Source organism: Elephantulus edwardii, unplaced genomic scaffold, assembly GCF_000299155.1.
Source record: "Elephantulus edwardii isolate Elephantulus edwardi_28Jun2011 unplaced genomic scaffold, EleEdw1.0 scaffold00044, whole genome shotgun sequence".
Lineage (NCBI taxonomy): Eukaryota > Metazoa > Chordata > Mammalia > Macroscelidea > Macroscelididae > Elephantulus > Elephantulus edwardii.
Genome location: NW_006399794.1, coordinates 9,433,111 through 9,504,657, shown reverse-complemented (window position 1 = coordinate 9,504,657; position 71,547 = coordinate 9,433,111). Strand labels below are relative to the sequence as shown.

At 45.1% G+C, this 71,547-nt stretch overlaps 2 protein-coding genes across 7 annotated transcripts; one reads left to right on the top strand and one right to left on the bottom strand.

Moving 5' to 3' along the window:
- Window positions 1–34,112: 34,112 nt before the first annotated feature.
- On the top strand, window positions 34,113–38,215 carry SMPD1 (sphingomyelin phosphodiesterase 1, acid lysosomal). Its single transcript, XM_006885470.1, has 6 exons — window positions 34,113–34,403; window positions 35,343–36,115; window positions 36,819–36,990; window positions 37,267–37,343; window positions 37,499–37,644; window positions 37,806–38,215. The coding sequence occupies exons 1-6, from the start codon at window positions 34,113–34,115 to the stop codon at window positions 38,213–38,215; spliced, it is 1,869 nt and encodes a 622-aa protein (XP_006885532.1).
- A 779-nt stretch (window positions 38,216–38,994) lies between these two features.
- APBB1 (amyloid beta (A4) precursor protein-binding, family B, member 1 (Fe65)) lies at window positions 38,995–68,744 on the bottom strand. Of its 6 annotated transcripts, XM_006885467.1 has the most exons (17): window positions 68,726–68,744; window positions 66,688–66,690; window positions 60,762–60,951; window positions 60,220–60,361; window positions 54,244–54,419; window positions 54,088–54,144; window positions 53,916–54,001; window positions 53,736–53,799; window positions 53,170–53,319; window positions 52,652–52,779; window positions 52,543–52,548; window positions 52,143–52,257; window positions 51,913–51,997; window positions 51,552–51,635; window positions 39,794–39,909; window positions 39,472–39,648; window positions 38,995–39,391 (listed from the first exon to the last, which is right to left on the bottom strand). In XM_006885467.1, the coding sequence occupies exons 4-17, from the start codon at window positions 60,305–60,307 to the stop codon at window positions 39,224–39,226; spliced, it is 1,500 nt and encodes a 499-aa protein (XP_006885529.1). In that variant the 5' UTR covers window positions 60,308–60,361; window positions 60,762–60,951; window positions 66,688–66,690; window positions 68,726–68,744; the 3' UTR covers window positions 38,995–39,223. The 6 variants fall into 6 exon arrangements, with proteins under 6 accessions (XP_006885529.1, XP_006885528.1, XP_006885526.1 ...); XM_006885466.1 differs by lacking the exons at window positions 66,688–66,690; window positions 68,726–68,744 and having other exon boundaries at window positions 60,220–60,348; window positions 60,784–60,937; XM_006885464.1 differs by lacking the exons at window positions 66,688–66,690; window positions 68,726–68,744 and having other exon boundaries at window positions 60,220–60,937.
- Between the last annotated feature and the right edge of the window lie 2,803 nt (window positions 68,745–71,547).

The following is a 71,547-nucleotide window of genomic DNA, read 5'->3' as shown; positions in this document are numbered from 1 at the left end:
GCAGGTTATATACCTGGATTTCACCTGATGGTATGCATAGGAATCAGATTGATTACATCTGTGGAAAGACCCGCTGGAGAAGCTCAATATCAGCTGTGAAAACTAGGCCAGGAGCTGACTGTGGAACAGACCACCAACTACTCATATGCAAATTCAAGCTGAAGCTGATCCCAGAGGTACATTGTTCAAATCCACCAGATGCTCTTCTGGAGAAGGCAGGGTAATCTCCTCCTGTACCAGTCAGATCTGATTTGACGGTATGCACACACACACACACACACACACACACACACACACACACACACACTGTGTTGGGATCCTAATTTCTATGTCTATGGATGTATTGTCATTTAATGTAATGATCTTTCCATAAGGCAATCAATTATGCTGATGAAGTCCTACTAAGGAACCATGTGTCCCAAACTTAATCATGATGTCTAAACTCCAAAAAAGTGGATTAGCCCTCTCTTCCATATTCCTTTCAAGGAGGGAGGGCCATCTCTTTGGGACATAACTTTCTAAGAAATCTATCTTTACTTTTTACTTTAAAGGGGGGAAAGAGTGAATTAGATGCAGAGCAAGACAAATTATAGAAATGCAGCTACACACTCTGAAAGTTCAAGGGTTGCTGGCAGCTCTGGTGGACTAGTGGTAAGAAGCTGCTCTATAATCCTGAAGGCATACGGTTTGAATCCACCAGCTGCTCCATGGGAAAAGGGTGGGACTCTCCTCCCTTGAGATTAAATGCCTCTGAAAATCTGCTGGAAGGTCAGCTATGGGTCGGTTCTGACTCTGCAATACACAACAACTAGGACAAGAAAGGACTTCCTCCTAATGTTACACACTGAGTTCTAACTTCTAGCCTCCAAAATTATGAGTTTATGGTATTTGTGTCACAGCCACAGTAGTAATGTATGATTAACTGACCTCCTGGAACTACCCAGAAAGTGGCTCTCAGCACCTCGCTATGGAAAGACACTTGGTTGAGTGAAAGAATCAACTTACCTTTTCTAATATCATTATTTTATACTGTTACAGAGCAAAATCACTAGAGTCTATTTAAATCAAAAGCAAAAGAAGTTAACTGAGGAGTGGAGTGGGTAGCTCAAGCAACCAGGTATATACAAAGTGCTCCAATCTGGTGGAGTTGAGGAAAGAGGTACAGTCAAAAAGTAGAGACTTCTCAGCAAAATTCTGGTTGATTAACCCTCCCCGGACTTGTCCAAATAAAGCCTGGGTATTATCCACTCAGTAAGCTGTTGAAATTGGCACCAGGATTAAAGCAGAAGCAGAAATGCAAACAAAATGGAGTTTAGCTTATTTCCCATATTAACTATTGTGTGATTCCAATCACCCCAGATTGTGAAGTGCCCTTATTGCTTTAAAGAAGAAATGGGGTACACAGAGCTCACACGAAGTCTGAGTCAATGTTCAGTCAGTCATTTCTGGGTAGGTGGGATGCCTCCACCCTTTATACAGCCAAGAGAAGTTTACACTGCCTCTTTTCTTACCCAGACACTGACAATGCCCTCAGTTCTAAAACTCATAAACAATAAAAATACACATGTAATGAGTTTAGTAAATAAACTGAACTCAGTAGAGGACAAATGTGTCAGCTTTTATTTCCCCCTACTACCGTCAGCACTAAATGCTAACTAGAATTTCTGACTCACATCACTCCTCCCGTAACATCTCAAGCAGATCTTCAGCAGTTCTAGTCACTTTTCAGATGAGAGCACAGTCTTTTTTTTTTTATATATTGAAAACTCATTTTAACATATTAAAAGATCCAGTCCTATCTAAATTAAAATGCAAAACTCATTTCCAGTTCAAAACTCCTTCACTATGAACCCTGTACTTCCAATTCAGACCTGATCTGTGACTTGGGGACCTGTAATAGTAAAAGGAGATGTTTTCCACCTGCATCCTGTTACTGACTTTCTCAGACTTGCCAAAGGAGTTTGAGTATGAGTTTATGTATGTGATACTAGTTTGTTTTACCTAAACTCTTCCTATTCTTAGGGAGGGTGTTGCTAATTCGAAGGCAGCGCCCTTCTGCCAGTTTGAATCCACTAGTGACTTTGCACTAGAAAGATGGACATTCTTCTCTTGTGTAATTTACAGCATCCAAAACCACACTGGAGTGTCAGCTATGAGTTGACAACTTGGCAGCAATGAATTTTTGAGTGGAGAATTACATCTACAGAATGCCTTTACAGAAACAACTAGACTGCTATTTGATCAAACAAATGGGTAGACACTGTAGCCTAGCCAAACTGACATTTTAAAACCATCACACCAGGGATGGCCTAGTGGTAAGAAGCTGCCCTGCAATCCCAAAGGCACATGGTTCAAATCCACTAGATGATCCACTAGAGAAGGAGGGACAATCTCCCCCCAGTCAGACTGGATTTGACAATACACAACAAGAAAACAAAATTTAAAAAAAAAATCACATCCTCTCTATAGAAGCTATCTCTCCAGAGATATTTGTGGACTTAACTATACTGTACAGCTCCCTTAGTGGAGTCAGGAGGAGGCTGGCAGACAGGGTAAGAAGAGACATCTAGCTGATCTCCTGGAACCCCACCTCTTCAGTTCCTCTTGGGACACACACTCACTTTGGACAAAGTTTCTTCATCTCTTTATTTGTCAATAGTATGGCTTTGCTACACCAGGTTATGAGTATTCAAGGCATCCCACTTTGGCTTTTTCTTACTGCTCTAATTTTGAGGACTGCCCCAACCAGTCTGCCCACTTTAATATTCTCCAGGTGAAAAGTAGGGAGCTCTGGTGGCATTGTTCCCTAAATTGACTCCCACATTTCTTTGATGCAGGTCAGTGATTAAAGATCAAAGCACTTGTTTTACCAATTTTAATCCTTTGTGTGGGTATTAAGTACTTTAAGACATTTACAAACATTTTCAAAGATAAAAAGTCACACTTGATGTTCTCTCTCTCTCTCTCTCTCTCTCACACACACACACACACACACGAAACATTCCAAAAGAATACACAAAAAACTGTTAGTCATGGTTCTGTCTAGGAAAGACTCAGAAGCTTTGGGGTAGGAGGAAAATATTCAATATTTTAGAACCTTAAAACCTCTTTTCAACTCTCATCCATCAGTTTGCCATTCTGTGGATGGCCTGCATGATGTTGTGATGCTGGTAGCTGTGTCACCAGTATCTAAAACACCAACAGGACAGGTTACAGCAGAGATTCCAGATTAAGACAAAGAAACACTAGCCATCCACTTCTGAAACAGGCCTTCTCTATGAATAATGAAACAATATTGGATAGGGTGTATTCCTTGAAAAACTCTATGAATAACAGAACATTGTTGGGTATAGTTCCCGAAGATGAGTCCCTCAGGTTAGAAGGCACTGAAGGCGGGACTATGGCACTGGGGAAGAGCTGTTTCCTCAAGGTAGAATTTACCATAATGTCTTGGACGTAACAAAATTTTCACCCAATGAAGAGCCTTTATTTGATGATGTAGTAAGACTCAAAATGAAGATAAATCACTGCAAACATCCATTAAAAACGGGAACATGGAATGTAAGAGTATGGCTCTAGGAAAACTGGAAGTTGTCAAAATGAAACAGAATCGATAAAGATTGACATCCTAGCCATTACAGAACCGAGATGCACTCATACTGGTCATTTATATCTGAAGATCACAAATGATACAAATGACAAATCAAAAAGAAATAGTGTGGCATTCATCATCCAAAAGAGCACTTCAAGATCATTCCTGACCTATGATGCTGTGAGTGATAGGATACCATCCACACACATCCAAAGACAACCTGTTGATACAGCTATCCTTCAAGTATATACACCAACCACTAAAGCCAAAGATGAAGAAATTCAGGAATTCTACCAACTTGGTTAGTCTGAAATTGCTGAAATATGCAATCAAGATGCACTAATTAGAATTGCTGATTGGAATGCAGAAGTTGAAACCAAAGAAGAGGAACGGCAGTTTGAAAATATGACCTTGAGGACAGAAATTAGTCTGGAGGCCACATGGCAAAATTTTGTATAATTAATCATTTAGTAGTTAAAAATAACTTTTTTAAAAGCTATTTATACATGAACCTCACCTGATGGACTACGCAGGAATCAGATTGGCTACATCTTTGAAATGCAAGTTCAAATTGAAAATGAAGAAAATTAAAACAAGTCCAGGAGAACCAAAATATAACTTTGAATTTATCCCAACTGAATTAAAAATATCTCAAGAATGAATATGATGCATTGAACACTAATGAGCAAAGACAAGACAAATTGTGAGATGATATCAATGGTGTTATCTAGCAATGAAGCAAAAGGGTCAATACAAAGTCAGGGAAGAAATACAAGAACAAAATCAATGTCACAAGAGACTGAAACTAGCTCTGTAAGGGGGGGAAGACAAAGTAAAGGAAAAGAATGTTGAAGTAAGAACTGGTCAGATCACATGCAAGTAAAATTTTGCTGAAGATTATTTTAAAAATTGCTGGAAAAGACCTTTACTGGGTGATGTTGAGAGAGAGCAAGCATTTCAGGGCCTACAATTACAGAACTTAAGCTGTCAAAAGGATAAGAAATGCCTTCAGAGAAAATAAAAATGTACAAGGTCCTACAGAAATTTACTCTTGTGCAACTGCTATGGAAGCTTGAATAGTGCTCTCTCAAAAAGTTGCAAATAGAGGTACCATTTGACCCAGCAGTTCCACTACTGGGAATATATCCCAGTACCATAACCTCCACCCAAGCAGATATACGCACACCCATGTTTATCGCAGCTTTGTTCACAATAGCAAGGAGTTGGAAACAACCTAAGTGCCCATCAACAAACGAATGGATAGAGAAACTGTGGTATATTCACACAATGGAATACTATGCTGCATTGAAAAAGAAGGAACTCATGCAATATTATTCAAAATGGGTGACCCTGGAGGACATTATGTTGAGTGAAGTATCTCAGTCACAAAAGGACAGGTGCTGCATGGTGCTACTATTGTAGAATGGGACTGACATCAGGTTTGGAGTGAGACTGAGAAAATTCAATAAATTACGTCTACTTCATTGAAACAGGTGAGGGAGAGAGCTGTTTGAAAGCGATATATGATTGGGTATTATGGTTATGACAAGAGTCCAGAATGAAGGTTGCATAGTGGAGTGTACTCGGGCCAGGGGTGGGGGGAATTCTATACCAATGAAATAATTTTTCTTGTACTTTTCAAAGAGAAGAGCGAACTGGGCTGAGGGGTGGGCAGGGAGAAAAATGCATCAATGAATGTATATGTATAGAAATCCAAAATTTCTGTAAACATTCATTAAATTTTTTTAAAAATAACAACAAAAAATAAATTAATTAAGACTCTTGTGAATAAAACCAAAAGAGACCTAAGAATAATTCTTCAACAGGTCCATATCAGCCAGCTGTATTCCATAGACAAGTTTAGCATTAAAAAGCAGTAGACACCCTAGGCCTACGGAGACAGGCAAGGCTCTCAGCAACCATGGACCACCTTCAGCATCCGTTCTGCATGTGGGGGGTGCACTAACTGAAATGGAAAGCATCATTTTTCATGCACCAACTGAAAGCAGCCTCTCCCATTGCCAGTCCTGTGGGAGCTGATGATGGAGCAGCCTCCTCGCTGGTATACAGTCTTGGTGGGACAGGAGCCTGTCTCTGCCCAGTTCCCTTGCTGGAATATAGAGCCAGAGCTCACTCCAAGTATCATGCTATATGTTACTGGGCCTCCTGCCCATTCCACCTCTGTTGTGTTGCTCACCCCCACTTGTATAAAGCATTTCCAGAATATATATACATATACACATATATACATATACATATACATATACATATACATATACATATACATATACATATACAAACAAGCTTGGAAGGAGGAGTGGCATCCACTTCTGTAATAGCTTGCCTCTGAAAACCCTAGGAACCTGGAGAGAGGATGAAAGACACCCAAGTGTTGAGGACTCTCCTTCATAGGGTCACTATGAGTTGCCTGCAACTCGATGGCACTTAACAACAACAACGACAACAATATATATATCTTCTTAACAATAAACAAGACCTTTACCTTTAAAAAAAGAAAAAAATAGGTGTAACAATACCTCAACAGAGAACTGCCAGAAATTCAAGCTCCATCAGAAGAGGTCAAGGTACAAGGGCTATCAATGCTGATGTCAGATGGATATTGGCTGAAAGCAGAGAGTAACAGAAAAAATGTTTATTAGTATTTTATTGATTATGTAAAAGCAATTGACTGTCTGATGTTGAGAAGAATGGGAATTCCAGAACACTTGATTATCCTAACAGAACAATGAGGAAAGGTGTGTGTCAAAGTTGTATCCTTTCTCTCATCCTATTCAATCTGAATACTGAGCAAATGACTAAAGAAATTGGACTATATAAAAAAATTATAGTATTGAGATTGGAGGATAATTCATTAACAACCTGTATTATGCAGATGATACAACCTTGTTTGCAGAAAGTGACAAAGACTTGAAACACTTACTGCAGAAGATCAAAGATTACAGCCTTCAGTAGGGATTATATCTCAACATGAAGAAAGCAAAAATCTTCAACTCTGGGCCAATAGGCAAAAGCCTAACAGATAGAGAAAAGACTGAAGTTGTCAACACTTTCATCTTTCTTAGATCCACGGTCAATGCCCACAGTAACAGCAGCCAAGAAATCAAAAGACTTGTATTGGCAAAATCTTCTATCAAAGATTTCTCCAAAATAATCAGTTGAAAGATTAAAGTGTACCTGATGTAAAGCCATGGTATTCTCAATTATTTCATATGGATCTGAAAGTTGGACAATGAGTAGGATGACAGAATGGATGACTGTGAATTATGGTGTTGGAAAGGAGTTCTGAACATCTCACTGATGTCAAAAGAATAAACAGATATGTCTTGGAGGAAGTGTTCCTTAGAGGCAAGGATGGTGAAACTTTATCTCACAGACTTGGAGCATGTCAAGGAAAGACTAGTACTTGGAAAAAAGATGTCATGGTGCAGAAAAAACCCAGAAGGTCAGAAAAAGGAGGAGAACACTCAAAAACAACTTTTAGAATGAAGGAGAGCATGAAGATTTCTCAGTGTAGTTCAGAGCTCTTCACAGTGTAGCTATGAAGTAGTAGTTGACGACACTTAACACCAAAATCACTTGAAGGAAAAAATGTAACGTACACAGATATTACTTTTTTCAGTTTGAAGAAAACCAGCCTTTTAAAATAGTGATGATAATAATAGACAGCTTTCCTAGTCACTCTATTTTCTCTAGGATAGTTTCTAAAACTTAGTGGTGATCCCGATTCTGATATGACAACAAAGAATTAAATTACCCACATACAGGAAAGCAATGGTTTTGTTAAAAAAAATGTTTGGTTAAAGGTTACTAAGTTCGTTCATCATGTGACTAATGATCAGCTGAGAGAATTCATGTGTAACTTCCCCCAAAGAGTTGTTACTCAGATCAAACAAGAAAGTTCTTCTTTTTCTATCCATTATGATTGTTCTGTTTTATTATCAATGTAATAACATGTGATTCCTTATTTATTTTTTTCAAATGTGAAGTTTCTTCTCCTCTTCTGAGAACCCAGGTGAGATTCTCCCCCCCTCCACTGACCTCATCTCATTTCTCAGTTTTTGTTGATGATAATTTTGATGGTTACTGATTGTTTTCTTTCCAGTTTACCTCTCTGACTGTCAATACTTTCTTACAGTTCCTAGTTACCTTCACCTCACACACACACAAATACATACATACATACATACATACATACATATATACATACATACATATGTAACCACTTAGCCTTTACTCCACCCCAGACACTGGGCTCTGTGGTTCTGTCCCTCATCCTCATGGTCTAGTGAGGAAGGTATGCAAATGAGTAGTGGGCTCTGTGGTTCTGTCCCTCATGGTCTAGTGAGGAAGGCAGGCGAATGAGTAGTGGCACAACGCATTATGCAATTGATGAGTGCTTTGTGGATGGAAGCATTGGTGAGAGGTGTGTTGGGTGTGTTAGAGTGGTTAAGCTGAAACTTGAAGGACAAAGAAAAGTTAGGCACAGAAGGGATGGAGACAACATAGACCAAGGCCTTATCTAAATCCTACCACAAAGAGATCAGTGAGGCTGTGAAATCCTTCTTGTTCTGCCTCAGTATTTAGATGAATATAAACCTTCAGCCTCAAAGAAATGTATGATAGCCCTCTTGTTGAAGACCAGCTTTTCCAATGTGGCCTCCATCTCCTTACCTTCTAACCCTGCTAATGTGTTCCCATTCCCTGCTGGACTGTGCATTCACCTTTCTTCATTTGTTTATTCCTAGATCAGAAGGACCTACCTAGAAGACACCAGAGTCTTCTCCTAGGCATGGATTTCTTTAGCATCTATTTTCTTGTTGATCTCATCACTTTTCAAAATCCACCATGTCTGATTTCACCTTCTAAAATTGTTTGTTCAGAATACATATTGGAAAGGTATGGAGAAAGGATAACAGCTCTGATGTACACATGTCTTGATTTTAAAATGTGCAGTATTCCCTTGTTCTGTTCAAACAACAGCTTCTTATTCTAAGTATAGATTTCATATAAGCATAATTGAGTGTTCTGGAATTCCCATCCTTTTCAATGTTAGCCATGGTTTGATATGATCCATACAGTCAAATGCCTTTGCACAGTCAATAAAATATAGATAGACATTATTCTGGTATTCTCTGGTATTTCAGCCAGGATCTGACATCAGCAATGATATCTCTGATGCCACAACCTCTTCTCAACCCCACTTGAACTTCTGGCAATTACATATTAATGTACTGTTCTAACCATGTTGGGATGATCTTCAGCTATATAGTTCTTCCTCTCCTATTTTTATTGATTTGCATACAATAATTCATATACATTGTACTTCATTCATGTAAGTTGTATTTTACAATTTTTCATTTACATTTTGTTTTATATAATCATTCATATTCACTGTTTCAGCAATATTTTGTTTGCATGTAATATTAATGATATTATTTGATAATTGCCATGTTTTGTTGGATCATCTTTCTTGGGAATGGGAACAAATATGAATCTCTTCCAGTCAGTTAGTTGGCCAGGTAGCTTTTCTCCAAATTTCCTGGCATAGACTGGTGAGCACAGCCAGAGCTGCATCTGTTAGCCGAAACATGTCAGCTTGTATCACACTGATTTCTTGGGCCTTATTTTTTGCCAGTGCCTTCAATGCAGCTTGAATTTATTTGCTTATCTCCTTTGACCCTATATCATATTGCTGTCAAGGACCTCTCTGAAGTCCTGCAAAGTAATGTTGACCAAGGTATTAAAACCATGGTGGTCCCTATCACCTGCTATGTATCTGAGAACTGGACAATGAATAAAGATGATAAAAGAAGAACCAATGCCTTTGAGTTGTGGTATTTGAGATATTTGAATGTCTAATGAACTGCTAGAAGAACAAACAGATGTGTCTTGGAGAAGGTGCTCCTTGGAGGCAAGAATGACAAGGGAAGCTTTGTCTCACGTACTTTGGGTATGTTGTTAGGAGAGGTTATTCCTTGGAAATGGTATTGTGCTTGGAGATGTGGCAGGTCAGTGAAGGAGAGGAAGACTATCAATGAGAGGTAGTGATACAGTGACTGTGGCAACGGGTTCAGCTATGTCTGGGATGATAAGGAAGGTGCAGGATAGAACAGGATTCAGTCAGATCTGTTGTTCACAAGGCCACTATGAGTCTTACACAACAACAACCTCACCTCCTCCACCAAACTTGATATCCCTTTCCAGTAATTGGGTTTTCCTAATGATGAGCTCAAATAAGGAAGTCAAAGTCTCATTATTGTAACTTCTGAGAACACTAGTTGTGCTTTACATAAGACAAATTTCTTTGTCAGGCATTGGGTTCACAATGAACCCAAACGTACCATTGGCCATGAAGATGGCACAGGATGACCAACATTTCATTCTGTTGAAGCTAATTCGATGCCAACAAACAACTTTACCTGTTACTATTCTTTTCTGGCTTATTTTTTACCAGTTTCTCATCAGCACAACTCTAAAGTTTATGAGGGGGGAAAAAAAGTCAGTTATTGTTATAAGTTGCTCTGGAGCCAAATCTAACTCATGGTGTCAGTTAAAGTTCTTTGATGATTCGCAGACTGTAACTACAGTCTCCAAGATCTAGTCTCTGGATCGCCTCTTCCCACCACCCTTGCTTCACATTTGAGAGACTCTTCCCTTGTTGGGTTGTGTATCATGCCTCTGAGCCTTTGCGTGTATTCTCACTTCTAATTTAGTCAAGTAACAATGTTTACTGAGACACTGTGGTCGGTGCTGGGGGGTATTATGGGATGTAAAACCAGACTTGGTTTCTGTGGTGAAGACTACAGGATGCAAGACAAGGCAGATATTAATCAAATAGCACATAAATATCAAAATGAAGCCGTGGTGAGAACTGTGATGGAGAAAGCAGTAAGTCAGTTAGAGAGGTCATGGGAAGCTTTCCAGGAAATTGAGGAATTAAGTGAAAAGAGAGAGAGGATCTTTTTAGGTAGATAGATCAGTAGAGACAAATACCAGGGGAGCAAAAAATGTGTTGGGTTTGAAAGGAGAGTGCATCTCAAGCATAAAAGAGGAGGAAACTCTCTCAATCTTGTCTTTTACAGAAATATTACCTCATTTTTTTAAAGATTGGACCCCCTTTGGGAAACTTCTCATTCTCTTCATCCCATGTTCTCTACTGTGCTAGGATTGACTGCTTCTTCCTTTAAGCCCTACAATATTGAGTAGGCATTTTATAAAAAAAAACCACTTTTATTTACAGTATATACTGTTTTTTTTTATTGTTTTTTTAAATTTATTCTGATTTCTTTACAAAGTTTGAATACATTGTTTTCACAAAAGTGCCTTCCCATTTGCTTCACTCCACCCACGCATCGAATTGTGCAATTCTATAATTAATTCCCTACCCCCCACTCACCTCTCTATTTCCACCCTCCCCCCCCCCCATATATGTTTTAATGTCTGTTTCTTTCCACTGGCCCATGAGATTTTAGGTTAAAATGGTGGCATCTTAATCATCTCTGTATTTCATCATCCTTAGTAGAGCACATGGCACAGAACAACTTCTAAAGTACTTTTCACTTGAATAGTTAGTTTTTTTGACAAATAAATGACAGAAATTAATAATAAATGTGTCTATTCCCCTAAAGTTTAACACTGAACACCTAAAAAAATTTTCCCCTCTAGCAAGCGTCAATATCTCAAACTTCAACCTTCAGCACGCCTAAACTCCAGGCTCTGAGTATTCCAGATATCCTATCTACTCTTCTGAGATAAGAAATTCCCTCTGCCTGGAGCTTCAATCTTGCTCTATCCACACATCTTGCAGATGTCAGTTTAGACATAAATTACACTTCAATGCCTCAGAGAATCACCTAAGAAGGCCCTCAATTCCAGATGACACTATTCTTCTCTCTTTCTATCTCAAAACTAGACTCATCCCATCAACAAACAAATGGATAGAGAAGCTGTGGTATATTCACACAATGGAATAGTATGCAGCACTGAAAAACAATCAATTCATAAAGTATTATACTAAATGGGTGGCCATGGAGGACATTATACTGAGTGAAATATCTCATTCATAAAAGGACAAATACTACATAATGCCACTGTTATAAAACAAGACTGATATGAGAGTTGGGAGGAAACTAAGAAAAGAGTGTATAAATAGTGTACACGGCATTGCAACAGATGAGGGAGAGAACTGTATAAAAGGAATATATGATTAAAGTGGTCTGGGGGGAAATGTATAACAATTAAAGAGCTTTTTTTCTGAAGAAAATATTATCTGGGGGAAGGGGGACAGGGAGAAAAATATGCAAAATGAATGGACGGAAATCCAAGTTTTTATAAACTTTCATTAAATCTCAATTTTAAAAAATATTAAAAACTTAATTCATTGGTGTCAAGTCAGAACCAAGATAGCAAATATAGCAGACTGTCCAGCAGGTTTATGGGAGGCTACAGACAGCACAAGAGGGAAATTGCCCGTCTTTTCTCCTGAGGTGCAGCTGGTGGATTCGAAACACCAGAAAGGTTCCTTGGCACCACAACTCCCTGCTGACTAGATTGCCATTTAGCTCCCAGCATTCCCGTATGGGCTTAGTCTTGACCAATTGAATATATGCTTTCGAAAACACAGCTGAAAAACAATAAAAACAAAGAAGATTAAGAAAGGGGAGCAAATAGTTTAGAGGAAATGGTTAAGAGCTTGAATGCTAACTCAAAGACCAGTGGTTTCCGAAGCCACTAGCTGTTCCATCGGAAAAGGATATGTATGACAATCTGCTTCCATGAGTGTTTACAAGCTTGGGAACCCTATAGAACCTTGCAGAGTTCTCCTCTCTGCCCCCTAGGATCACGGAGTAGGAATCAGCCAGGGGTTGAGTCTGGTTTTTAATTTGTGTTCATTTTGGTGTAGAGGACGTAAAGGAGCTATGGCAGCATATTGTGTTGCATGTTGGACTGCTAACTAAAAGGTCAGTAGTTCCAATCCACCAGCGACTTCTCAAGAAAAAGACTGGGGAGAAATCTCCTCTCATAGAAATTTACCGTTTCGGAAACCTGGTGGAGAAGGTCACGATTAGATCTGAACAACGAGATGGAAGTAGGTTTTGATCTGAAAGAGGACGTGGGGGAGGATATAGGAAGAAGGCTTTGGAGAGGGAATGGGAAGGAGCTCTGGTGCATCGGTCTCGTTAACCAAAAGACAGTTGCAGTCACCAATGACTTGAAGATGGCAGTCTCCTCCCTTCAGGACTTACAGATTCAGTAAACACAGCGGAGAGTGATTCAGAACCTACTCAGTGGTAGTCAGCGTGAGTGTGAGTTTTGAGATGGTATGTGATACAGTCTTTGTTATCTCTCTCTTCAAGAAACTTTCAGTAAAAGCTGCATTACTCATCAGGCATTTTGAAGTTGGGTTTGTTTAGAAAAACTGAGTCTGCAGTCAGATTCCGTATGGGAAAAGGACTTGGCCCCACCATATGTAGGCTGTTCTTGTCTGTCTCCACTTCTAAACTAGAGTCTCCTTCAGAGAAGGGCCTGTTGTACTGACGAGCACATCTCGGCATCTTGGCTTGTGTCTAACACTGACCAGTTGCTTTATAAATAAGTGCTTAACAAATGGCTGTTTGGTAATAGAAAGGGCTTAGATATTGTCTGTTAAGTAAATGTTCCCTTGCAGTGCCACTATACAAGCACATGGTTCAAATCTACCAGCTGTTCTGCAGGAGAAAGATGGGCTTTCTCCTCTCGTGTGACTTATTGCCTCTGAAAATCCACTGGAGGGTCATTTGTGAGTCAGTTCCAACTTGACAGCAAACAACAACGTATTTTCCACATGGGGAGTTCTCCAAAGTTTTCTCTATTCTCCTCTTTGGTCTCCACCTCATTGCAACCGCAGAGGGCTTCTCTTAGTTGGTGTTGGTTGGTATAGATAGGAGATGAGAGGCTGGGAAGAGCTGAAGGAATGTCAGTCAACACAAATCTTGCATCTATGCTGTCAATACAGACTTACATATGTTGTGATGCTGAATTTACAGACTACAATAGACCAGGAAGAAAGGCCTGGTGATAAGCTTCTGAAAAGTCAGTTATAAGAACTTGGTGATCACAAGGATCTGAACTCATTGTATAAAAGGTCACTGTGAGTCCAAAGCCTTTTTCATGACAGCTAGCAATAATACGTAAGACAATAGAAGTAACTTACCAAGGTAAATGCCTCACTCTGCCCTAAAAATCCTTGGTGGCAAATGGTTAAGGGAGCTCTGGTGGCCTCAAGTGGTAAGAATCCCGAAGGCATGCAGTTTGAATCCACGAGCTGCTCAAAGGGAGAAGGATGGGCAATCTCCTCCCATGCAAGTAAATTGTCTCTGAAAACTCGCTGGAAGGTCAACAACCACCACCAAAAAATTAGTGTTTTGGCCCGACCAGTAGTTCTACAGGAGAAAAGACTTGCCACTGTGCTCCTATAAAGACTAGGCAATGCTATGCAATAGTTGTACTTCATCCCGTAGAGGGACTGGGGGTTGGGGTCAACTCCACAGCATGTAACTGTTATACCAAGCACTTAGCCCTCTTCATCTCATTAAAACTTCACAACTGCATTGCACTGCCATTATCTTCATGTCACACAGGTGGAAATGGGAGCTCAGAAAATGACATGCTTTGTCCAGGGTCATCTAACTAGTGAGTGGCAGAAGCAGGATTCTAACACAGGCAGCATGACCTAAAGCCCGCTCCCTTAATCGTTGGCCCTAATAGTGAAATTTCCACACCAGGAAGCTCTGATGGCCTACTAAGATGTGCTGGCAACCCAAAGGCAAACAGTTTGAATCTCACTCTAGGAAAGAAAGATAAGCAGTAAACTCCCATGCAATTTACAGCCTCTGAAAGCCTACGGGAGGGTCACTGTGTGGCCCTCCACAGCAGGCTCCACAGCAATGAGTGAGTGAGTGACACCCACCACATTGGAATTACCTGTCAAAAGATGCAATATCTTTTGAGTGTCCCTTGAAGCTTAAAGATGCCTGCGGCGCCATTCAGACCTTTTCTGCGTGAGGTTGGTCACTTGGCATCCCTCTCAGACCACGCAATAGAGGACTGTTCATTTAACAAAAAAAATGCCTGAAAGTTCTCTATTACTTCTCAAAAATTCCACAAGAGGGAGATCTTTTTCCATCTTTTATAGACAGCTGGTTTGGTATTTGTTTACTGCTTCGTTGCATACTCAAATACATGAAACCAAATGGGTATTTATTACTTTTTTCAAAGTTCATTTTATGCTCCAGCAATCAGTTCTGGAAATTACAGAACAATGAATAATTATATCTCAGACCATTGTTAGGTCTTTAACCGGATATAAGTCCAAGGCCTCAAGGAAGGGACCAGAGAGAAAGCTTAAGGCAGCTTTAATAAGGGAGCACGTGGATGGGATTCCTTGGCCTGGAGAGAGAGACAGATCAGGAGAAAACCACTCCCTAAGGTGGGTTAGGGCAGGTTTTTATACTAAAGGTCTTTAGGGAAGGAAAGGAAGGACATCTCATTCTGGTTTAGCCAGGTGGGCTTGGACCTTCACTCCCTTTGTTGACATGTTGATATTCTTTGAATGCTCCTTTCTCCCCTTTGACCTTGGTCTGGGCCTGACAACACGAAGTCTAATTTAGGATTTTCCATGATTTCAAAGCGACTTTACCTGACAAGTTCAAGAAAAATCCTCAAATATTCTTTAATGAGAAAGTATAGGTTCTCTCATTTAAAGACAGAAACGCAAAAGAATTTTCCAATGATATTTGATCAATCACATGTTTATGACTGCAATAGGAAAATTGCCTTTGTAGTCTAAGGAGTAAACAATGGCTTGCCTCCAGAAACTCTATGAACAGTGCTCAGGCCTTTCATTCATAGGGTCGCTATGAGTTGTCTACTACTCGATAGCAACTAACAACAATAACAAAGACAACATAGAGAGAGCTACGTTGGCTTAGTGGACAGAAAGTTATGCTACCAAGCCCAACTCTAAGGAGTGAACAATGGGCTACTTCTCCCATTGAAGTTGTTGCTGTTATGTGCTGCCAGTCACTTGCAATTCACAGTGACCCTATGTACAACAGCCCTAAACCCTACTCTATCCTGTGCCAATTGCATTGCCTCTGACACACCCATCCCGATTACCCCAGTCACTGAATCAATCCACCTCATAGAGGGCCTTCCCCTCCTGCGCCATCCCTCCACCCTCCCAAGCATGATGTCCTTCTCCAAGGACCTTTCTCTCCTTACAACATGTCCAAAGTATGTCAGACGAAGCCCCTGAATCCTTGCTTCCAAGGAGCAGCCCTGGTTTAACCCTCTCCAAGATGAATCTGTTTGTTTTCTTGGCAGTCCAGGGTACATTCAGTACTCTTCTCCAGCACCACAGCTCAAAGGCATCAATTCTCCTTCTATCCTCCCTAGTCATTGTCTAACAACCTGATGCATAACAAGTGATTGCAAAGACCATAGCCTGTATCAGACGCAGCTTAGTCTCCAGAGAGACACCGTTGCTCTTGAGTACTTTAGAGAGGTCCCTAACAGCAGACTTTCCCATCGTAATACGCAATACGTTTTTTGATTTCCTGGCTCCTGGTGCCAAGAGTGCTGACCGTGAAGCCAAGTAGACTAAAGTTGTTAACAACCTCAATCTCTTCACCATCCATCCTGTTGCTGCCAGTTGGTCCAGTAGTGAGAATCTTTGTCTTCTTGATATTGAGCCTCAGTCCATACTGAAGGCTGCAGTCCTTGACCCTCTGCAGCAAGTGCATGAGGTCCTCCTCAGTTTCAGCAAGCAGGGTTGTGTCATCTGCATAACGCAGATTGTTAACAGATCTTCCTTCCACCCATTGAAGTACAGGAAATAAAAATATCTTCCATATAAAAAAGTGCATTTCAGTGCACTTTCTTGAAAAAGTCTTTTATATCTCTGGATATGTCTATTCCTAAGTATTTTATCCTTTTGGAAGGTACAGGAAATGGTATTACTTTGCTGCTTTCTTTTTTGTAGTTCTCTTTGTTGGTGTTACAAGGTTGAAACCAAACGAATCCTATTTTACTGACCTGACCTTGTCCAGATACCTCTGTATGTTCCAAGAAATAGTAAATAATCTGATTAATGTTTACCCCTAGACAAAGATTTATGAAAATGGGAGTGCTGAAAAATGGGAAATGGACCAAGGCTCTAGAAATTGCAGTGACAACTCCCAACCAACAAGTGTGTTGTTGTTCTTATGTGCCCTTGAGTCACCTGCGACTCCTAGCGACCCTATGTACAACAGCCCTAAACCTTGCTCTGTCCTGTGCCAATCACACTGTCTCTGACACCCCCACCCCAATTACTCCAGTCACTGAATCAATCCACCTCCTAGAGGGCCCTCCCCTCCTGCACTGTCCCTTCACCCTCCCAAGCATGATGTCCCTCTCCAAGGACTGGTCCCTCCTTTCGACATGTCCAAAGTATGTCAGACGAAGCCTCAGAATCCTTGCCTCCAAGGAGTAGCCTGGTTTAACCCTCTCCAAGATGAATCTGTTTGTTTTCTTGGCAGTCCGGGGTACATTCAATACTCTTCTCCAGCACCACAGCTCAAAGGCATCAATTCTCCTTCTATCCTCCTTGGTCATTGTCCACCTCTCTAATGCATAACAAGTGATCACAAAGACCATGGCCTGTATCAGGCGCACCTTGGTCTCCAGAGTGACACCATTGCTCTTCAGTACTTCGGAGAGGTCCCTAACAGCAATACGTCTTTTAATTTCCTGGCTGCTGGTGCCAAGAGTGTTGACTGTGAAGCCAAAGCAAATGGAAGCTGTGAACACTCTCAATCTCTTCACCATCCATCCTGATGCTGCCGATTGGTCCTGTGGTGAGAATCTTTGCCGTCTTGATATTGAGCCTCAATCCATATTGGAAGTTGAAGTCCTTGACCCTCAGCAGCAAGTGCTTCAGGTCCTCCTCAGTTTCAGCAAGCAAGACCCTATCATCTGCATAATGCAGATTGTTGATAGATCTTCCACCAGTCCCGATGCCACATTTCTCCTCAGAGAGCCCAGCCTCCCGGATAATCTGTTCTGCATAAAGGTTGCTGGGAATACTAGAAGAATGTCTATCTGTGTTTCATTGACTATGCAAAGGTGTTTGACTGTGTGGATCATAACAAACTGTGGCTGACTCTGAGAAGAATGGGAATCCCAGAACATTTAATCGTGCTAATGCGAAACCTATACTTGACCAAAAGGCAGTTGTTAGAACAGAGCAGGATAACACCGCATGGTTCAAAATTGGGAAGGGTGTACCAAGGGATGTGTCCTATCTCCACACCTTTTCAACCTGTATGCAGAGCAGATTATCCGAGAGGCTGGGCTCTATAAGGAGAAGTGTGGCGTCAGGATTGGTGGAAGATCTAGTAACAATCTGCATTATGCAGATGATACAACCCTGCTTGCTGAAACTGAGGAGGACCTCATGCACTTGCTGCGAAGGGTCAAGGACTGCAGCCTTCAGTATGGACCGAGGCTCAATATCAAGAAGACAAAGATTCTCACCACTGGACCAACTGGCAACATCAGGATGGATGGTGAAGAGATTGAGGTTGTTAACAACTTTAGTCTACTTGGCTCCACGGTCAACACTCTTGGCACCAGGAGCCAGGAAATCAAAAAGCATATTGCGATGGGAAAGTCTGCTGTTAGGGACCTCTCTAAAGTACTCAAGAGCAACGGTGTCTCTCTGGAGACTAAGGTGCACCTGATACAGGTCATGATCTTTGCAATCACTTGTTATGCATCAGAGAATTGGACAATGACTAGGGAAGATAGAAGGAGAATTGATGCCTTTGAGCTGTGGTGCTGGAGAACAGTATTGAACGTACCCTGGACTGCCAAGAAAACAAACAGATTCATCTTGGAAAGGGTTAAACCAGGCTACTCCTTGGAGGAAAGGATTCTGGGGCTTTGTCAGACATATTTTGGACATGTTGTAAGGAGAGACAGGTCCTTGGAGAAAGACATCATGCTTGGTAGGGTGGAGGGACAGCACAGGAGGGGAAAACCCTCTATGAGGTGGATTGATTCAGTGACTGGGTTAATCAGGATGGGTGTGTCAGAGGCAATGTGATTGGCACAGGATAGAGCAGGGTTTAGGGCTGTTGTACAGAGGGTCGCTATGAGTCGCAAACAACTCGATGGCACATAACAACAACAACAACATAAAGGTTGAAAAGGTACAGAGACAGGACACATCCCTGGTATATGTCCTTCCCAATTTTGAACCATGCAGTGTTTCCCTGCTCTGTTCTGACCACTGCCTCCTGGTCCAAGTATAGGTTTCGCATTAGCACAATCAAGTGTTTTGAAATTCCCATTCTTCTCAGAGTCAGCCACAGTTTGTTAGGATCCACACAGTCAAACGCCTTTGTATAATCAATGAAACACAGACATTCCTCTGGTATTCCCTGCTTTCAGTTAAGATCCATCTAACCTTTGCTACAATATCCCTAGTACCACAACCTCTTCTAAACCCTGGACTTAAGCCTGGACTTCTGGCAGTTCTCTGCTGATGTGCTTTTCCAGTCAGTTTGGATAATCTTTAGTGGAATCAACCAACAAGTGTAGAATCTACCAACAAGTGTAGAATATATAAATATCCTGGACATAGTTTGGGCATGCTGTCAGGAAGAACCAGTCCTTGGAGAAGGACATCATGCTCGGAAGGGTGGAGAGGCAACTCAGGAGAGGAAGATGTTGGATGAGATGGATTGATACCGTGACTGGGGTAATGGGGACAGGCTTGTCAGACCCGTGTGATTGGCTCTAGACAGGGTAAGGTTCAGAGCTATTGTTCATACGGTCCCTGTGAGTTGTAGTCAACTCCATTGCACATATTCATCACCGACACCAATGGTGCCTCAGCCCACTTTCACCAAAGCACCCATTTTAAATAAAGCATATTTGCTATAGACTCTGCTGGTGTTGCTTCTGGGCTTCACAGTGAGGTTGGACCCTTCAGGTGCCCCAGTACTTTTTTAACAAGTAAGAAACCAATAGTTCCCTGTAATGGGTTGAGACTAACAATTCTTTATAATGTTAAAAGAAAGAAACATCTTTTTAGTCTAAAAAAGCAGTAGAAAGAAACATCCTTATCAGTCTGAAGCCATTGTCCACATGGCCTAGTAGAACAATTAAAGAAGACTTCATTATCAAGCTGATATCCTTTGTGTTAATTAGCTCAGATCCACCCTCTTTCAGTGACATAATAGACAAGATCTTCTGACCTTGTATCAAATAGGTCCTTTTCAGTGAATGGGAAGGGAAACCTTAACTGAATGTCGCTGGGTTTATTGTGAATCACACTTTCCTGTTTTCCCACTTGTTCCTTCTTTACAAGCTTTGCTGACTAAAACTACTTTTCTTTCCTCATTGCAGTCAAGTGAAAACCAACCCATAGCTGACCATCTAGTGGGTTTTCAGAGGCTGTAAAGCACACAGGAGGAGTGTCTCCATCTTTTTCCTGTGGAGCAGCTGGTGGATTCCAATCACTTGTCAACCCCACAACTCCTTGCCCAGCAGGCCACGACTCAATCTTGCCTAGCAAAGTATTTTTCTCTTAAGATAGCTTGGGTCATAAAGGTGGGTATTCAGCTAATACAGTAACTCCCCCAAAACATCCCACCTTACCTTCTTCCCCATATTCCTTCATCACAAGGCCCAGGGACACACCCTACATATGTAGCCTGGGATTCAGTTAATATAGGCAGCCCTAGCTTAGTGAACTTTGGTTTGCTCATAATTCCTGTTTGGGTGGTGGTGGTGCCATTGGGTCAATGATGACTTACAGAGACCCTGTGAACCTTGCTTTATCTTGTGTCACCATCATCATCATCTCCCACATACTCGAGCTCCTTGTTAGAGTTGCTGAGTCAATGCATCTTGTTGAGGGCCTTCCTCTCTTTCACTGACCCTCTACTGAATCATGTCCCATGCATTTTACTGCCTCTGAAAACCCATTGGAGAGTCAGCGATGCGTCGATTGTGACTCATTGGTACATACACCTACCATTCCTAGAATGACGTTCTCCGAAAAATGGTCCCTCCTCACAACATGCCCACAGCGTGTGAGATGACATGTCATCATCCTTACCTTTAAGGAGCATTATGGCTGCTTTGTCTTTCATACATTGGACATGTAGCTAGATGACACTATTCCTCGGAAAGAGACACTACACTTGGAAAGATGGAGGATCACGGAGAGGAAGACCCCCAACGAGATGGACTGACACTGTGACTTCAGTAATGGACTCCAGTGTGTCAGAGATGATGAGGATGGCACAGGATAGGACGGGTTTCAGGCTGGCTGTTCATAGGGTCACTATGAGTCATATTTGACTTGATGATACCTAACAGCAACAACAACAACAACATGGTTGCTCTTCCTCCAAGACGGATTTGTCTGTTCTTTCAGCAGCCCTGGGATATTCAGTCCTCTTTGCCGACACAATTCATAGGCATCAATTCTTCTTTGCCCATCCTTATTTACTGTCCAACTGTCATATGCATATGAAGCAATGGAAAATACCATGGCTTGGCTGAGGAGCAAGGTGATAGATATCCTTACTCGTTAGCACTTTGGAGAGGTGATTTGACAGCAGATTCTCCCAACACAATATGTTTTTTTTTCAATTCCTGTTTCAATGGTTGAGAAAACTTTCAAGTTCTATGCACATGCAGAAGTAAGAAGAGTGGCCTCTGTATAAACGTCTAGAGTGCAGCCAGAGAGAGGAAATTTACAGTGTAAGACTTGTGATGACTAAGTACCTAGCCAGATAGACACTATCTTCAAAGAGGAAACTTATAAGCAATGTCCTGGGTGATGAAGCACCTAACAAGATACAGGTCATCTTAGGGGCCAGCTGGGTGCACCCGCTGATTTGCATAATCTTTCCTTTTCTGTGGAGCTCAGGTGGCCTAGTGGGCAGAGAGCTGAACTGCTAACCCGGAGGTGACTCAGGAGAAAGACAGGCAATCTCTTCTTGTGTAATTCACAGCCTCTGGAAACCGGATGGATGATTTTCAAACATAACCCCTTTTCTAAGAAAAACCCATCTTTCCCTCCAATAAGTCCTAAATAGACAAGAATTCTTCCCCACATCTTTAACTAAACCTAAAAATACTCCCTCAAAGCTATCCTTCTTTGAAAGATTTGGGGAACTCATATCCCTGTATTCAATCTACTGGTTATACAGTAAATCTCTTATTTTTTCTGTTCCAACCTCTGTCTCAAAGATTGGCTTTTCTGGAAGCAGGCATCAGACTGTTTATACTATAAATGTAACTTTTCAGTAATGTATTGATCTCATATCTTGCTCTACCAAAACCAAACCCATTGATTTTGGCTCATAGCAAGCCTCCCTCAGGTTTCTGAGGCTGTAGACCTTTACAGCAGAACTATTCATCTTTCTCCCATAGAGCTAGAGTTAGACTCCTAACTACTGATTTTTTCAGTTAAGAGTCCGGCACACAAAGCACTGCGCCACCAGGGCTTAGAGTATACATATGCTTATTTCAAAAGGAAGAAAAAACATGGACTGCTGATTTGGGAATTATTCATTTACTTCTAAATTTCATAAGCAATTCAAGAATTGGTTGGTTACCTGTACGATGTTTATACAGATTTCCTAAAACAATGAAGCATGCTATCCTAAGTGGGACTGATCAAATTCGTTCAATAGGTTAGTACCTAGGAAATTTTTCATTCCAACCAGACAGCCCAAATTATCCATCTTTCAGATCTTTAAAGCCAGTCACCTCTCCCCTGCCCCAAATTCTACCCATTGTCAAATAGCTAGGAAGACTCTACACTAGGCTTCAGACGTTCTAAAACAAAGCAAATAAGGATTAATGTGTCCTGTTCCGCCTTACTACAGCCAGCTCATAGGTCACAGGAAGCCCACAATCATCAGTGTCCTTTCTTATCACAGATATTGGGAATAAAAGTGTAGTGGACACTGTGATGTGTTGCCCAGATTCTCTTTTAGGAAGTAAGGACTCATCCGTCATCTGCTGGGAGTATTGCCCTTAACTGTCAGTGCCTACAGGATTTGCCTCCACCAAGGACTAGCCCTTCATCCAAGGTCACATGCCCTTTGTGGGGCAGTCCAATCCAATGATCAGCTTGGGGGCAAATTAAAGAACTAGACCCTTCTCTTCAGTTTAGGGCAATTCTCAAGGGTCCTCTTAAACTTCAGAACATTCTAGAGTGTCCTGCTCTGTAGAGAATTCACTGAAGCTCATCTTCACAATCCTACTTTTTCCTTTCTTTCACAGGTGGTGATCCAAAGAGCAAACAACAACAAAATGCTTGTTGTCACCTAACTGACTCCAACTCTTAGCAATTTAGCAGGACACAATAAAACTGCTCCTGTAGGAGATAAGGTTTCCAGACCTGTAATCTATACAGAAACATATGGTTACCTCTTTCTCCCACAGAACAGTTGGTGGGTTGGAACTACCAACTCTAGCTTGATGGTTGAACACTTAACGATTGTGCTATCAGACAGAGTTCCTTTGATCCTGAAAGTATCCCCTAATAAACCTTGTATGTGTTCGTCTCCATCTTAGGGCTTGCTTTCTGGCTGTCTTAGTTTCCTAGAACTAGTGTTGTTGTAGTTGTGCGCCGTGGAGTTAGAACCAACTCATAGCTGACTTCCCAATGGGCTTTCAGAGGTAGTTAATTGTACAGGAGGATATTGCCCATCCATCCCCCATGTAGCAGCTGATGAATTTGAACCGTGTATATTTGGGATTGCAGCACAGTTTCCTACCACTAAACCACCCGAGTTCACTTCCTAGAACTGTTGTTGCTGTTCTCGCTGTTGTTAGGTGTTTTTGAGTCGAGTATGACTCATAGCGACCCTATGAACAACAGAGCTGAATTGTGTCCTATCCTGTGTCAACCTCACAATTTCTGACACACTGAAGCCCATTGCTGCAGTTGCTGTGCCAAACCCCCTGGTTGAAGATCTTCCTCTTCTTCACCATCCCTCCACCTTCCCAAACTGAAACACTTTGCTAGTTTTTTCCTAGAACTGCAACACATATCCCAGAGACTGAAAAAAAAAACCAATCCAACCCTAATATGTCTTGTAGAGAGTGCAGCCAGAGCGTTCCTTGGAGCAGAGAGCTCCTTGGCAAAGGTGATAAAGCTTCATCTGTCTTACAGGCATGTTACTACAAGAGACTGTTCCTTGGAGAAGGACGATATGCTGGGAATGTGGAGGAAGGAGGAAGACCCTCACCTAGGTGTATTGATTAACATAGTGGTTGCTGCAATGGGCTAGACTGTGTCAGAAACTGTGAAGATGGTACAGGATAGGACACAATTCAGGTCTGTTGTTCTTAGGGCTCTACGGCACCTAACAATTGAAATGCAAATACCACAAGTACCTTTAAGGAACAGAATTGTATTTCCTACAGCCCTGGAAGTTAGAAGTCTGACATGGTCTTGGCAATGTAGATTCCTTCCTTATTTGTAGCCTGGGGCAAACCTTGGTTTCTTGGCAATCCTCTTATGACATTTGGTCTTTTCCAGTTTATTTTTTTTTACATCTGTGTTTACATCATGTGCTTTACAGCATGTGTTTAATCTGCTCTTTTTATATCCTGGAAGTTAATAGGTTTAGAACATACTCCACATTGATTATAGGCTCACTTGGAGGCAAGGATTCTGAGGCTCCGTCTAACATATTTTGGACATGTTGTAAGGAGAGGACCGGTCCTTGGAGAGGGACATCATGCTTGGGAGGGCAGAGTGACAGTGCAGGAGGAGAAGGTCGTCTATGAGGTGGATTGATTCAGTGACTGAGATAATAGGGATGGGAGGGTCAGAGACAGTGTGATTGGCACAGGACAGAGCAGAGTTTAGGGCTGTTGTACATAGGGTCGCTATGAGTCACAAGAGACTTGATAGCACATAACAACAACAATATAGGGAAACCCCTGTATTTCCAAGCATGATTATATCTGTTGGTATAGATGTTATGATTACAACACATATTTTAAGGGAACTCAACTCAGTTCCTAAGAGTTATCTAACTGGTGACAGTTGTTGCCAGTAACACTCCAAGAAAGGATAAACTGGGATGGGATTTTGACGCTGAATCACTCAACTCACAATAAGGTAGAGGTTGGATAGCTCCTATTTGGGGCTCAAATAGCACCTAGTGAACTATCATTTTCTGTGTGCTGTTGAGTCAGAAACAACTCAGAGCTGACCCTACAGCAGGTTTTCAGTCTGTAAATCACACAGAAGGAGGTTGCTCATTTTTCTCCCAGGGAGCAGCTGGTGGATTTGAACCACCCATCTTTGGGTTGACAGTGCAACTCTTTACTCACTAGGCCACCAGAGCTTCCCCAACTGAAATAGTTGTTGTTATATGTTATCAAGTAAAATATGACTCTAAAAAATAATTTAACAATAACTCTAAAAATATAATAATAAAATAATTTTTAAAAATAACCCTATGAACAACTCCTGAGCCAGCCTCACCCTCTCCAACACCGCAGCCCCACTGCTGTCAATCTATCTTGTCAAGGGTCTTCCTCTATCACAATGACCCTCCACTTTTCCAAGCACAATATCCTTCTCCAAGAACTAGCTCCTCCTGACAACATCCCCAAAGTATGCGAGATGGAGTTTTATCATCCTTGCCTCTAAGACAACCTTGATTTCACTTTCTCAGGACAGATCTGTTTGTTCTGTTAGTAATCTGTAGGAGAGTCTATAATCTTTTTCAACACTGTAAGTCAAAAGGATAAATTCTTTTGCTTTCATCCTTAACAGTTATCAGATGTATAGTAAGCAATTGAAAAGATCATGGCTTGGCTCAGGTACACCTTAGTCTTTGGACTGATATCATTGCTTTTTAGAACTCTGGCAAGGTCTTTGACAGCAGGTTTTCCCAGTACAACTCATCTTTTTATTTCCTGCTAAGTAGTATCAAATCATTAACAACTTTAAACCTTTCTCCACTTATCATGATGCTGCCTATTGTCCTGGTGCTTAAGAATATTGTTTGATTACAGCCATGTGCTCTACTATGCTGGGAATGAAAAAGTGAGGGAAAATGGGGTTGCATTCATAGCTAAAAAGACCATTTCTATATTCATCCTAGAGCGCAATGTTGTTAAGTGATAGGGTACTATCAACCTACATACAAGAAATAAGGAATACCTGTTCATACAACTGCATTCAAATGCACCAACAACCAAGGCCAAAGAGGAGGAAATTTGAGGTTTCTACCAACTTTTGCAATCTGAAATCAATCAAACATATAATAAATATTTATTCGTAATAATTGGCAACTGGAATACAGAAGTTAGGAACAAGGAAGAAGGGCCTGTAGTCAAAAATTATGACCTTGGTAACAGAAATGAGGCTTCAGACAGAATGATTGAACTTTGTACAATCAATGATTTTTTAATTGCAAATACTTCTTATAAGAAACACAAATGGTAACTATCTACATGGACCTTACCTGACAGACTACTTTGGAATCAGATTGACTACATCTATGGAAAGAATTGTTTGAGAAGCTCAGTATTAGCTGAGACTACCAGGCCAGGTGCTGACTGTGAAATAGACTACCCATTCATGTACAGTTCTCCAATGGAAGCAAAAGAAAATGAAGACAAATCCACAAGAACCAAAAATACAATTTTTATTATATCCCACCTGAATTTTAAAACCTTCTCAAGGACTGGAATGGTAGATATGTGAAAAGGCATTAGCTGATTCAATGAATTAGGCTTTTCAGAAATACAAAGGCACTAGTAACTATAATGATTAAGGACTATAACCTTCAGTATGGATTACACTACAGTATAAAGAAAGTAAAGATACAATTAAACTGTTAAGAAGCAATTTGATAGAGTGAAGTTTTCAAATATTTACATGAATTCACATCAACACCCATAAGAATATCAGTCAAGAGAGCCAATCTGATGCAAAGGCCTCTGCAAAGTGCTCAAAACCAAAGACATGCCTTTGAGAGCTAAGCAGAACCTTTCTTTCCATGTTCTTTCCAAGCACATAATCATATGCATGTGAAAGCTGAACACAGAAGACTAAAAACAAGTTGATGCATTTGTATCACGGTGTTAGCAAATGACTGTGACTATGCCAGAAACTGCCATGAGAATCAACAAAACTGTCTTGGAAGCAGTGCAGCCAAAATGCTCCATAGAAACAAAGAGGGCAAAACTCATCTGACTTGCTCTAGACGTATTATTGGGGAGAAGTAGTGCTAGAGAAGGCCATCATGCTTGCTAATGCAGAGGGTGAGCAAAAAGGAGGAAAAATCTAAGTGAGCTGAATTGACACAATGGCTACAACAGTGGGCTCAAACATCACAGCCATTGCTGAGAGGGTTCAGGACGGGCCAATACGAGTTGGAGCCAACTCTATGGCAATAATAACAAAGGACAAAGGAATTCCTAAGCTCGCTAGATACTCTGGTGGGGGCAAGAATAAGGGGGGGGGGGAAGGAGAGATAGAGAGAGAGAGATAACTAGTTATCAGTTAAAAACACGAGAAAAATAATCCCAGAGCCAAGGTGCTGGCAGTTGTTGTCATATTAAGTGCCGTCAAGTTGAGTATGACTCATAGCCCGCCTATGAACAACAGATCCAGACCCTGCCCTAACCTGTGCCATCCGTATCATCTCTGATATACTTGATCCCATTGCAGCAGCCACTGCATCAGTCCATCTTGTTGAGGTTCTCCCTCTCTTCCTATGACCCTCCACCTTTCCAAGCATGAGGTCCTTTTCCAAGGAATAGCCTCTCCTAACAAAATGCCCAAAGTATGAGATGAAGCTTCACTAGAGCCAAAGTAGCAGCATATAACTCTCAAAATAGCATGGACTTCCTTCCACCTACTGAGGCTGATACAACTGCCTCTGCTAAATATCCAAACTGCCAACAGTAAAAAACAATAGTGGAGCCTCTATTTGGCACCATCTTCAGTAAACCGATCAACCTCTTGGTAGCATTTGACCACATGAGTCCTTCCACTTCCACTTCAATTTGTGTGGCCAAAAGTTGACACCTACTTCAGAAATGAGTTTGTATTTCCTGCCCACTGGGCCTCAATCATCACTACTAATTCAGAGCTCACCAAGTGTTTGAACAACAAACATGAGGTCCCAAGGGGCTGGACCAGAAAAGGAAGTGTGTCGGTGTTGTTGAATGACTATGGAACTTACCAGTTTATACTACAGATTACACGCCCCTTACAGTCAGTACAGTGACAGAATGACCTGATGAAAGTCACTCTTGCTTAAATTCCAAATGGAAGACAAGTTCAGAAGTGATACTTACAGTGGAGGACAGAGGCCCATCCTCCAGGATGCAGTGTATACTTTACAACTAAATCTTTATGCGGTGATGTGTCTTCAAATAGAGAGAACACTTGTGTCCAGAACCAAGGAGTGGAAGCAGGAATGGTCCTGTTTATCAGTGACCCGCTTGAGAAATGATGCTTCTTTTTCTACAATCTGAGGCTCTGGGGGGTTTGAAGTGCTGTTTCCCCAAGAGAAAATACATCCAGCAGGGGAAACAGCATGAGTTCCAGTGCTGCCTGGGGACTTTAGGCTCCTTGTACCGAAAGACTAGCAGGCAAAAAGAGGCCACATTATCTCGGCTTAGAAACAAATCTTCATTATGGGGAGAAGCAAGAATAGCTGTTACACAAAAGAGACATACAGGAAGACGTTTGGTCCACCTGGATGCCTCTTTGCACTCCTGGGCCCTATTTGATATTAAAAAGGACAGATAGATACACCAGCTTGAAGAAGACATAATGACAAGCTCAGACTCTCAGAGAAGAAACCACCAGGCAAACCCTTAAGATCATCAGAGAAGATAAGAAATAGATAGAATAGGAGGAAAGGGGTGGATATCAATCTGTTGCTGTCAATGATGTTGTCATTGTTGCACAACCCTCATCCTGAGACAACCATGAATTCTTCCCACAATATAGCTTCTTCAAAGTTTCCACCGTGAAGAAGGATTCACTAGAATTCTGGAGGAGCTGCTCTCATATATTTATACAAAATGGATGTGAGTGTCACAGAGATGGACTGTGGTGGTGCTATGATACACTGTGTAACCAAAAGGTCTTGTCTTTCCAGCTGCCCAGAGTGCCCTTAACAGAAAGCCATCACCTTTCAGCCACTCCTTATAGGAGTTTCCATGGTTGAATCAAGTCATCTCACCACATTTCAGGATAACTCTGAAGGATTAGCCCAGCTTCCATCTCCTGAGGCTTGTATTAAAACAGTATCACAACTCAACTTGTCCCTCTGCCAAACCTGCTTCCTCCTCCTGCCTTCTGCAAGTGTTGATTCCAAGAGCTCTTCATAATACATCTCTTGCACAGTACTTCTTAGAATTAGATACTTGGGGCATGCTTCAAGTGTGGCAAAACAGGTCATTGGGCTAACCAATGCCCTCCAACCAAGGCCCTCCCAACATGGCCTTGACACAGGGCCACTGGAAGACCAACTGCCCTTTGGCACCTAGCCACGGCAGGTTATCCCTTCCACCAAACCCAGTCCCCATCCCAGCCAACCTCTTAGGCCTGGCCACTGAAGATTGAAGATGCCCAGATTCAATGACCCCCATCACCATTGCAGAGGCCAGGGTAACCCTTCAAGTAGCAGGATAAAAGAAATTACTAACTTGAACTAGCTGCTGTGACATCCATATTCTCCCCTGGCTACTGGACTTGGGCCATCCCATTCTAGCCTCTGAGCCTCAGATCTTCACCCTTCCCTCCCTAGAAGATCACCCACCTGGACAAACCACAATGTATTGTTCCTCCTTTACCTACCTAAAGACCCTTACTATAAAACCTGCCCTAATCCACCTTAGGGCAAGGTATTTCCATTGTCTGTCCCTCTGCCTCTTCCTCTCACTGCAGAACAAGGAATCCTGCCCTGGAGACCCCTTAATAAGCTTTCTTTATTTTCAATTAAAAAAAAAATTAGATACTTGGACAACCACGTGGCAATGTCATCAATACTAAAGGAAGAGTATCTTCTGATCACCTAACCAGAAGGATAAGAATGTGTCATCTGCAAGTGATGACTGTTTCAAAATAGCATATATGAAAATACTGTGTGTACTAGACAAGGCAGAAGGAGATAGTGATCTTAAAAACTGTTGTTAATGGAGCTCTGGTGGCCTAGTGGCAAGACGCTGCACTCCAAACCCAGAGGTAGAGGTTCAAATCCACCAGATGCTCTGCTGGAGAAGGAGGGGCAATCTCCTCTTGTACCAGTCAGATCTGATTTGACAGTACACATAAAAATAATACAGTAAAATTTTTTTAAAAAAACTGTTTTTAAGGAGACCAGATATTAGGATAGTAGCTAATCTTGGGAAATAGAAAGGATTTGTGTTCTGAAGGTCATTATTGTCCTCCTATATAAAGAACTCGCTCAGCATATCTTAAGCTCAAGGAACTGAAGAACAAATTCAAACCTCAAGTTGCTATAATCAAGGATGCTTTCGGCAGAATGTTAAATGATCCAGGAAGTATTAAAAGAAGATGGAAAGAATATACTGAGTCACTGTATTGAAAGCAATCGGAAGATACAGAAGAATTTCATGAAACAACATATGAGCAAGAGCCTATGGTGATGAAAGAAGAAGTTCAGGCCGCTTTGAAGGAAATGGCAAAAAAATAAGGCTCCAGGAATAGATGGTATACCAAATGACATATTTCAGCTAACAGATGGTGCCCTGGAGGTGCTTACCAAGTTGTGCCAAGAAATATGGAGAACAAGCACTTGGCCAACTGACTGGAAGAGATTGATATTTGTTCCTATCCCAAAGAAAGGTGGCCCAACAGAGTGTGGAAACTATAGAACAATATCACTGATTTCACAAACTATAGAACAATATCACTGATTTCACATGCAAGCAAGATTTTACTGAAGATCATCCAAAAATGACTGGAACAGCACATCAGCAGAGAACTACCAGAAGTCCAGGTTGGGTTTAGAAGGGGTCGTGGTACTAGGGATATTGTAGCTGATGTTAGACAGATTTGGCTTAAAGCAGAGAATATCAGAGGAATGTCTGTGTTTCATTGACTATGCAAAGGTGTTTGACTGTGTGGATCAAAACAAACTGTGGCTGACTCTGAGAAGAATGGGAATCCCAGAACACGTGATCATTCTAATGCGAAACCTATAGTTGGACCAGGAGGCAGTCATCAGAACAGAGCAAGGGAACACTGCATGGTTCAAAATTGGGAAGGGCGTACGCCAAGGATGCATCCTATCTCCATACCTTTTCAACCTATAATGCAGAACAGATTATCCAGGAAGCTGGGCTCTATGAGGAGAAATGTGGGGTCAAGATTGGGGGACGATTTATCAACAATCTGCGTTATGCAGATAACACAACCCTGCTTGCTGAAACTGAAGAGGACTGGAAGCACCTGCTGCAGAGGGTCAAGGACTGCAGCCTACAATATGGATTGAGGTTCAATGTCAAGAAGACAAAGATTCTCACCACTGGACCAATTGGTAGCATCAGGATGGATGGTGAAGAGATTGAGATTGTACACAGCTTTAGTTTGCTTGGCTCCGTAGTCAACAGTCTTGGCACCAGTAGCCAGGAAATTAAAAGGCGCATTGCCATGGGAAAGTCTGCTGTTAGGGACCTCTCTGGAGTATTGAAGAGCAATGGTGTCTCCCTGGAGACTAACGTGCGTCTGATACAGGCAGCAATCACTTGTTATGCATCAGAGAGTCGGACAATGACCAAGGAGGATAGAAGGAGAATTGATGCCTTTGAGCTGTGGTGCTGGAGAAGAGTATTGAGAACACCATGGACTGCTAGGAAAACCAACAGGTATATCCTGGAAAGGGTTAAACCAGGTGGCTCCTTGGAGGCAAGGATTCTGAGGCTCCGTCTAACATACTTTGGACATGTTGTGAGGAGAGACTGGTCCTTGGAGAAGGACATCATGCTTGGGAGGGTGGAGGGACAGCGCAGGAAAGAAGACCCTCTATGAAGTGGATTGATTCAGTGACTGGGATAATCGGGATGGGAGTGTCAGAGACAGTGTGATTGGCATAGGACAGAGTTTAGGGCTGTTGTACATAGGGTCGCTATGAGTCGCAAGCGACTCGATGGCACATAACAACAACAACAATATAAAGGACAAAGACTCAGCAATAACAAGGAAAAGAACTGGAACTGCTTGAAATCCCCAAGAGGGAAATGGGATAATTATAAATTGCACTTCATAGCAAATATACTCGAGTCTTTGATTCCTCTGTACTTTGTTCAATCTTGCCCCTATATTCAAATATCATTCTCCCTTTCTTTTCCTCTTAGCAGAATTCTCACCCTTTAATACTCAGACAGTATAAACCCAAGGATAAAGTGGTGACTAAGGAGCATCAAAGCACAGAGCCAAAATGCTGGGTTCAAACCCCAGTTCCAGCATTTACTAGCTAGCTGTATGATCTCGTATCAGCTACTTACTCCTTACTTTCCTGTAAAATAAGGAAAATGCTTGCTTGCTTTCTAAATATGTCATAGGGACTTCTGGTGGTCAAGTGGTAAGGAGTTGTGCTGTCAGCCCAAAAGCAGGTAGTTCAAATTCACCAGCTACTCCATGGGAGAAAGATGGGCAATCTCCTATATGACATACAGCCTCTGAAAACCTCCTAGAGGGTCAGCACATAATGATGATAACAAATTTGTCACAAGGATTGAGCTAATATATGGAGTTCTTTTAGAAAATACCTTGCAATTATCTCAAAAAGAGTTCATTATTTTCTTTATTACTCTGAGATGATGCTAATGGGACTTGGTAAAAAAGAGATCCTGGTAAGAAGGTCTCTCAAAGGAATGAGATGACAAGATTTGGCAACTCAGCAAAACCTAAAGAAGTATTCTTGAAGACAAACAGATTGAGTTTTAATTACTGTCCTACCCCTTAACTACCCTGTGACTCAGTTTTTCTATCTGTAAAATGGAATGATAATAGTATTATTCTCCGTCATAATTTTATTATTGTATTTATAATATCTGATTTCATTTTACTTGGGTCCACAATCAACACACTTAGAAGTATAGATAGTTTAAGAATCAAATGATGTATTGCATAGGGTAAATCTGCGGTCAAATAATATCCTTGCTAATGAGTTTAAAGATTTTAAAGACTAAGATGCAACTGCCCCCAAATCACGGCACTTTTAATTATATGTATGTGAAAGTAGGACAAGAACAAGAGAGACTTAAAAGAATTTATACATTTGAATCATGATGTTGGCAGAGTTGAATACACATACTATGAACTGTCAAAAGGGCAACCAAATCTGGCTTGTTAGAAGTGCAGCCAGAATTCTTCTTTGAAGTAAGCATGGTATGTCTCACATACTTTTTTACCCCCCTCTGTTGTACATAGATAGAATTGCTGTGAGTCGAAGCTGTCTCAACTGGCATCTCACAACAGTAACAGTATTATAGTCACTTCTTTAGGTGGTTGTTAGAATTGAAGATTCATAATCATGAAGTACCTGTTATGTTAGCTTTTACCAGTCTGGATACATGGAAATGGGAACTCCCAATATCTAGTGCATGTCCCTGGGCCCTCATGGAGGCCCAATAAAGAACCTCTTTATTGCTTCTGAGTCACTTCACCATCCAACTTCGTCATTTGTAAAGTGAAGGTACAGGTGCTTCCACATGTGTCAAGGGCCCTACCATCCTGTGAATGTTAAATCAAAAGTGATTCAAAACCTCTCAGTCAGGGTGACATATTTATTTGTGCTAGTGGCAACACATGGGAAATTTAGGGAGGCGCCTCCTTGACCAGAAGAGTAACACACCCAGTAAAAGAATCCCTACCTGGCCCTGTTTTCCTTCTGCCTCAACTCCCCAGTTAAATGCAGTTAAGCTAGGTATGGCAGTTAGCTAACTATTCTAGCAAACTGAGTGCAGGTTTGGAGAGAGAAGGAGGCTCAAAGTCCTCCAGCAGCCTCTGCTCGTCCTGAAAGCAGGCGCAGTGCCCGGGGCGGCCTCCCGCGCTACCGCCGCCAGGCGGTGCCGCCGTCACCGTAGTGAGCGTCTCACCACCCCCGCGGCCGCCGCACGGGCAGGGCGGGGCGCGGGCCGAGGGGAGGAACCAGGGGCGGCACCCCGGCAAGGTCACGGCGCACCCCGCCCGTTTAGCCTCCAGAGTAGCTGTGGGGGTTCCTGGTCGCTGCTACCCGCCGTGATCAGCTGAGATCAGCAGCCCAGCAGCTGAGGAAGAGGAAAGGGCGGAGCTGCCCGCGGTTGTCAACAGAGCAATCAGCCGAGTGCAGCGAAGGGTGACTAGGTGTCCCCTGCGCCTCCCGGGGCCCTGAGGGCCGGCAAGGGCTGGTCGGGCTGAAGAGAGAGCTAGCCCTGTCCAGGAGGCTTGACAATGCCACACCATGGATTGTCTCCTGGTCAGGGTCACCCCAGGTCCCGCCGGGAGCAAAGATCTTCGGAGGCCTTCAAGAGGGGATGTCTCTGGATGGGCCTGGCACTGGCGCTGGCGCTGCCTGACTCCCTGTGCCTCTGGGTCCCAGCCGGTGCCCACCCTCTGCCCGCCCAAGGCCATCCTGCCAGGCTCAATCGCCTAGCGCCCCGGCTGCGGGACAGCTTTGGGTGGTGGAACCTCACTTGCCCGGCCTGCAAAAGCCTGTTCACCATCATCGACATTGGACTGAAGGTGAGTGCCTAAAGGGCTGCGCTTCGAGTGAAGGTGAGGCGTAATGCGGGAGTGCATCCCGGCCCCAGAGCAGTATCAGCTGGAGAGAGTGAGGTCTGTAAGTCTTCACTGAGTTTGCTCTCCCTTAGGGACATCATGCCTGCTGCCACCCTGCTTTGTGAATAGAAGAGAGCAAATTATTATGCAAACTGTGCTAGCCTTTTGTTAACAAACAAATCAAGCGGATGAGGCTATGGAAAACACAGTTGTTTCTAATACAGACTGTCAGAGAAATGGAGTCGCTTTGCCCAAGGGGGCCCTAGGGGCTGGGGGAGGGAGGAAGAGGAGAGCTATACTGGTTTGTGACCCTGATCCCCACTGTGCTTGTTTTGTTTTGTTTTTTTAAATCCCCACTGTGTTTTACACTCCTTGGCATCTACAGCCCTAAGCACCAGTCCTGGTATTAAGTACCCAGAAAGGAGTTGAATTACAAACAGTCCCAAGGTAGGGGCTAAGTGGGGCTGTCTTGACTCTGTTGGAGATACACAGATGCTGATTGGCCATTGAACTTTTTTAGGACTTCCCACAGTAACAAAGGCATAGGCCCTGCCCTTGTGTGTGTCTCCAAATTCTAGACAGCCTGACACTCTGCCCAGCTCCTGCTCCCTGCAGACAGTACCTTAAAAAAACGTGTTTGAAAGAGTCCTGAGTTGGTGATTTAAAGTTTCTTCAGAAGTCAGATGGTCAAATGAAGATCTGAAATGTCACTGGCCACTGAGTCCAAGGGGTGGTGCTACTGCAAATCACAGGTCAATGAGGGGTGAGAAATGTACTCGTTATCTTCAACATGGTGCCCTGAGACTAGTCAAGGTTCAATATGGTGGCCCCATGAGTAGTTGGAGGTGGAGGTTGACCTGTTTCACTGCCACGTGTCTGACTTGTCACTTGCTCCCACTGCAGCAGGAGACCAGTGTAACCCACGTGGCCTCCATTGCCACCAAGCTATGCAATCTGCTGAAGATAGCGCCGCATTCAGTGTGCCAGTCAGCTGTCCAGCTCTTTGAGAGTGACATGGTGGAGGTGTGGACACGCTCAGTACTGAGTCCATCTGAGGCCTGTGGCCTGCTCGTGGGCTCCAACTGTGGGCACTGGGATGTCTTCTCATCTTGGAACATTTCTTTGCCACCAGTGCCCAAGCCGCCCCCTCGGCCTCCCAGCCCCCCAGCTCCAGGCGCCCCTGTAAGCCGCGTCCTCTTCCTCACCGACCTGCACTGGGATCACGACTATCTGGAAGGTGCAGATCCTGACTGTGCAGACCCACTGTGTTGCCGCAAGGGCTCTGGCGTACCCCCTGCCTCCAGGCCAGGTGCTGGATACTGGGGCGAGTACAGCAAGTGTGACCTGCCCTTGCGGACCCTGGAGAGCCTGCTGAGAGGGCTGGGCCCAGCTGGCCCTTTTGACATGGTGTACTGGACAGGAGACATCCCTGCCCATGACGTCTGGCAGCAGTCTCGTCAGGACCAGCTGCGGGCCTTGAATACCATCACAGCCCTTGTGAGGAAGTTCTTGGGACCTGTGCCCGTGTACCCTGCTGTGGGTAACCATGAGAGCACACCCGTCAATGGCTTCCCGCCTCCCTTCATAGAGGGCAACCGCTCCTCCCAATGGCTTTATGAGGCCATGGCCAACGCATGGGAGCCCTGGCTGCCTGCAGAAGCCCTTCGTACTCTCAGGTACTTGAGATCCATGGAAACCCTGCATGGGGGGTGAAAGGTGGATGAAACTGAAGGAAGCAGGGGCCCGGGGTATCTCTTTCTCCCCTAAGTTCTCAGCACTCCTCATTGGCCTTTCCTAATCGGCCTCACCTTCCCTTTCCACCCTTATCTCCAGCCACCTTCCTTCAGACAGCTAACAGCACTCTTCTCCATGTCCTCATCTGGCTCTCTGCTCGTGCTAGCCTTCTCTAAAATATCCTATCCTCCATCCTGTCTCCACCTGACCAAAGGCTCAGTTCATCTTCATGTGAATGACCTTTGCTTCCCACCCTAGTTCACAGGGAGCTCTGGTGGCCTACTGGTAGAAGCTGTGCTGCAATGTGCCATTTGAATCCACCAGCTACTCTATATGAGGCTGGGCAATCTCCTCTTGTGTGAATTACTGCCTCCAAAAACCTGCTGGAGGATCAGCCATGAGTTCTGACTCAAGAGCACACAACAACTAGCTCACTGTAGCTTTGCTCTGAACTCTACAGCCTCTGAGCCATTTTCAGTCACATGGGCCCTAGAAGTAACATTTGGAAATTCAGCTAGAATGTAAGCCTATTGAGGGTAGAGACAATGCACAAGGCCTCTGCCCTGCACCCCATGCCAAACATGAGGCTGGGCATGCAGGGCCAGGATTATGAGTGAGTGCTGACCCGTGTTCATTTTGTTTCAGAATCGGGGGTTACTATGCCCTGACCCCATATCCCGGCCTCCGCCTCATCTCTCTGAATATGAATTTTTGTTCCCGGGAGAACTTCTGGCTCTTAATCAATTCCACAGATCCTGCTGGGCAGCTCCAGTGGCTGGTGGGGGAGCTTCAGGCTGCCGAGAACCGTGGAGACAAAGTGAGAGAGCAGTGGGGGCAAGGAGTGGGTTGGGATGGGGTTGGATGAGAAGTATGTCCTTCACTATCCCGCAGCTGTTCAAAGCTGGAGCATCTGAGTAAACAAGCTTCATTTTCTTGCATTCCCAGCAAGAGTTTCCCAGGATTCAGCTCAGAGCCCTCTTTGAAAGTTTCATTGCTCCTCCTCCCTGATCAGGAATGCCAGCCACTGTAGGAGAGATGAGGGCCCTGGCAGGGCTGTCTGGACCTCTTGGTCAACCTTTCACCTCCCTTTCAGGTGCATATAATTGGCCACATCCCCCCAGGGCACTGCCTGAAGAGCTGGAGCTGGAATTATTACCGGATTGTAGACAGGTAGACAGCGCGGCTGTGGGGTTATGGGGGATGAAGAGTCTAAATGCTGGATTGAGCAGAACATCTCACCACTGCTACCCCACGTAGCTTCTTACTTGAACAAAATGGGGAAAGAGCTAAAAATCTTCCGACTAAAACGAGTGTCTTCTGACCAGGTATGAAAACACTCTGGCTGGTCAGTTCTTTGGTCACACGCATGTGGATGAATTTGAGGTCTTCTACGACGAGGAGACCTTGAGCCGGCCGCTTGCTGTGGCCTTCCTGGCGCCCAGTGCCACCACCTATATCAGCCTTAATCCTGGTGAGTGGTGGGACAAGAAGTCATTATACGGGACTGGGTGGGAGGGAGGTTAGGAAAACGGAGGCGGGGCCACAATGAAAACCTGGAAAGGGTGGGCTGGATATATGGCCCCTCCCCCGGGCGGTGGCTTACCTCTCCAGACTTTTGCTCCCTCTTTGCAGGTTATCGCGTTTACGAAATAGATGGCAATTACCCAGGGAGTTCTCATGTGGTCTTGGACCACGAGACCTTTATCCTGAACCTCACACAGGCGAATGCGCCTGGAGCCACACCGCACTGGCAGCGCCTCTATAGAGCTCGAGAAACCTACGGGTTGCCTAACGCGCTGCCTACCGCCTGGCATGACTTGGTATATCGCATGAAAGGCGACACGAAACTATTCCAGACCTTCTGGTTTCTCTACCATAAGGGCCACCCGCCCTCCGAGCCCTGCGGCCCGCCCTGCCGCCTTGCTACTTTGTGCGCGCAGCTGTCTGCTCGCGCCGACAGCCCTGCTCTGTGCCGCCACCTAGCGCCCGAGGAGGGCCTCCTGGACGTCCACAGCCAGTGGACCAGGCCGCTGTTCTGCTAGCGCCCTCCAGGCCTAGTGCAGGTAAACTCCGTGTCTTGGGAAGGGAGTGAAAGGCCCAAGACGCAAAAGCCTGCTGTGGTACAACTTAACAAGCACATCCAGTGGAAGAGCCCCATGAGCCGCCCCATCGGGCCCCACGCACACTGGAGAAACAATCCCCTCCCTAGAGCTGGTTGAGCAGGCTGAGGGCTTTTGGCTGTTCTGCCTATCCTGGCACCTAGGCTGCCCTGGGGCTGTTGTCTTTTCATAGCCTTGGAGCTGACACCCAAGTTGACACTGCCCTAGACCAACTAGTCTGGAGCTATAGCTGGAGGCCTAGGTCTCCTGTGCTGCTGTTGCCAGATCCCACCAGGCTATGACAATAAAAGTGTGAGATTTGGACTGGACCTCTCTTTGTGACTATCCTGATGTGTTGTTCCCCCTCCCCCCCTGTTGTTGTGTACCATCGAATCGGATCCAACTGGCATAGGAGAAGACTGCCCCTCCTTCTCCAGCAGAGAATCTAGTGGATTTGAACCGTGTGCCTTCAGGATTGCAGCACAGCCTCTTGCTACTAGGCCACCAGAGCTCCCTATCAGAGAAAAGGGGCCTTGAGAGCAAGTCCTAGATGAGGGATCTGGGTGACGGTAAGCATACGAAGGCAAACAGCTCAGCAGGGCAGACAGACTTTATTTAGTGCTATCAGTACAGGGGAGGTGCCCACAGGACGGGGGAGAGGGGACCCATGCCGGGACCAGTCCCCTCCTTCTGCCCCTGCTGGACCCTACAGGGCTGGGGCATGGTCTTGCTTCCTGCTCCTTGCATCATCAATCCAGTGTTGTCACTTCCTCACTGGGATTAGAATTCTCCCTCCCCAGCTCCTAGGTAGGGAACCCCAGCTACTAAGGAGGGGCAGCTTTGGGGCAGGGGGCTGAGGCCTGAGCAGAGCCTCTAGGGCCCCTCCATGCCCCATACCTTGAGTTCCCTGGAGCTGGACACAAGCAGGTAGGAGGATGATTAGGGATTTCTTCAGGGAGTATGGGCCCCCAGACGTTTGGGCTTGAGAGAGCCCCACAGAGACTGAACGCCCCTGCGGACAGTCCACCCTACACGCCTGGCAACGGACTCGGCTGGGGGTGCAGGGAGGCAAGAGGTGGAGGCCTGGGATCGAGCATCCAGACACTTCTGATAGCGGAGCTGCAGAAAGGTGGGGGGACGGTCACTCCCCAGCCTGCCCCATGCAGGATGGGTGCCACCCCTCCATCCTACCTGCTTACCATGCACGCAGCCTGCACAGCCTCTGAGAGGCTGGCAGCATTGGGCTCGCACCAGAACATGTGGCAGCAGAAGGAGGCTGGGCCGGCAGCCATGATGAATGCAAACGTGTGGACATCTCTGCCCACTGCCAGGAAGGAGAGGAAGCGCACCCGACACTCGCCAAGCACTGCCTCCGTCTGGAGGGAGGAAGCCCAGTTAGAACAGGATACCCTGACCTTCTATGTTCTAGTGGGACAAGCCCATCTCACCTGCCAATCCTCCCCAACCCTGGTCTCCCCTCCTTGGCAGGACTGAGCTATGTCTTCTACTCTAGCCCTTTACCTGCTGGTGCAAGATGGTGAGGGTAGCAGGGGCCACGCTGACATGACTTGGTGTCCACTGTTCACGGCTGCTGGAGGACAGGACTGATTCCAGAGCCCCATTGATCACATCTACCCCTAGAAGATATAAATAACAAACGTGGCACAATTGGGGTCAGAGGACACCCTTCCTCTGTCCTAGACCTTCTACCTTTGCCCAGTCTAGTGCAAGGCCTCGGCCCCATCCCCACACTTCACCAGTCTGGTCCTCAGGACAATACTCTTTCTCTCCCATCCCTGGAGCTCTCCTTGGCATCAGTGACTTGGCACTCTGCTGGTGTCTCCCACCCTGAATCTCATGCTTGCTTTTCTTCACTGACTGCCTCTTTCTCCTAAACTGATGACCCTCAGAACTCTGACTTCCCCAGTACTAACCTCTGACTCTCAGTACTAATCACATTCAGATACTCTACACTTCACTTCCACAACAGTGACTCCCAGGGGAGACTCCACCTGGCAGTCTTCTCCCAGCACCCAATCTTTTATTTTTTTAAGATCTCTATTTGGTGTTTACTCTGTGTCACACTGTGCTGTCATCTATGTAAATTATCTCATTAATGCCTTACAACAATTTCACAATAAATTCTTTTGTACAGATAAGGAAATTGAAGCTAATCAGGCAATATACTTTAGGTCACACCAAGGAATGATGTCTGAATGCAGGAAGCCTGATTTAAGAGCCTGTGTTCTAGCCCTCTCTGCCTCTTCTCTATATTCCTAGTGTGAACTAAATTGTTACGTATTATCAAGTTGGAATGACTCATAGCTGACCCTCCAGTGGGCTTTCAGAGACAGTTTTCAGACATAGAAGACTACTCATCTTTCTCCTTTAGAGCAACTGATGGATCTAAGTCACGTTCCTCAGGGTTGGCAGTGCAACTCCTTCCTACTAAGCCACCAGAACTCTACAGAGAACTAGAGGCACTGTCAAAAATCTCTGCTCCACTCAAGAATTTCTACAATGTGTTCAAAGAATGCAAGTTTCCACGTTTGTAGGTCAACCAACTTTTCCTTGTTAACATAAAGGTTCCTCCACCTCTAACTGCAGAACATTCATTTGCACGTGTCCCACTTTTGCTTGGTACTCATAAAAACAAACAAAAAAACACACACACAAAAACAAACACTGAGCACCATGTCCAGATACCAGACCTGGGTTCCAGTCCCTGGTCTACTCCAGCTGGCTGTATGATCAAGCCTCCTTCCACTTTGAAACAAAATGGTCAGAGCAAACAATGCCAGCACAAAAAGCACACACCCATCTGAGTCACTCTGGAGCCTCTGCCACTTTTGCTGCTTTGAGCGCCCACTAGCATGAAATGAGGGAACCCTGATGGCCTACTGGGTAAGGAGTTGCATTGCTAACCTGAAGGCAGATGGTTCGAATCTGCCAGCTGTTCTGAGGAAGATGGGTAATCTCCAATGTGATTTACAGCTGCAGGAAACCTTTTAGTATGAGTTGGTTTCAATTTGACAGCAATGAGAGTTAGAGAAGGAAACAGGTGGACCCTATGTAGGCAGCAGACAAAGCTGAGGAAAAAAATGCCTTCCTTGAAAGTCCTTCCCTCACTTAACTTTGCTCATCTTAACTCTGGCTGGCTGAAGGCCAACCTCCTCTCCTAAACATACAAGTCCTCCCAATGGTGGCTTCATTTGAGCTGTCAGGCCTCATATTTTACTGTCTCTGTGCTTTAGATGAATTATGTAGTGTTCATTAATATCCAGTCTTCGTAAATACTCTGCAATGCAGATGGAGAATACAAAGCAATAATAGAGGATGATTGGCAGCATCATGATAGATGGTGAAGGGATTGAGATTTTAGTTTGCTTGGCTCCACAATCAACCCTCTTGGTACCAGGAAATTAAAAAGACAAATTGCATTGGAAAATTGGGCTATTGGAGACCTCTCCAAAGTACTGAAGTGCAAGGACGTCAGTCTGGAGACTAAGGTATGCCTGATCCAGGCCATAATCTTTGCAATTACTTGCTATGCATCAGAAATCTGGACAATGACTAGGAATGATAGAAGGAGGATTTAAAAAAAAAAAGTAAAGAAGCAGAACTGATGCCTTTGAGCTGTGGTGCTGGAGAAGAGTACTGAATGTACCATGGACTACTAGGAGAACAAACAGGTTCGTCCTAGAGAGGGTGAGACCAGGCTGATCCTTGAAGGCAAGGATTCTGAAGCTTTGTCTGACATATTTAAGACATGTTGTAAGGCCTTGGAGAGGGACAACATGCTTGGAGAAGTGGAGGGACAGTACAAGAGAGGAAGACCCTCGAGATGGATTGACTCAGTGACTGGGGTAATGGGGATAAGTGTGTCAGAGACAATGAAATTCGCACAGGATAAAGCAGGGTTTAGGGCTCAGTTATAAGCTATCCCTTGAGGAAAGAATGGACCACCCTTTCCTCCATGATTGCTTGAGAAAATCCCCATTCTCAGCCTTCTGCATTATGGTCTCTCCTGAGAAGCCTTCCCTGTTGGAGAAAGAACAGCAACCTCTGAGATGACGCTCATTATACTATCTTGTCTCTAGTGGACAATCTTTGGCCACATTTGACTGTGGCCATCTCAAGTACAGTGATACGGGCTGAAATGTGTACCCTAAAATACTTGTTGGACTCCTAGTCCCATTTGGGAATACAGTTTTCTTTGTCATGTTCATAAAGACATGCCTGTATGGAGTGTTAAACCTAATGACATTCTGACATTTAAAAATTTAGAGATTAGTTATACAGAGGCCAAGTACAGGGTAGGGGCAAGTCTTGCAGAGATCACCAGAGAGTACAAGGACTTTCCCTGAAAATGGATAGAGAGCTAGCGGACAAGTTAACTTGTGAGAAAATAAACTTCTGTCTTTGAAACCACCCACCTGTGGTATTTCTGTTACAGCAGCACCAGGAAAATAAAACCAACAATGGCTATACTCTGTGTCCCCAATCCTAACACAGGCCTTATCTGATGAAAGAATTCCACACGAATGAACAAGTTACCCTCAAGGGAGCAGGGACATATACACCTAAACTGGTAGAACCAAGTGACACAGAAGTCCCCAGAAGGGTGATGATGCAGGCACAAGTGGGTGGGGGCCAGTTCAGATTGTACAGGACCATAAAAGCCAGGTGGAAGGGTGTGATATTTATGGTATCTAGGCCAGGACAATGGAGAATCTAAAAATTCATGAGTGTGGGAGAGATCTCAAAAACAAACTTGAAGACACAGAATGGCATATGGGGCTGGAGCATGGTATTGGAGCCTGGGAATATCTGCATGGGGTCATGGGTTAGGGAAAAGCAGCAGTAACTCTGGAGAAAAGTAGCTTTGAAAAAGGCTGTGAGATCTGACAACAACTCAGGACTACAGTCTAACCTTAGCCCACATCTCAGTCCTCTTTATTTGACTGTTATTTTTCCCATAGCACTTGCTGGCTTCAAGCAGTTTCTGGGTTGTTAAACTGTAACTGCATTCAGTCATTTACTGAAAGTCACCTCAGAAGAAAAGCCCATTTCTGGAAAATCAACGGCTGAAAATCCTATGGGTAACTCTGGTGAGCTGTACTGCAATCCCAAAGGTGTGCAGTTTGAGTCCATCAACTGCTCTGTGGGAGGATGGGCAGTCGAGTGTGGCTTGTTGTTGCTGCTGTTGTTATGTGCCATCGAGGCGTTAGCGACTCATAGTGACCCTATGTACAAGAGCCCTAAATGAGTGTGGCTTACTATCTCTGAAAACCCACTGGAAGGTCAGCTATGAGTCAGTTCCGACTCTATGGCACACATCACCACTGCCAATCAGCTGCTCTGTGGAAAAAAGGAGAGAAATTTCCTCCTCTAAAAACCTGCTGAAGGATGAGCTATGAGTCAGTTCCAACTCAAAGGTAATGGGCTGGTCAGCTGGAATGTTCATTAGTGGTTACTGGGAGTAACAAAGGCGTACAAAGGAGATCTGGCAGTGAATGGCTAATGTGTCAGGCTACTAACCAAAAATCAGTGTTCTGAATTCACAAGCCACTCCATAGGAGAAAGATAGGCAGTCTCCTCGCATTAGGATTTCTAGCGTCAAGGAGGGTCACTATGAGTTGGAATGGACTTAATGGCAATGCTTTAACACTGTTTTGTTTTTAAGAGATGAGGTAAGGGGGAGGAGGGAGAAGCACTACCTAGGAAGTAGTCACTTTTCGTTCACAGAAATAGTAAAGATGGCACTGAACACTGGTAAAGTCTGCAAGTATAACTGAGGTAAATGATGCAATAAGCTGTCCATAGAAAAGGATTGATGGGATATATGCTAGATTATGTATGTTTGGCGACAATAACAACTAAAAGAGGTCTGTAGGGGGTACAGTTGATTCTATATAGCCAATCATTTAATGGGATTGGTTTTCTTACTGTGGAGTTTTCTTGGGCCACAGTCTTATGACCTGGCAATTCAGTTTGCATAATATAGTTCTTAAAGTTTATGTTCCATATCCCAGAACACTGAGTAAAGTCTGGGGTTATAAAAGTGTATGAGTGACCATCTAAGATATAACTATTTGTCTTTATCCATCTGGAACAAAAAAGAAGAAGAAGAAGAAGAAGGAAGCCTACGAATCAGAGAAGGAGCTAGACTATAAGACCAATTGTCTCACCAACCACGGTCTCCTCCCCTTGGAACCAGAAGAACTAGATAAGGCCAGTTGCCACACTAAGCATTCTAATTTGGAACACCATAGATGAATCCTGATAAAAAGGGCAAAGAGTAAGTGCTATAAAAACCAAAAAGAGTGAACAAAAAACCAATTCTAAAAAGTGAAAAAATGTTCTTCTTTAAAGTTATTCAGTAATTTTAAATACTTGAAGAATTCAGACTTACTGGACCCATTGAGTGTGGAAGAGTTCCCAAGACGATGGTCATGATGTGCTCTTTAACACCTTTAACTGAAATTATCTCCTGAAATCCCAATTCAGTGATTGGAGTAATGGGAGTGGGTGTGTCAGAGATGGTGAGGGTGGCACAGAACAGAGCAGGGTTTAGGGCTGTTGTACGTAGGGGTAGGGTCGCTATGAGTTGCAAACGACTCAATGGCACATAACAACAACAACATATAAATTAAAAAGTTAACAGGTATATTAAAACAGACAAGAAGGCTGAGGGACAGGGAGAGTAAGTAAACAGAAGTAAATGGAAAATGGAAATGGAAAACAATTAGAACAGAAATAACAAAAATGTTGACATAACGTAAAAAATATAACCACTATCACTGATCACTAAGTTTAGAAACTATAAATGTGAGCAGGCTTTATTTTATATATATATTTACACTCAAAATGAGTTTTAAAAATCCACAACTAGCCTTATGAAGCACACGTCTAGTCTAGCATACATGAAGTAGCCAGAGTCTGAACTAACTCTATAGCAACTGACTTCAAGCATGCTGTTTATTTATTTCATTATTTATCTTTCTTTGCTAGAATATAAGCTCCTTGAAGGAAGATTTCTATGTCAAAGTTGTTCATTAATATATTCCAAGAACCTGAAACCAAACAATTCAAACCAAAACCCATTCTATTTCAAGAACTCTGTAAGACAGAGCAGAACTTCTCCGTGGGGTTTCCAAAGTAAACTGCCAAATCTCTCCCCAGTAGAGTGGCCGGTGGGTTCAGACCGCTGACCATTCAATTAGCAGCCCAGTGCTTACACACTGCACCACTAAGTCCCTTTTCACTGACTCAAGGAGTAATTGGCAATGAATCCTGCAGTTCTAGGAGGGGTCAATATTCAATTCCTGGAGGTTAAAAGGAAACATAAGATAATGAGTCTGGAGATCACGAACTGAAATGCACTGGTTTAAACAAAACACACCCAGGGAGCTAATGGGGCAATCAATGGTCACAGACAGCTGGTTTAACCCACTGAGGACCTGTGTGAGGTGTCAGATGGAAAGGAACAGACGTGAGAATAGAAGTTTAGAAGTTGAGAGGAAGAGAGAGAAAGGAATAAAGACGATGATGGCTCAGCAAAACCTGCAGAGCATGCTCTTCTTTTTTCCACCTTCAAACCTTAAGTGGTGCCATTGAACCCAACTGGAATATCTACTCTGCTGCAAATCTGGAGGCCTTCCAACCCCCTATTCAATCCCAACCTTTCATAAGCGCTCCCTTAAGGTGTTGGTCAGTGGTTTGAGGCCAGCCTGTGTAATTTGAGACAAGTCTCATTCATTCATTTGTATATTCACCTAACCTTTACTTAAGTCTTTCTAAGAGTCTTTCAATACAATACCCAAGCACTCCTGAAAATAGTCTCTTCTTCCTGTCCTTTCTTCTGCTGTGTTCACTAGTCTTTGCCATTTTATCCTCTTCACTTACCCATTAAATGTTGAAGTGTCTCATCAAGGCTAGGCCCAGCCTCCTTTCTTACTTTAGGCTACATTCTTTTACAGATTAATCTACTCCCCACTCTAAGCTTTGATTACCCCTATAACCCAACAATGCCCAAATTTATATTTGTAGCTCAGACCTCTCTCCTCAGCTCCAGAATCTGTGAATCCAGTTGACAACTTGACTTGGTCACTCATTGATTCCAAAGGCACTTCAAACAAAGCAGACCCAAAACTGAGTTCCCAATTTCTATACAGAAACCGACTTCTAGTGTTTACTTTTAGAGAATAGCACCACTACCAGTCATTGACTGATAACTACAAAAAATTCCCATTAGTGACTTACAGTTACTATTAGTTCTGAAACCCAGGAACTGAGAAGCCATCTTTAATACCATTGTCCCAAAAACCACATTCAACTGCCAGGGTCTATTCACACACTCCTCTTTAGCTTGAAGGCAGACCGAGATCCTCTCATTACTGGGCGTGACTACTGCAAAATTCTCCTACAAGAGTTCCCTATATCCCTTCTGCTTGTTTAACCTCTATCTCCATCCACCCCACTGCTGTGAGTCGATTTCGACTCATGGTGGTGTTTTTAGGCACTATCAGCCGATGATGACTCAGCGATCTTATGAACAATAATCTGAATCTTGCCCATCCTGTATCATCGTCAGGATCTCTCACAAGCTCAAGGCCACTGTTAAGAGTCACCGTGCCAATCTATGTTGTCAAAGGTCTTCCCTCTTTCTCTGACCCTCCACCTTACGCATGATGATTTTTTCTAAGGACTGTCCCTTCCAGATATGTGAGATTTCTCATCATCCTTGCCTCTAAGGAGCACACTGGTTGCACTTCCTCCAGACAGGCTTGACTGTTCTTTTGGCAGTCCCTGGGCTATGCAGTACTCTGCTCCAGCAACTATTTCTAGTGGCCCTCCTTTGGTATTCTGAACCTAAATTTTTTTTTCCCCCACCCCCCCGAACCTAAATATTTACAGGAGAAGACTGTCTGTCTTTCTCCCACAGAGAAGCTGGTATCTTCAAACCTCTGACCTTTGCATTAGTCCAACTTGTAATGCATTATACCACCAGTTGTTGTTGTTTTGCTGTCAAGTTGGAACTGACTCAGAGCTGACTGACCTTCTAGTGGGTTTTTCAGAGGCAGTAAATCACATCAGAGGAGACTGCCCATACTTCTCCCATGGAACAGCTGTTGGATTCGAACCACGTGCCTTTGAGATTGCAGTGCACCTTCTCACCACCAGAGTTCCTTCTATCTCCACAGTAGAGCCAAAAGGAGCTTTATAAAACGCAAATCTAATTGTGTCAAGCCCAACTGCTCAAAACTCTTACACAGCTCTTAAGATACTCAAGATAAAGACCAAAGTCACTCAGATCCAGTGTCATCTGATCAATGCCCAACACTCAGCCTTACCTTGCACCACAGGCTTTCTTCTCTCAGTGTCTCCAAAGTACCAAGTGCCTGCCACTGTGGGCTCTCATGCATACTGTTTATACCACCTGGGTGATCTTTCACTTTCCTTCCCCTACCTTCATCCCAAGAAATCTGAAGGACAACCACCTGGCCTACTGACTGGAAGAGATCTCTATCTGTTCCCATTCCAAAGAAAGGTGATCTGACAGAGTGTGGAAATTATCCAACAATATCATTAATATCACATGCAAGCAAGATTCTGCTGAAAATCATCCAAAAATGACTGAAACAGCACATCAACAGAGAACTTCCTGAAGTGCAGACTGGGTTTAGAAGAGGCCGTGGTACTAGGGATATTATAGCTAATGTCAGATGAATCTTGGCTGAAAGCAGCAAATACCAGAGGAATGTCTATCTGTGTTTCAATGACTATGCAAAGGCATTTGACTGTGGGGATCACAACAAACTGACTGACTCTTGAGAAGAATGGGAATCCAAGAACACTTGATTGTGCTTATGTGAAATCTATACTTGGACCAGGAGGCAGTCGTCAGAACAGAGCAAGGAGACACTGCATGGTTCAAAATTGGGAAGGGGGTCCACCAGAGACGTGTCCTATCTCCATACCTTTTCAATGTATATGCAGAAAAGATTATCAGGGAGGCTGGGCTCTATAAGGAGAAATGTAGCATCAGGCTTGGAGGAAGAAGACTCATCAACAATCTGCATTATGCAGATGACACAATCTTGCTTGCTGAAACTGACGAGGACCTTAAGTATTTGTTGCAGAGGGCCAAGGACTGCAGCCTTCAATATGGACTGAAGCTCAATATCAAGAAAACAAAGATTCTCACCACTGGACCAATTGGCAGCATCATGATAAATGGTGAAGAGACTGAGATTGTTAACAGCTTCAGTTTGCTTGGCTCTACAATCAAAACTCTTGGTACCAGCAGCCAAGAAATTAAAAGACGAACTGCACTGGGAAAATCTGTTGTCAGAGATCTCTCTAAAGTACTGATGAGCAATGATGTCAGTCTGCAGACTAAGGTGCACCTGATCCAGGGCACAATATATGCAATTACTTGCTATGCATCAGAGAGCTGGACAATGACTAGGGATGATAGGAGAGTCGATGCCTTTTAGTTAGGTCCTGGAGAAGAGTATTGAATATACCATGAACTGCTAGAAGAACAAACAAGTTCATCCTGGAGAGGGTGAAGCCAGGCTGCTTCTTGGAGGCAAGGATTCTGAAGCTTCATCTGACATTCTTTGAACATGTTGCAAAGCGGGATGAGTCCTTGAAAAGGAACGTCATGCTTGGGAGGGTGCAGAAACAGCACTGGAGAGGAAGACCCTCGATGTGATGGATTGACTCAGTGACTGGGATAATGTGGGCAGGAGTGTCAGAGAAAATAAGCTTGGCACAGGATAGAGCAGAGTTTAGGGCTGTTGTACACAGGGTCGCTATGAGTTGCAGACAACACGATGGCACATAACAACAAGAACAAATCTTCGTCGCAAAGAAGCACTGGTGGCCTAGTGGCAAAATGCTGCTCTGCAATCCCAAAGGCATGCACTTCAAATCCACGAGCTGTTACACAGAAGGATGGGCAATCTCCTCCCAATTAACTGTCTCTGAAAACCTGCCAGAAGGTCAGCTTTGCATCAGTTCCAATTCGATGGTACACAACAACAGCAACCACCTTCATCCCAAGTTGCTGCATTAGGTCTTACTGATTAACTGATGAGCTCAGTTCAATTTTCATTTTCTCAAAGAAGTCTTTTCTGACTCCTATACTGAAATTGATGAATATATGAATTCCATCCCATAGATGAAACTGCTCAGCACAAAGACAGAATAGATATGGAGAAAGGATACAACCCTGATGTACACCTTTCCTAATTTTAAATCATGTACTATTCCCTTGCTCTGCTAGGAAAATAGCTTCCTGATCTAGGTATAGATTTCTCACGAACACAATTAAGTATTTTAGGATACCCATTTTTCTCAATGTCAGCCATACTTTGTTATGATCCATACAATCAAATACCTTTGCATAATCAATAAAGCGCAAATACATTCTTCTGGTATTCTCGACTTTCAGCCAGGATCCATCTGACATCTGCAATGATATCTCTGGTGTCAAATCCTCTTCTAAACCCCACTTGGACTTCTGGCAGTTCCTTGTCAATGTACTGTTCTAGCCATTTTTGGATGATCTTCAGAAATTATTTTGCTTGCATGTTATATTAATACTGTTCAATAATTTCCACATGCTGTTGGGTTTTATTTCTCGGGAACTGGAACAAACACAGATCACTTCCAGTCAGTTTGCCAAACAGCTGATAGAGTTTGCCAAATGTCCTGACATAGACTGGTGAGTATATCCAGGGCTGCATCTGTTAGCACAAACGTGTTAACTGGTATTCCATTGATTCCTGAGGCCTTAAGTTTTGCCAATGCCTTGAGAATACCTTGAAATTCATCCTTCATTACCACTGGCTCTTGTTCATGCAGTACTCGCTGAAATTTTTTTAGTGTCAACGAATTCTTTTTGGTACAGTGACCTGTGTATTTCTTCCATTTTCTTTTTTTCTTTTATTTTTTTTTTGTGCTTCCTGGATCATTCAAGCTCTTGCCCGCAGTGTCTTTCTGTATTGCAACATAAGGCTTAAACTTGTTTTTCCGTTTCTTCAGCTTGAGAAAAGCCATGTGAGTTCTTCCCTTTTCATTCTCTGACTCCAGCTCTTTTCACATTTCGTTATACTTTGTTTTCTTGAGCTGCCCTTTTAAGTTCTTCTGTTCAGGTCTTTTACTTAGGCATTTCTTCCTTTTGTTTTGGTTTCTTGGCGCTTTTATGTAATTTTCATAGTTTCTTCTGACAACCATTTTGGCTTTTCTTTCTCCTCTGTCCTTGTAAGGGCTTCTTGCTCTCTACATGGATGATATCCCGGCTGTCCTCTCACAGTTCCTCAGTCTTTGACCAATGCTTTGTTCAATGCTTTAAATCTGTTCTTGAGATCATTCTAAAATTCAACTGGGATGGGCTCAAGATTGTATTTTTGCTTTCTGTGGACTAGTTTTAGTTTTGTTCAGAGTCAATTTGAATTTGCACATGAGGAATTGATGGTCTCTTCCACATTCAGCACTTGGTCTGGTTTTAATGACTGAGAGTAGTGCTTCTGTGTAAGAAACTGAGCTGCTAACCTGAAGGCTGTGCCTCTCTGGCAGTTGATATCTATCAGGCACTCTGAGGGAGAAAGACAAACAATTCCTCACACAAAACCTCAGACTCAATGTAGGGTCAGTTATCAGTCGGTTCTGAGTCAAAAGCAATGAGTATGAGATAAGCTTTGTGAAAGCAGGATAGTGCCTCACACAGAGCTTGTGACAGGTACTGTGACAGCACTGAAAATCTAAAAGTGGACATGATTTCTACCTTTGATTTTTCCCTACCCTTAATTTCCTTATATAAAATGAGTATCATTGTAAGTCCATCTCAGGAAGTAATATTATATGTAAACCCTTATTACACTGGCAATAAAGTGCATGACAATTAGCCTGACTGCTGCTTCTTCTCAAGTGTTACTGTAACACAGAATGCAAGTCCAGACTATTTACTGAATTTCCAGTCAGCTGAGACTTGCCTTCCAACCTGACCAAAGCTTTACTGTGGTATGGAAGAGCGAGGCCTCCCTACATGCCCAGTGCAGCACCAGCCCCAGAGTCAATCCTTAGCAAAGACTCTCCCATTCTCCCCCACTCCCATTATAGGGAAGTCATGAAGTGCAGCTGGGGCACAGGGCCAGTGTGGGGGAGACCCCAAGCCTGAGGAAGGCCTGCTAGGACAGGCACTAGAGAACAGAGGGTGAGGGTAAAACTATGGAAGGAGGAGGGCTTGGGGGACAAGCATACACACCAACAGGCTTAGCAACAGGCACGTTCCCCAGGTAATAGACTTGGAACTTTTGTACCAACTCGTTCTTAGGTGCTGGGAATTCCACTGCAGGAAAGAAGAGAAAGGTCACTCATGGTGGCAGAGTTGTTCACTCCCAGTTCCCACCACCACGAAGGGCCTAAGTCATGCATCCTCCCCATCCAGGCCCCTCCAACCTGGCTCCCCTTTAATTTAAATCACTCCACATTTCTGGTACAAAGTAATCTCTCTCCATGTTTCTTCTTCTATCACTTCTGTCTAGTAGTAGCTCCTGGCTCCTCTCGTCCCTTATCCCATGCCTGCCAATCTAGCTGGCTTGGTCCTGGTGTGCTGCCACACTGACCTTGGAAAGGGACATCCACCAGTTTAGAATGATCTAGGGAGAGTCCATTTACCAAACACCGGGCATTGCGCCTTTCAGCCATAATCTAAAGAGGGTGTGGGTGGAAGATAAAAAGAGAGGGTCCGTGAGAGCCTTAAGGCCTTCGAGGCCCCCATTCCAACACAGTGATCCCACCCACACCCTTGTAGAGCAAAGAGGACAGGAAGTCCGGGGAGGAGAGGGGGCTATGCCTTAGAGCAGATCTCATGCAGGCTGGTGGCGATGTTCTTGGCAGGTGCCTCACAGCGAAACACGTGGCACTTGAGCATCTGGGTCAGCTTATCCCGAGCTACGTAGGCAAAGTCCCTGTTGAGGAAAGGGGTTCCTCAGTGTCTCCCAGCACCCCTGGGAGCTGAGCCCTAACCCCAGCCTTCCCTCACCCTCCCTGTCCACTGCAGCTCCCCCAGGGCTCTTGCCGTGGGGATGTAACCTATGGGTGCTGCCTTCTGGCTGGAGGGTAAACAGGCAAGCATGCAAAGGAGTGGGAAAGCACAGCGGACAGAAAGGGGCAGCATGGGAGGAACTTGGATGTTTGGTGCTGTCTGGTCCAAATGTGAGACATAAAGAGGTTAAAGCAAACAAGTATAATACCTCTCTCTGGGTCCGGCAGCACAAGAGAGGCAGAGAACAGTGTTAGAAAGGAGGGCCCCTCTGACTGTTGATGGAGCCCCCACCCTCAGCTCCCTGGCCCAGCTCCCACCTTCCGCTGTCCCGCCCGACGCCCCATACGCGGATGCTGACGATGGGCTGAGCATGTAGCAGGGCCTGGCTCTGTGGCTCCACCAGCTTCAGGGTCTCATCCTCCAGCTGTAGCAGCAGATCCTTTCCCTGCAAGCCCAGCAAGCAGGTGTTCAAGGGCAGCCCAGCTGGCAAGACAGCTTCTTCCTACCATCTCCAGCTCGGTGCAGGAGCCGTAACTCTGGGGCCCTTGCTTTCATGCAGACCACTCACCCTGCAGGCCTTATGATGGATGCCATCTCTCAAAAGACTCTTTTCATTATTCTTACTGCTACTAATTAAAACACCATCTCCAAGACCCCCCCATCCTGAATGTCCCACAGCCACCCCTCAGGAACGTCACTGGGGATGGATCAGGGCCCACACCCCACTCACTTGCCCCCACTCACTCAGGGACAGGCAGACTTCCCACCTCTCCCATTCCCTTCACTTTTCTCACTTCACCCCGCAAATCTAACCCCACTGGCTTTGGGCTCTCACCTCCCCCCAGCCCCCAGACATGGGGTCATGCAGATTATTTTTGTGGTAGGAGAGCTGACGGATGCAATTGTTGACGGCCACACTGCTGCGTCCAGGGGCCAGCTCCTCCTCAGTCATCTCCACCCAGCCCAGGGAGCGCACGGCGAAACACTGCCAGACGTGGAAGAAGGGAACAGAGGTACAGGTCTGAGTGAAGACGGCAGGAACTCTGGAACACAACAGGCCTCAGGTCTGTGCTGAGAGGAGTTCCTGATTCAAAATATGGTGCAGGTAGGAGTCTGAGCTAAGACTAAGGAGCTCCGTAAGCAGGACATAGTTGTTGGGTGGGACTGTCTCAAAAGATCCATGGCTAGTACAAAAACACAGCCCAGCCCAGCCTGGAAGGCCACTGTCTTGGTGTCTCTAGCTCAGGCACGGGAGCCAGAGATGAGGCTGAAAAACTCCTAACTCAGGAGCTGGGAGCTTTACTGGGACTAGAAATGCCCCCGAACACAGAACGGCATGAGGGACTGTTCTGCACAAAAAGGAGCCCCAGCCTGAGTTGTGTGGCCTGGTCTCAAACAAACCTTGATCCCTGGGTTGGCATTCCGTGAGGGCAGCTTCTCCTCTTCTTGGGGCAACGGTTCTGGGCTGCAGGCAGAAGGGAACACTTGGCACAGGGACTTCATACATGGAGCTGCCCCACAGTTCCTTCTGGATACATCTCTCCCACTGCCAGTCCACTGAATCCAGTGCTTTGTACTCACCTGAGGTTCTGAGGTGGAAAGGGTAATGTCTCCTCCTCAGGATCCTTCAGTCCCAACTCCATAGGAGCCTCTTCACTGGGTTCATCCTTGGAAAAAGGAGTGCGGGGTCAATACTAAAATATGCTGTTTCTCTAGCTCTCCATCCCAACTGTGACTCAAGACCCTCATCTACCTTCCAAAACTCTCCATCTTCAAAGCCTTCTCCGTGGGCAAAGCCTGTCCAGGTGAGCTGGGAGGAGGAATTGGAGCAGTGACTGGGTGGCACACCTGCTCCAGCAGCACACAACCCCTTCTGCCCTGGCCCAAGGCCAACCCCTGTGAGCCTCACCTGGGACTCCTCTCGGGGGCTGCTTCCCTGTGACGGGGAGGCCCGGCCTGGGGGCTCCCACTGAGTGGTCCCCGTCGGGATATGCCAGTAGTAGGTCCCTGAGGTGTCCTGGACCCTCATCCATCCAGCTGGCAGGTCGGAATCCGTCTCGAAGGCGTTGGGGTTCCAGAAGGAATCTGCCAGGTGGAGGGTTTGGTGAGGGTCTGCCTCCTCAAGCAGAAGCAGTGGGGATGCATGCATGGTTCCCTCACAGAGATCCATGGATGTAGAGAAGGGATGGCAGAAAGGACATAAAACAGTATGGTCCCTGCTTTCTCCCAGAGCCTGCAGTCTGGAATCACAACCCAGGGGACCTCCAGCAGGGCACACAGCTCTGGTCTCCCAGGCTGTGCTCCGGGCTAGGGTGGCCCATGGAAGGAAGGCAGGAAGCAAAGAAGAAAGGGAAAGAGGTACGCTGGGTAACCCCAATTAACCTTCACTCATACACATCCATATCCCAAGACACACGACAGTGCACATACTTATCAGCTCCTGCACACATACATGTGCACAGACATACGATATACACAAAGTGCTACATTTAATACACTTGTGCAAACGCCACAAACACAGATTGTATGTGCACACAGACAGTGCCAGCACAGATAACCACTGTCTCACATAGGAGCACACACGTGTGAACAGGCACACACATGCATACATACCAACTCCAGCCATAAACTAACGTAAAGCTTATATATGTGTACATACAGAGCTACACAGTCTAACTCCTGCCACACATATGTGCTGGCAGGACACCCTCAACCACCAATACCTGTGTGAACAAAGGTGACACAAACACATAATATTTGTCAATCCCTGCCCTGCCCTACATGGGCAGACACCACAGAGGCTCACACAGGAACCCTGCCACACAGAGGCAGGCAAGCACTTCATGCTCCCAGACACACATTATGCACCTGTGGCATACACCCTCCTCCCTTGGCAGAGTCACCCCATTCCATCCCAGGTAGCCCAGCTCCCACCTCCACCTGCCTTTCAGCGCTCCTGGTCGGCCCTGCCCTATATTATGCCCAGTCCCATTCTGCCCTCACCTGGGCTGCTGTCCTGCAAGATGATGGCCAGGAAAAAGTCCTGGGAGAACATGGCGCTCATTCCTGGCCCCTCCTGCCTCCACCCTCCCTCCCTGCAGCCCCTCCAGCCTGGCCAGCTGGGCTCACAGCCTGGTGCTGGGCTGCAGAGAAAAGCTCATCCCGCCCCCTTCTCACCAGGGCAGAGCATCTGCCAGGCAAGATCCTCCTCCGCCTGGAGCTCATAGGGAGGGGCCAGGACCACCGTGCTCGGGCCTCCATGGAGTGAGGATGGTGAGAGAAGGGGGTTCATGAGACCCCAGCCCTTCCTGTTCACATCTCTTCTTCCTAACTCCACCCCTGCATACTCAATCTCCATCCTCTACTGCCAATTGTCACTTCTGTGTCTTAGTCACACCAAGTGGCAGGGCCAGGAGGAGACTCGGTCCCTCAGGAATACCCTAGCCACAAGGGGCCCTGAAGAGTTGACAGCATAAACAGGGTGTGGCTTCAAGGCCCCTAGGGATGCCTTCCTTGCCCAGAACCTGCTTAGCATTTGGAGATGAAAGGTGGGCCTTAAGAGCCTGGGTCCCACAGAGCTTGGGGTTGGGCTTGGGGTTCCCAGCCCTATCCCCACCCCCTCACCTGCCAGGCCCAGCTGAGGCTGCAGCGTCTCCTCGGCAACCGCAGCACCAGGACCGGCTGGGAGCGCCCAGACTGCTGACGTGCTTCCCGTTACCAGGGAAACCAGGAATCCTGACTGGTCCAAGAGGCAGCACTGAGGGATAGGCAGTCCCAAAACCTAGGCTGCTGGGCAACCAGGCACAGTGGGGATATGTGTGGGGGCTGGGATGGGTGTGGTTAGTCCAAGGTGACTGCACACCTGGTGTGAACGAAAGCCATGAATACAGGCAAAGTGCCGCACCATCCTCAGCTTCCAAATGAGGGTAAGCCCACAGACATTCAAAGAGGGAGGGGCTCTTCTAGCTCATCGGGCCTTCTGAGCATCCTACCTGCCTCCTTCCTACCCACCCTCAACCTCACTAAGGAGTAAGGTGCCTAACAGGCCCCTGACACTTGGCAGAGCCTCACAGGATACCTGCCATCTCCAGAGACCCGTTCCCCGTTCCGGGCTCTCCTGCTAAAAGCCTTCCAGGAACAGCACCATTCAGGGCCTCCACCTTCTCCTCCACTGCCACACTTGTCTTCTGAAGAGGACAGACACTTCAGCAATCCCCAACTTCCCACTTCTGGAATCTGGGGGTCAATTCACCATCACCTAACTGAGTCACACACAGCAATCCCATCTGCCATCCCCGCCAGGCTGTACCTTCCTGTTTCAAAGAGCTTCATCCTTCCGATCTGTCCTGGAGGGGCAGCTTCTCCCCCCGCTTGACCATCTGGGAGGCCCTTCTGGAGCCTGGCACATCTCCCTCCAAGCACAGCCCCAGTGGGCCTTTGCTTCCACTTACATACATTTATTCATGAATGCACACTTCAACTCTCACATGGATTCATTCAGACACTACTCCTTAACTCAAACACTCATGTATCATTCATTCATCCATCTATCCACCCAAGCAAGCCTTAACAGCTAGGCTAAGTGTATTAATCTGCTCAGGAATCAGTGATTCACCTAATGCTTTCCCCTCCTCCCCCACCCTCATGGCATCCAAGCTACTATTATTTTAACCTGAATGGCTGCAATAGCATCTCTTGTTTCATGTCTAATATTCAACTATCAGGCTTGCAGACTACAGCTTAGGAGATTCTTCAAAATACCAACTTAGGTTTCTTTCCATTTTCATATTCTTAAATGTTTCCTCAGTGCCCTTGAGAAAAACTCATTGCATCCACAGGGTATAGGGGTCCCTAACAATATGCCTGTCAGTCTTACCTCTGACCTTCATCCCTCCAACCCCTTTCTTCTCTCTGCCTGAACATGCCCTTTATCCACTGTCATCCCAGCTATCCTTCCTCCTCCTCCTCCTTCTTCGTCAGCTATCTCTTATTTCTCCTTCAGGCATAAGTGTAAAGGTCACTTCCCCAAACCTTTCCTATTCCCCTGCCACCAACCCAGGCAAGGTTAGGTGTCTCTCCTGCTCCACTCACACCCCAGAGCTCATCATGCTGATTATAATGGCCTGCTTATTTCTGCCTCTCCATTAGACTGAGTGGCATGAGTACAAACATCTGTCCCCTGCAGAATGTATTTCCAGCACTGAGGACAAGACCTGGCACAGAGTATGTACCCAACGCAGATAGTAAAGTTTATTCAGTCATTCACTTATTTATTCACTCATTCACGTGTTTGTGCATTTGTTGTTGTTATGTGCTGTCAAGTCGCTTGCGACTCATAGCGACTCTATGTACAACAGCCCTAAACTCTGCTCTATCCTGTGCCACTCGCACTGCCTCTGACACACCCATCCCGATTACCCGTCACTGAATCAATCCACCACATAGAAGGTCTTCCCCTCCTGCGCCATCCCTCCACCCTCCCAAGCATGATGTCCCTCTCCAAGGACCTGTCCCTCCTTACAACATGTCCAAAGCATGTCAGACGGAGCCTCAGAATCCTTGCCTCCAAGGAGCAGCCTGGTTTAACTCTCTCCAGGATGATACAATTAATGACACTGTATAGCTCCCTAGGTGGGGCTGAGAAGATTGTTTTTAGCTCATTTCTAGGCCCACTCTTACAGTAACTCAGACCTTCTCTGCAGCCTTCATGGCTATACCGACACAATCCCAAAAGTAAGCAATGACCCAAGCCCTTCCTTAGGCTGCTTCACATATACATCCCCAGTTTCCAGTGTCCACTAGAGCACCCTCTCACCATTGCTGAGGTAGCTGTCCTACTACACCTCCTGGTTCTTCACCACTTTAATCCTTTACCTCCAGAAGGTTCACAGGCACAGGCCCCATAGCCACTGAGCAACCCAGCTTTTCTCTATTTTGGTCCCTGGCTCACATTCACTAACAAACTCACAGCCTGCAAACTGAAGCAAGCCTCACATAAATCATAAATTCTGTGTGGCCTGCAAAGGGCTGAAAAAAAAAAGAAAAGAAAAAAAGAAGAAGAATGGCAACATTTAAACACTGGAGTATTTCATGTAAAAATAGAATTTCCATTTTCCTTGAAAACTCTATAAAATAATCAGATACAGTGGAGTAGGGGCTGTTGCCTTTAAAAAGGGTCAAGGACTCAGGCAATGACCATCAAAGGCTGGTAACATCACAAAAGGAGTGGCAATCCAATACAAAGATGTGTTCTCAGAGAAACAAAACAAAATTAGATGAAACCTCAAATTTGTATTTGATCAAGTCTCTAGAAAGAACCACCAATATACAGGAAATCTCAGGGAAGAAGAACATGTGAACCACCACCAAAGGAGGAGAATCAGAATGGGAAAAACCTCAGGACACACAGCACATTTTCTTTCATTAAAACACTCCTCCACACACAAACACAAAATCTGCATGCCAAAAGCACGGAGAACAAAACATATCAACTATTGCAACGTCTGGGCCAATTTCGAAGATGGAACTTTATTTTAGATCCCTATTCAAACAAACAAAGCTTTTTTTCAAGGTAAAAAGGAAACCTTTCAGATATTCATGCATAAGTATTTATAGATGAAAGTATTTGCTTCAAAGTAACCTTGGCTGGGGCCCAATGAAGGAGTGAGAACACAGATGCAGCAGGAGTAATCTTACACTGTTAACTGCTGGTACTGAGTGATAGGTCAATCATCTTTACTTTTATCTATGTATGTATTTTTTCCAAAGTCAGCTTTCCTTACGGACTATGGGATGCTACCCTTGCCTCATCCTAACTGTATTCCCCATGCACAAGTTCCAGTTTGAGCTCTGAGTGTGGCACATGCTGCCTGGTAACAATAAGATCCTTACTTACACTGCCTTTCCTCAAAACTCCAGGGGCATAGCTATAATGCATTATCTCTCCCCTTAGATCTGTTTGCATTTCTAGGTGAGAGGGGCAAATATAGAGGCCAAATGGATTTGAATGGGACAAGTTTAATAATCAATCCTTAGATCCTGATACCTATTCATTCCTTTTTTTAACCCCTCAAAAGCCTAATTTATTCAGTTTCTTATTTTTAGGCAGTATCTTATTCCTGAGAAAATAGTATGCTTGTGAAGCCCAGTGCAGCACTCTGCTCTGGACATGCAGATCATAAACGTGCAGCCAACACCCCTCAGTCTCCCCAAACAGACCCCACAGTGGGGAGATGCTGGCTGTTCCCTTCAGTGGCAACCTACTAAAACACAACAGAGACTGCCCCCAAGCACATCTCAACTTGACGTTACGTTCTCTGGCAGCAGTATAATGTCAGGAGCTCAAGCACTGGACTCGGACCGGGTTTAGATCTCAGATCTGTGTTAGAACCATGGGAAAGTTAATATATCTCTTTAGGTTTCTTTTTCTTCATCTTTAATATGGACCCTTTCTAAACAACATGCCTCTGGAAACTCTATGAACTTTGGGAAACGACAATAGCTATAGAAAGGCTTCAGGTCTTTTGTTCATAAGATCGCTATGAGTCGTGCTCAACTTGATGGCAAACAACAACATGACAGTATCAACCTCACAGCTCTATTGAGAGCTTATGCTGAGCATGTCACAAATGCAGAACACAGAGACTGATACCTAGTAAGTGACCGATGAATGGAGCTAGTCATCACCCCTCCAGGTAGCTACAGGCATGAATCGCTTAGCTTGTTCAAGTGCCCCCCTAATGTGGAAATGTCAGCAAGCCTGCCTACTGTGGACTGAGGACTTAGGCTTGGTGACTCATCCCAGGCTGGCCCTGGCCTCTGTCTGGAGAGGCCCAATCTTGGCCATCAAGCCCTCCCATCCTCCCAATCACGGTCCACGGTGTACCTGTGTCCTCCGGAGAGCCGTAGGAGGGGCTGCCCTGGGATAAGGTAGCCCAGCTTGAGTCCTCATCACTGGCTGCACTGTTCCGCATGCCAAACAGGAGGCTGGCGCTCTTGCTGTGCTCCCGAGGGCCTTCTGTAATGGCCTGGGGCCCGGGGGAGACCTCCACACTCTCTAAGGGCTCAGGCAGTCCCGGAGGAGAAGATAAGTCCTCCTCCTCCTCATCGTCCTCTTCCTCATCATCCTCCTCTGCCTCCCCTGCCGCCTTCTCCTCTCCCTCATCTGGCCCTGGCTCCTGAGTGCTGATGATCAGGCCAGGTCCTCGGTGCCCTCGGTTGGCTGCATTGTGGGCTGTGAGCTCCAGCTCAGAGTACAGGTGAATCAGACCTTTGGGGCCCAAGGGTGCCATCTCTGGCTCCTGGCTGGGCTCCTCTGCCAGGGTCAAGGTCACGTTTCGGTTCTGGTCGCGGTGGGCCGTGGCAGCCCGCCGGAGCTGGTTCTGGCCCTCCTTCAGCCACTTGGCATTGGCAGGGCCTGGCTCAGACCCCCCACCCTCGCCCATGGCACTGCGCAGGTCCTTGGGTCCCACAGCTGTGGCATGCAGCTTTGCGTTGAGCAGCTGGTTGTGGGTGGCTTGCAGCGGCAGGGGTAGGCTCAGCGCCGGACCTCCGTGGCTATTGGCATTAATGGCCGACTGGCTCAGTGAAGATGGAACAGACATGGCCCTGGAAGATCCTGTGGGGTGAGGAGAGGAGACCATGTTGAGCCTTTAGGTCAGAATAGCAGCACCTTTGCTTCTGCCCTAGATCTCCACCTTGAACCTCCCACACCTTCCCACTCTCAGCAGCCTAGTAAATATGGGCCATGTCTCTCCCAACTATTTTGCCATAAGAATGACTGAGTTCAAAGATTGTTTCAGCACCATCACCCCATCACAGACGAGGCCCTGGTGCACAATCCATCCCATCCCCAAATTCCCTGGTCTTGGGCAGCCTAGGGTAGCACAGCCTGTCCCTGCTCTACCCTCACTCGCACCAGCAGAACCTCCACACAATGGCTCTCTGTGCACCTCAGCCCCTGGCTCATCAGCTGGAGCCTACTGTGCCAGGGACACAGCAGGCGTGCAACCGGATGATGACTTCAAGACACTGGACACTGACTGCGCCTTTCCTCTTGCTGCACTGCTATCCCAAGCCCTCTCCCTGTGAGCACCGAGGCTGTGCTCCTCCTGTCATTGTCACTGTGTACACCTACAAAGGACTATGGGGACAGGGAAGAATGAACTGAGACCCAGACTTCAAGGTCACAGCTTTGGGAAAAGTAACAGACGAATGGCCTTCAGCTCTAATCCAGGGCTCCTTTGGCTAACAGAAGCTATGACTTGGTAGCTGTTCCTGTGACGTGTTTTTCCTTGGCACCAATGCCCCTGCCAGACCTTTCAATACTTCCTGCTTAGGTTACTGCCACAGCCTTTAATCTGACCTCTCCAATTCTTTACACAGTGACAGTAACAAAAGGGTCGAGCATATCAGAGATGGTGCAAGAAAGAGTAAGATTCAGATCTCCTGTCCATAGGGTAGCTATGAGTTGTAGTCAACTTGATGGCACCTAACAACATCAATAAGTCCAATGTTTTTAGGAATTCTTTTCAAAATTTCAAGTCACCAAACCTCTCTGAGCAATCCCTAAACCTTCCTTTGACAATCTAATTTATTATTTAGTACTTAATATTATTTCCTTATGACTATAATTTAAGTGATGAAGATTTTTGTCTTTTCCCCTCCCCTCAATGCAGTCTATCCAGTGCCTAGCACAGTCCTGGCATAGACTTGATATTTGTTTAATCACTGTATAATTATACTCTCTTTGCTCCTCCAGGCCACCTTTCAGCATCTTCTCTGGTCTGGAAATTTCAGATATACAGTTTGGTCACATTACTGTGTTTTAACCATTGGTCATGGTATCCCAAACTCTGTAAACATAGTAAACCAAACTCTGCCTTTCAAGTGTATTGTGGTTGTTAGCACTGAGTCAGAATCAACCCATATCTGACCCTCCAGCAGGTATTCAGAGGCAGTTAATCGCACGGAAGGAGACTGACCATCTTTTTCCCCACAGAGCAGCTGGTGGACGTGAACTGTGTGCCTTCAAAATTAGTGCAACTTCTTAACACATTGCCACACACTTTTAAATTGATGACCGTGCTTAGAAACACATTTTGTCATCATTTGTGGTAATGTGTTAGTGGGGGTTTCCTATTCCATAACTCAGGCCACCCCTCCTTCCTCAGATTCTCATCACAAGCCTTCTTCAGAGTGGTTTGTACCCCACCTTTCCTTCTAGTCTTACTGCCCAGGAATCCCATTATCAATGATTCGTCCTCTACTCCTCTGTCTCCCTACCTTTCCGCTGCTCTGACCGCCACTGTCCTCCTCTGACCTTCATAAATTTCTTCCTCCTTGACCAACAATATTCCGTTCTCCCTCACCCCTGATCCCTCACTGCACAACCTTCCCTCGGGCCAACCAAAAAAACTACAAAAGTTACCATCAAGTCATTTCCCCCTCATGAAGGCAACCTCATGAGTTATAGCGTAGAACTGCCTGTGTGTCTATCTCATGTGTAACTACTGGTCAGTTCAATGTGGCTCCAGCTGGGCAATGATAAAAGTCCTGGTTACTGGAATAAATTAAGGGAGGAAAAAACAGATGACTCCACCTCTACCCCAAACCACAGCAATCCTCCAAAATTAGAAACCAAACTGTGCCCGCCCTGGTTCAAACACTGGATGGCTCACCACTGCCATTAGGATAACGTCTGAACTCATTAGCAGGATATTCCAGAACCTTCCAGAGACAATCTCTATGACCCCTCAAACCTCCTACCTCTCTGCCTCTTTCACACCTTCTACTCCAGCCGCAGGAAATGCGATAGATTCTGGAACATGTCATCCTCTCACAGCTCAAGGTCTTTGTTTGCACTACTCACCAAGTCTGAAATTCTGTTTCTCCTTGTGAGAAACTCTGCTCATGCTTCAGAACTGAACTCTGTAAGCACAGATCCCCAGCAGGAAGCCTTTCCTATTCAGTCCTTTCTCCCCACCTTCAAGGAGCTGCTCCTTCCTTTGCATCTCCCAAGATCCAGCACTACACGTTATCAAAACCTCTGGAACCATGCTTTATTCAAATATTCATCCCTAGTACTAAGGTGATGTGTTACGTATCTGCCACATAGTTGATGATTTGTGTGGAAGGAAAGGAAGGCCAAAAGAGGTAGGGACAAAGGAGATGCAGAAAGAACCAGGCATGAGGATGCTTAGAAGCTGCACGGGAGGAGACACTAAGGAAAATGGGTGTGACCCAATGGGCTGGACACTGGCAGTGTTCAGGAGGGTGCTGGAGAACGACGATGACAGGTCCATGAGAGGGAGGATGGGACAGCGGTCCTAGATAGGTGAGGGCTGAGATCTTGGAAGGGAGAAGAGTAAAGACTTAGATTACACTAACATTCTGGCTCAAAAGATGCTTAATAGTGATATCACTATGAGCTGGAGGAGCTAGAGTACCTTGTGACTCAGCCAAGGTCAAAGAATTATAAGTTTTCTCTAAAACAAGGGTGTTAGAACCAAATTTCTTAGGGTTCAGACAGCACTAACCTTCTTTAGCACTTAGAGCATATGCACTGTGTGACTGGGATCAGGACAGGTTAGGTAGCCATCAGGGAAGCCTGCTTACCTGGTCTCGGGATGAGAAAGTATTGAAGCAAGAATGGGGATGTTCTATTGTAGGTAAATGCAGTGGCCCAAACAGCGAGACCCAGGCTGTATGAGCACCATAACCTCAGTTTCTGATGTAGAAAACATGATCAAATGTCCAACTTCTTCAAGAAGGACAAAACTCAAATCTCCTCTCATTGAACTATCTATGCCTGGAGTATTTCAAAGGGATGAAAAGAACATAAAGGTTTTGGTTCAAAGCAGCGAGTTGAGCAAAGAAATGCTAAGGGTCAGGGTTAAAAGGAGCTGACAGCAAACTCTAGGGCTAAGAAGATGAGGATTTTTTCAAAGTAAGGGGCTTCAATCCTGATGGTTCATGCTATGTCAGGCTTTGTGCTGGGCACAGGGAAGAAAATTAATGGGGGGAAAAATGGCTTCCTCCTCTATTGGACCTCACAGTCTCAAGGAGAAGCCATCTTTGAACAAGCCATTAAAGTGCAGTGGAGCCCACACAGGCATTTCTTCTGAGGGTCACACTGAACTGTCACTGATTTGAGGGGAGTCTTTAGAAATCACCACCATGGCAAAAGACATCAAGACCAAAATCAAGAACTACCAAACTGCCCCTTTTGACAGCTGCTTCCCCAACCAGAACCAAACCAGGAGCTGCTGGTAGAACTACCGGGATTTCCACCACTGTGAGAGGGCAATGACTGCCAAAGGTGGCTATGTCTCTGTGTGTAAATGGTATCAACACGAGTACAAGTCGCCCCACCCATGTCCTGGGTGTCATCCTGTGATGAGAGCAGGGCAGAAGGCACATTCCCTGGGAAGTGCTGAACTGGCCCACCTCACCTCTCTGCTGGAATCTTGAATTGTCACTTATCTAATTAAAAAAAATTTCCTGGAAGAGTCGGGGGGGGCGGGGGGGAGAAGAGTGCAGCATAATGCCAGTGTCTACAACAATGCCTTGCATTAGTATGGACTCATCATTTGTTGGATAAATGACTGAGTATCCTAATGGAAGGAAAACAGACACTACAAAACTACAAGACTTATTCTAGGCCATTCACCAAGGTCTGCCTGAGAAAGTGGGGTTTAAGCTGAGACTAGAACCCAACTTTTGGTGGACAATCCCTTCCCTACCCTTCCTCTCAGAGAGGATAATCTCCCCTTCTAACTCACAGAGGAAAGGGAAACCATCAGAATGAAGCATCTTCTTCTTCCTAAAAGCAATCACTTAATCCATAATGTGTATCCACTAATCCTTTCCTGCTTTTCTAGGAATATTTCATCACCATTCATCTGGAGTCCTTGAATGGTGCAGAGAGTTAATGCCTTTGGCTGCTAAGTAAACACTGGAGATTCCAATCCATCCAGTGACTCCTGGGAAGGTCTGGTGAACTACTTCCTCCAAAAAAAAAATGCCACTGAAAACCCAAAGGCAGAGTTCTGAAGTTGTCATGACTCAGAATCGACTTGACAGCAGTTGGCTGGCTGGTTGTTCCTCCTTTGTATTGTCGTTTAATTCTCTTTTATATAATCAATACTTCTCAATGAAATTCCCTCTCTCTGTTTACAAATTGTTTCTTTGCCCCACAATCCTTCAGAGCAACTCTCTTCTCTACCTATTTTCCCTTCTACATATGCAATCTTTTTGAAAAAGTTATCACTACTCACTGTTACCATTTCCTCAACTTCCACTCATTCATCAACATATGCTAATGCAGCTTCCACTCCCAGAACTGCTCTACAACTATCAAGGACAACAAGGACCCTGTGTTAATCCAACAGACACTTGAAGTCCTCATCTTAATTGCATTTCTCAGCAGCACCATATGACACTGTAGACCATTTTTATCATTAATCCATGGCTTCCATAGAAGTATCCAATATTCCAGTAGTCCACAGAAGTATTCCAATATCTTCTTGTTTTCTAACCATATTTTCTGGTACTGCTCATTACCTTCTTAGGCTCTTTATTGCCTCATCTTCCTCTGTGAATCATCATATGCTATAATTTCTCATAATATGCTCTGATTCTCTCTTATCCCATATTCAACGGGTATTTGTTTATGCCGACAGCTTCAGTTACAAGGTATGTATTGATGATTTACAAATTCAGGCCTCCCTCCATTTCAACCTTTTACCTGGCTCCAGACATGTAAATTCAATTTCTACTCAACATTTTCACTTTGCTGTCTCAAAACCCTCTTGAACCAATATGCCCCAAACCCACTCAAGTTTCTCACGCTCACTTGTAACTGCTTCTCTTCTGGAACCCCACTCGTGAATGTTAAGAGCATGTATCCTGTTGTGCTAATCAAAAGCAGAGGTGTTACCCTTGACACTTCTCTTTTTCACTTCCCATCTTCAATTCATCCCTTAGGATCAGCAGTTGTCTCTCTGAAAGTTTCTGGACTTCATTTATACTTCACATCTACTACCATCAACATTCCTTAATCAAAGGAACACATCAACAAACACCTTAAGACCAAAATCCCGACGCTGCCTAAACGGTCCTGCTCAGTCTGATCCGTGTCCTCCTCTCCAACTCTGGTCACTCTGTTCTCCATTCTCACTGGCCGTTTTTCAATTCCTTGAAAGCGTCACATTCTTTCCTTCTACGAGCAGTCTGCATATGCTCTTTACTTCTATCTGGGATCGTCTTCCTTTAGCTCTTCAGCCTAATCAACTCCTGGTCATCCTTTACACCTTAGTTCAAACTCCAAGGTCTCAGAGAAGCCTTCATAGACCCTCTTTCCCCAACCCAGGCCAATATAGCTTCTGCTCTTCTGTGTTTTCAAAGAACTGTAAATCTTTCCTTCATGGCATTTACTACATTTATATTTGTACTACATGCTTATTTGATCATCTCTCCTCTTCTCTCCTGGGCTGTCAACCTCATAAGAATACACACCTGGTCTATTTTGCTTCAGTGCCTAGCCCACTGCCTGGTACATATTAGGTGCGCAAAGGTTCAAATGAATAAATGCTTGGATATTGAATAAATGCTTGGATATATATTTTTAAAGACCGCTCAGGGTGTTGTGTTGAGAATAGTTAGAAGACAACCGGTAAAAGGGTAGGTCAAGCAGGAGAGAAAAGGATGTGGCCTACAACAAATTTGGTAGCATTAGTGTTGGAATGAAATGAATGGACGTAAGAAGTATTTAGGTAGTGAACATGACAGAACTTGGTGACAATAAATGTGGAGAATCTTGCCCAAGATTTCATCACTGAGATCTCAAGAAAGAGCAGATATAAAAGCACAGTAGGCAATGAATACAGGGAGGATAAGTGATTCAGCTTGGAACTTGTAAGTCTGGAATTTCTGTTAGATTTTAAAGAGATGTCAAGAGGACACCTGGATATATGAGTCTAGTGTTCAGAAAGAGGTCTGGGTCAGATGTAAAAGTGAGGAATCATCAGCATGCGTATGGAACTGGAAACCCTGGAAATGAATGAAATGCCCAGGGAGAGAATGCGGAAGGAGAGAAGGCAGCAAGAAACACACCTGCATCTAAAAGGAGGAGAAAGCTATCAAATGAGATTGAGGAACAGGCAAATGCAGTCGAAAAGAAACGGAATTTTTTTTAAGAGTGAGTAAGCAATCATCACTCAATACAACTAAAGAGAAAAATGAAACGGTATCCACTGAATTTGGGCAACAGAGATCTCCTGTGACCTTGGTGTTAGCCGTTCCTGAGGATGTCAGGGCCAGAAGCTAGAGAGTACAGTGGCTTCGGGGAATGAATGGGAGGTGAGGCAATGAAGACAGACTGGGTTTTGGCTTTGATGGGGGGAGAGGGGTAGGGCTATAGCTGGAGGAGCTCGGAATAGGAGAGCCGCACAGACATAAAAAACAGATTTGGAATAGCCTCGGTACTGGGGACGGGAAAACCGCTCCTCCCGAGCGCTCCTGCCAGCGCTAGGCCTCCGCGCTGAGCAGAGGCAGAAGCGGCCCCAGGGCACACCCCACGGTCGCCGAGGGCGACAGAATGCGGCGTGACAGATCCCAGGCCTAGGAGGGACTGCGGCCGGCTGGAATCCCTGTAGCTGCTCGCCCCTCCTCATTCCAAGGTCCCTTCTCAGCCCTTGACCTCCCATCCCCCACGTCAGCGCCCCTCCCTGCGCGCCCCCTATTCTCGAGCCCCCTAGTCTTCCAGGAGGGGCAGGAGATAAAGGTCAGTGGAGCAGGCGGTGTGAGGCTCCAGGTGGCTTTGGCGAAGGGGAACCCGAGGGCAGTCTGCGGGAGCGCGCTGGGTGGGCCGCCCGCTGGGATGGGGCCTGGCCGGGGAGCCCGGGCCGCTGCGGGGAAAGGGCTGCGGGGTCTGCCGACCGCTGGAGATCCAGAGCGGGCCGCGGGGGCTGGACCCGGGCAGGGGCAGCTCCTACCTGCGCGGCGAGGCCCCAGGCCCAGGTGGCGGAGGCGGCTCAGGCTGCGGGGCTCGGGCTCCGCCGCGGCTTCTCCATCACAACATCCCCCGCCCAGGAGCGCGCGGGCCGCGGGGCCGCGCCCCGAGCGGCGGAGGCGCGCGCGGGGGGAGGGGCGCCATCTTGGGCTGGGCGCGGTAGCACCGCCGAGAGCCCCTCGAGGGCTGCGCCCGCCGCCGCTCGCCGGGAAGCCTTGGCGCTCTGCCGCCCACCCTCCAGGGCCCGCGTCGAAGCCCCAGGTCCGGCACCCCTCGCCAGCCGACAGCCCTCCACCCTGTCCCGCCGGCCCCAGAACGCTGCCCAGCCTCCCCGACCCCTGCCCAGCTGGCAGTCCCGGCGAAGCCACACAGTCCCCGCGCGCGCCCCGCAGGGCCCTACCCCGTGGCCGCTTAGCGCTGCGGAGCCACCGACCCGGAGGCGGGTGCGGGAGCTGCGGTGGTCGGGCCGGGCCGGGAGGGGCTCGGAGGAGGCCGCCCGCTCCTGCTCCGCTCTTGCGGCAACACTCCTGACGTCCTGGTGCGGAGGCAAGGAGGACACAGCGCAGGGATAAGAATAGCGCGTGTTTATTGACCACTTACACTGTGCCAGTGTCTATGTTAAATCCTTTACCATGCATTAATCCTCACAGCAATCCTATGGAGTAGCTGCTATTATTACCCTCTCTTTTACCCCCCCCCCCCCCAGGGGCAGACACTGAGCTTCTAAAAGGTAAAGTTACTTGCCCTCAGTCAGAATAAGTGCTGAAATCTGACCAGGACCCCGTTGTTTCCTAACAAACTTGAATGCAAGACTGTCGCACCAACGCCTCACAAATGTCACAAAAAAAAATAAACTGGTCCCTGTGCAGAGGAACAAAATCCAAGCGGGGAGAGTAGTGCTTAAAAAGCATGAAGGAAGGAATGATTGAGTTCGGTATTTGTTGTAGACCCCTAGAATAATAAACTGTGGTTTGGTTTTAAGAGAAGACTCCAAGAGAGGGGGAAAACATAACCACAGGGCAATAATAAGCCTGCTGAATATCCCATGGAATGACAAGAGCAAACAATTATGTCTTGGAGATTGTGCAGCCAGAATGCTTCTTGGAGGCAAAGATTATAAAGCCTAATGGTCTCACATACTTTGGGCATGTTGCTTAGAAAAGGCAACCTTCTTCTTTGGAGAAGGTCATCAAGCTTGGAAAGGTGGAGCGGTGGCAAAGGAGAGGAAGTCCTTCAACCAGGGGAATTGACAGAGTGACTGCAGCAATGGAGTCGAGTGAGCCAGAGATGATAATGGTACAGGATAGGACAGGGTTCAGATCTGTTGCTCATCGGGTCTGTTCATGCAACTATTGAGTCATACTCAACTTGGTACCTAACAACAACTACATGACAATTGTTTCAGGAATTCACCCACTCTCCATAACTCCAGGAAGTCTGGAGTCCATGATAAATTTAAATTCTGTTCTACATTTCTCCCCTTTGAGCAGTATTCTTCTATGGACTTTCCCCCCTTTCTTTCTTTTTCTGTACCGTCAGATCAGATCGACTGACACAAGAGGAGGTTGTCCTTTCTTCTCCAGAGGAGCTTCTGGTGGTTTCGAACCCAGAGGCTTAAGGTTTGCAGTGTGGCTTCTTGCCACTAGACCACCAGAGCTCCCTTTCTTCTCTGGCTTTTTTATTAAAATACTCAGTAATGGGAACTGGGCATCATTCAGTTCTAGCTTCATGATGGAAAAAGCAGTTGTTTATGAAGGAAATGAACCATGCATTCCACATCTACCTGCTCTTAGCTCTCATTTGCTGTTCCAGGTGAGAGGAGACCAAGTATGTCCACGGCAAGTTTTTCATTGTACTGAGGAGCTGACTAGAAATGTTCTCGGGGTATCTAAAACTAAAGGTGTCCAAATCTGAATTTATTCTTTCTTTTCCTTTTATCAGGGCTCTTATAAGGAGTTTTGCTGAGGTGAAAGAGAACCATCTTGAACACATACACACACTCCAGCCTAGATGTGGATTCAATTTTTTAATTCATCCCAGTAAATAGCACCACCCTTTCTCACTTACTTTGGGCATGTGGCAAGGCGGAGATCATGCTTGGAGAAAGATATCATGCTCGGAAGGGTGGACAGCGCAGGAGAGGGAGACCCCAGATGAGATGTATTGATACAGTGACTGGGGTGATGGGAGTTGATGTGTCGGAATTAGTGAGACTGGCTCAGGACAGGGAAGAGTTCAGGGTACGTAGGGTCGCTATGCACTTCAAGTGACTCAATATAAAAACAATATAAAACAGTGTAAAAACAATAACATACTATGACAGGTTTGGAAGCAGGAGTGGCATCCACTTCCTAAATAACATGCCTCCGGGAACTTTATGAACTTTGATAAATGTCAATAGTTGTAGAGGGGCTTCAAGCCTTTGGTTCATAGGGTTGCTATGAGTCATGCTCAACTCAAAGGCAATCAACAACTATTCATTTGCCCAACCCTGGAGTGTCAAGATAATCTTTGTTTATACTTTCATTTGAATTGATGACAAATATGTTACATTTTTAATCATGAAAAATTTCTAACATATGTTAGAACTATAACTTGTTTTTTATATAAGTATATATAATTCTTTTTTAAATTTTATTTTATTAATTTTAATGAACATTTACAGAGATTGTGGATTTTCATTCCTTCATTGTTGCATTTTTTTCTTTAGCCCCTCCCCCCAGTTTGCTCCTCTCTTTGAAAAGCAAAAGATAAACTTCTTCATTGGTATACAATCACCCGCCCCCAACCTTGCCCCCCCAGCCCCAAAATGCACTTCTAATTCACTCATTGCTATCTAGTTGAAATATAACTCATAGCTGACCCTCTAGCAGGTTTTGGGGAGGCTATAAATAGTGGAGGAGTTTACCATCTTTCTCCCAAGGAGCCACTGGTAGATTCAAACTGCCAGAGAGATGTCATTTTTTAATTAGCACAACTCCAACAGACTACACCATAATAGCTCCCTGTATATGGTACACTCTCATTGATTTCACATACAAGCAAGATTCTACTTAAGATTATCCAAAAACGACTGGAACAGCACATCAGCAGAGAACTGCCAGAAGTCCAGGCTGGGTTTAGAAGGGATCGTGGTACTAGGGATATTGTAGCTGATGTTAGATGGATCTTAGCTGAAAGCAGGGAATACCACAGAAATGT

Excerpts from the sequence above, each read along its gene's own strand:
- APBB1 (XM_006885464.1), bottom strand. The coding sequence starts at position 60,937 with ATGTCTGTTCCATCTTCACTGAGCCAGTCGGCCATTAATGCCAATAGC. Across the intron at positions 54,420-60,219 it reads CGGCTCTCCGGAGGACACAG|ATTCCTTCTGGAACCCCAAC; the intron begins GTACACCGTGGA and ends TCCACCTGGCAG. Across the intron at positions 54,145-54,243 it reads GCCCCCGAGAGGAGTCCCAG|CTCACCTGGACAGGCTTTGC; the intron begins GTGAGGCTCACA and ends TCCTCCTCCCAG.
- SMPD1 (XM_006885470.1), top strand. The coding sequence starts at position 34,113 with ATGCCACACCATGGATTGTCTCCTGGTCAGGGTCACCCCAGGTCCCGC. Across the intron at positions 36,116-36,818 it reads GAAGCCCTTCGTACTCTCAG|AATCGGGGGTTACTATGCCC; the intron begins GTACTTGAGATC and ends ATTTTGTTTCAG. Across the intron at positions 37,344-37,498 it reads TATTACCGGATTGTAGACAG|GTATGAAAACACTCTGGCTG; the intron begins GTAGACAGCGCG and ends TCTTCTGACCAG.